Source organism: Pinus tabuliformis, chromosome 1_2 (assembly GCF_031772625.1).
Source record: "Pinus tabuliformis cultivar Carrire ecotype Pingquan chromosome 1_2, CPIR1, whole genome shotgun sequence".
Taxonomy (NCBI): domain Eukaryota; kingdom Viridiplantae; phylum Streptophyta; class Pinopsida; order Pinales; family Pinaceae; genus Pinus; species Pinus tabuliformis.
The window spans coordinates 769375574-769447662 of NC_142298.1; the positions used below are offsets into that span (position 1 = coordinate 769375574).

The 72089-nt window shown below is 33.9% G+C and overlaps 3 protein-coding genes and 2 pseudogenes across 3 annotated transcripts; 3 read left to right on the top strand and 2 right to left on the bottom strand.

The window, feature by feature from the left end:
• Positions 1–12995: 12995 nt before the first annotated feature.
• Positions 12996–18929, bottom strand: LOC149208106 (strigolactones hydrolase CXE15-like; annotated as a pseudogene).
• A 12313-nt stretch (positions 18930–31242) lies between these two features.
• LOC149208107 (strigolactones hydrolase CXE15-like) lies at positions 31243–41531 on the bottom strand (annotated as a pseudogene).
• Positions 41532–51602: 10071 nt separating this feature from the next.
• Positions 51603–54002, top strand: LOC149208108 (putative linoleate 9S-lipoxygenase 5). The gene is made up of 8 exons (XM_089398239.1): positions 51603–51608; positions 51659–52085; positions 52193–52278; positions 52375–52482; positions 52587–52770; positions 52802–52889; positions 53001–53270; positions 53675–54002. The coding sequence occupies exons 1-8, from the start codon at positions 51603–51605 to the stop codon at positions 54000–54002; spliced, it is 1497 nt and encodes a 498-aa protein (XP_089254365.1).
• An 869-nt stretch (positions 54003–54871) lies between these two features.
• LOC149208109 (putative linoleate 9S-lipoxygenase 5) lies at positions 54872–55501 on the top strand. The gene is made up of 2 exons (XM_089398240.1): positions 54872–55122; positions 55234–55501. The coding sequence occupies exons 1-2, from the start codon at positions 54872–54874 to the stop codon at positions 55499–55501; spliced, it is 519 nt and encodes a 172-aa protein (XP_089254366.1).
• Positions 55502–55899: 398 nt separating this feature from the next.
• LOC149208110 (putative linoleate 9S-lipoxygenase 5) lies at positions 55900–58533 on the top strand. The gene is made up of 5 exons (XM_089398241.1): positions 55900–56276; positions 56641–56650; positions 57047–57348; positions 57460–57723; positions 58128–58533. The coding sequence occupies exons 1-5, from the start codon at positions 55900–55902 to the stop codon at positions 58531–58533; spliced, it is 1359 nt and encodes a 452-aa protein (XP_089254367.1).
• Positions 58534–72089: the final 13556 nt, after the last annotated feature.

A 72089-nucleotide genomic window follows, 5' to 3' on the forward strand; every position in this document is an offset into this window, starting at 1 on the left:
AGAGAGAATGAAATATGATTGAACCGATGACTAGACATTGTAGAGGGTGGTAGGATGCTGCGAGGGACAAATTTATTAAGCTGGTTGGCCAATGGAACTCTATCTTAGGAACCCTAAGTTGAAGTTAGTTGGGACCATGTGGTATTGGTGTAAACCCATCAAGGTTTTAAAACTTATATTATTCTAAACATGAAATTGGCTTGGGGGAGTACTAGTGGTGTTACTGGTTCTCATAGGTTAGGAGGAACATTCCTCTCCTCTTAGTTGTGTGGTTGACTAAAAGAGATAAAAGGAAAGTATTGAGGAAAGCTATTTTATTTGACAACTAAAAAATTGTTTTTCGAAAGTAAAGGTGTATTTTTTTGTAGAGGTTACAAAATTTGATGTACATAGAAATGATAATATGTTGTTCTTAGAAGGAAATTTGTAGTAGGGTATCTAGTTGTGTATTGAGCTATGTATTGACTATGTAATTGTAAATATGGAGTTTCTAGAATGCAATAACAATATTGGTAAAATAATCTCAAATAATGAACTAATATGGATGATGAGATCCAAGTAACTAAGGATTTGGTTAGTCCTTGGACTAAGTCAGTCTACCATAATCACAAGGACAGTCGTATATACTCCCTAGAATGCAAAAACTAACAACATAGATCATGATCGGTACATAATAACACAATGTGTCGAAATATGTCATTTGAGTAAGGAAAACTAATTCAAAGAAGTTTTATAATAAAAGAATATTGTAAAGTTAAATCGTCCATGAAAAAATGTAAAAGGAACCCATAAAATGTGTAACCAAAAACTAAAGGTAGTTGGAAGGACATTTACTACCAGTGAGGTAACAATATTCACTAAGCACAGGTAACAATATTCATTAAAGCAAGCATATAAAGACTAGAAAACCATTATTTTATTGAATATCAATTTAGCAAGCATTTTGGGCAAAGCCCAACCATTTTCTCAACCAAATATATATATATATATATTAGCCTCCATCACACACACCTAGAAATGAAAGTATATGTTTATATACATATCACATGAAATGGAATAAATGTAATGTCAATGTCCTTGCAAAAAATGGGATGTAGCCTATGAATCTTAACTCATTGCCAAAAGAAATAAATACTTTAAGAGAGTTTATATAATTTTGGATACATGAATAAGCGTCCTTGCCCAAGGGGAAAAATAATAACACCATGTCAATCAACTCCTTCAAAAGCTAAGATACTCAATACAATGGTAATTATTAGTCCACTGAGCCCATCTAATAGAAAAACATGAACACTGACATGGCCCTAAAGTTCAAACTCAAATGATGGATGTCTTAACAAAATAAAATCCTCAAGAAATTTTTACGCCTACTAGGGAACCCTTGCACATGAATCTTTAGCTTACACAACCAGTGAAACCTTTAAGGGGTTCACAACCACACCTAAAGAATAGATGATAGAACAAACAGTCACTGGCAGACATTGAGCAATCAATATGTGATATGGAAAATCGAATGTTGTGATCTACAACGAGATTTACTAGGAAACAAAACCTCAGAGATGAGAATTTATTCCTTAGCATGCATACATCAAGGAAAAGAAAGGAGAAATTTTCCATAAGAAAATATTGTAGGCTAGCTAACCTGAATAAGTCTTTGTACTAAAGGACCTCCAGTAGAACGCTAAGAGGATTCATTGCTATTAGAAAACTTAGGTAGGGTATTAAAACTCAAATAAAAGGAAATGGAAAAAGAGCTTGTGGAAGAAGAGTAGATACCCCTTCCATAAGACGTCCGTGTTCTCAGCCATAATTGTTGTAGTCGAACAACCCTGACAATACAAGTAAATAAACTAGACCTAAAACATGATTACTAAAATGCAGAAAGGGAAACTAATAGTTTCTACAAGCAAAATATAAGAGGAAAATTTAGCTTAAGTCAAGAGCCAATACTTTGGCATATTTGACACTGAAAACCCATAGAACAAATAAGTAATGATAGAAACTATAAACTATTGACTTTGAGAGGAGGCATATTTCCTTGTAATCGAGCAAATTAATAGGATGAGGGAAGAAGTTGTCCTCAAAACATTGAAAACCTAGTCGAATTACAGAGCAGAGTTATGTAAAGAGAAGCAAAGGCAAATGAGCCTCGCACGATGCTAGGGAGGAGGATAGTTTCCCTGTAACTTTCCTTTTCCATTCTACGTCATTGATTTGGAAGCGAAACGTAGAGATTAGTGTGTCTACTCCACATCCCTAGAGCCAAAAGAAAATGCTAAATGGAAAGCGATAAAATTGGGAACTAGATAATTTAAAATAGGTATTTATCACACCTTATAAAAAGGTTAACAGAGGAATCCTTCAATGAACTTAATCCAAGAAATAATGTAACTCGAAACCATACAAACTAGTGTAATGAAACTTGAATGCCACATGGATACTCATATTATAACCAAAAATCTGTTAGAAATCAAATATAATAATGTTGAGAACATAACATCTGAGACCTCATTATATTTAACTGCAAAGATTGACTGAAGTATTAACCATAGGGTAAACAAAATAAAAATAAAGTAGAATACATGAAATAGTCATGCACTAATGGCATGGTACAAAGTTCAATGGTATATATATTTTCTCTTTTTCTTGAGGTATGTGAGACAGTACATACAAACATTTTTGAGTTGATATATTTGGTTTCTACATGCATCATATTTGTTTCGATTCCTAGAGGCACCAAAGCCAAGAGCTTGCCCAACACATTTGGTGAAAAAGATAAAAGTAGAGAGAATAGAGGGTGAGATCTCAATGATGTTTTCTAAAACATGGATGGATTCAATTAGACCCTTCATCCTTCACCATTATCTACCAATTTAATAAGTATGGAGGTTTTAATTAAAAAAATTAAATCCATTTCATGTTGATTTCCATTATGTGTATAATTATATCTACTAGAGTTTATACAAATTCTTACAATGATATCCATGTGCCATGAGATGATACTATGTCCAAAAATTCAAACTTTTTCTTACTAATTATTCTAGTAATATGTTTAATAGTATTCACAAAGATATTCTTATAGAACTATAAAGGTTATGCTTATGACACATGTAAACATTTTGAAGTATAGATTAGTAGTTTTATCTTTATATCTAAGAAACAGAAATGCGATAATGAATATTGGATTTAATTATGATATTGGATATTGGATTTAATTAGGTTTTGAATTTTGATAAGAGTAGTTTTTGTTTGAATGTGTTGACAGGTCTATGAAGTTGGTGTTCAAAAGAATTTCACCAATGGTTACAACATACTATTCGACAATTTAATTTCTATGTAGATAAATGAATTTATCTTTTCTTTTTATTTCATGACATATCAACCAAAAAAATTCATATCTTTGTTGCATTTCTTTTCATTTTATTTCATTTAATGGTATTCAAAATATTTAGTATATGCACATGATCTAATTGGAGTCATCTAATGAGGTGGAGGAATTGCTCGAATGGCCAAAAGTGCCCGGAATTCAGGTAAAAAAATTTCCAGATTTTTTGTAGAAGCAGTGTTTAAATCGTGTTTTTGATGGTGGAAATGGATTCAATGCCATCAAAAACGTCTAAGACACCTAAAATTTTGAAGTTTAACAACTATAACCTGGATTTACAAAAATCCTTGCCGGATTTTCTCTAAATATGACCAGAATTTCCATAACTTTCCAAGCAACTCCTACACCTGGTTAGACTATGCGTGATCCAATTAACTTATATCAATGACGTTAATATCAATGACGAGAACAATGAAAATGAGATGGAGTTCCTAGGAAATGTTTATGGTAGCACTATTTTATGCTAAAAAAGCATTTATACCAATGATTCAGTGGATGGAAAACAAAAATTCTATTTATGGTCATAAGTTCTATTTATAGTTCGATCCAACAATAGATTACCACAATTAAGGAATTCTCTAGAACTCGTACCAAATTGTGTAAAATACCTCAACCTCTTCCTCACTTGGTTTGGACCTTTAATCCATATTGAGTTTTATTTTACATTCAATATAATTGACATTATTGTGATATATATATTCATGATTTACTTTAAGGTTTTGCTTATAATAGTGTTTGTAGAAGACATAGGTGTGTCATATCTAAATTAGCAGGAAATGATAATGTTCATGAGATTATGGAAAAAATATTAGTGGACAACTCAGGGGTTAAAATAGATTGGTTTTACCGACTGTTTATGTTTTCCTATATGAATTTCAAAACTGTCCTTTCTGAATGGATAGGAAATAAAACTGACGTGTGTGAATGGACTGGAAATAGTAACACCTCCTAATGTTGTGCCAATAACTGTCAAAATAAGATCTTGATTTATGTGCAACAAGGACGATTACAGTGAGTTGGTAAATAATTATATCATATATGATTGCTATAGATATACCTCAAGATTTAATTATTAACTTCCACATGACTAGTTCCAACAACTAGGGTAAAATACAATACTATATAATATTAGTGTATACCATTTGGAAGTTGGATTCTTTTCTATCCCATTAAAATCTTATTAGGTAAAAATAAAACACATAGTGGTCTAAATAAAATACAATTTTATGTTCCATTAGGTCACATCTTAACAATATGAATATATTCTATTATAATAGAGTTAATATATAATTTCCAATTAATAAATATTCCCCCAAAAAAAATCCATAATTTTTATTTATAGAAATAAAAATTACACTTTGTAAACATAGAAAGTGTGTATACTGAAAAGTTGGAGCTAAAATAACTATAAAAAAACAAAGGAAATTAGAAAACAATAAAAGAGAAAATTATGAAGAAACTGAAGAGCTGATTTTTTTTTTTTTTTCCTTCCTTATTTGAATATGCTTCCATCCATTTGGATCTGCATCAACCAAAACCAGCAGTAGATCACAACCCTTCTCCAGATGTGTGGGGGTTGTGTGTCTAAATCTAAACCTTCTGAGGAACGTGTTCGTCTCCTCTAGATGTGGGGGGTTCTTTATCTGAATCTAAACCTTCTAAGGAAGTGCTAGTCTGGTTCCACCTAGACCGAACAAAGACTGAATCTCTTCTAATTATAGAACCAAAACTCTTATAATTATAGACCCAATGTTGGTGCATCCCTTGTGAAGTTCAACCACCCACTCCGATTTTTCTATTGTTGGTTTTGGTTGTGTGCCTTTGGTGTCCTCTTGCTCATCTTATGAAAGAGGAGGTGCGCTAAATTTTCATCCTTTTCATAAATTTGGTTAGTTCTTTTTTATTTTTGGAATCTTCTTTTCCATCGAGCGCATGTATTGCGAAGATGACCTATTTAGAAGCACACATGACATCTACAGGCCATGTTCTCATAATCTAGAGTTTGTGCCCACTAGAAATTCTTTTCCTCTGCTAAACATTTGTTAAGACCTATCTCCACACAAATTGTAACAAAGGTCAAAATGTATTTGTCCGTCTTTTCCATATGAATTTTTTTATATTAACTGAGTTTGTTCCCAATGTTTTTAATGACTTGGTGGTATCAAAAAGGAAGGCGGAGGTTTGGGAGAGTAACCCAAACTAGCTTAATAGTAATCACCATTGTTGTAGCATCAAAACCAAGGAACCACATAGTGATAGATAGTCTAGCGCTAGCCCAAAACCAAAACCCTTCATTAAGTAAAAGGTCGAGTTCTTTTTTAGTGTCAAATTAGACTACAAAAAAACATTTAGAACATAGGTAAATATCACAATTTAGTGTCCATAAAGAGAAAACCCATTAATGTAATGCTTCAGGTTTTGATAAAAAACCATTAAATCTGCAAATACTGGCTTTTGATTCCAATGTTGTGAATAGGCTCCTACAGGATATTAACCTCCCAGGATATTTTGTCCACAATATATGTGCATGGAATATGTTAATTCGAATATCTCTTGTTTTGTTTTAATGAACTAGAAACCCTCCCTTTGATTGGATCTTTGAAGGAGATAATTGATCCATTCGCTGGCTTAATATTCTAAGCAACTCCACATAGTCTGGAATTTTAAATTATTGTAAAGCTCTTAAATATATAAGTCTCTTTGAGCAAAATTTGGTCATGGATGACCTTTCCTTCCTATTGTAGAAATTGAAAAAATTTGGGAATGCCCTATTTTGTTTCTAGTATCTCTTTGAGAGTAGAATCGAGTGAGAAGGTTTTGCCAAAATAATAGTGCATTTTCCCAGTATACTTTATAAATTTTGAAAATGAGGTTTTGTTTCCGGCCTTATTTGGAAAATGTGTGCAATAGAAGTCGTGTTTAATGGATAGTGGTACCTTGACCTAGGTCTTGAAAAGGTCGAGTAACCGAATTTGTAAACATGATAACAACGACCCAAGAATTTAAATAGAAAATTAAGAAGAAACCACAAGAAAGAAATATTATATCCCTGGTACCTAGAACTCGCTTTATCCTTATCGAGTACACCAGGTGAATACCTCCATCATAGCACTAGGTGAATACCTCCGTCGGGCATGTGACAGATGATCAAGAGTCGAGGGAGCCTTGAAAAAACCATGGGTTGGTCGCAAAACTAGAAAACCCTGAATAGTCTAGTTGAACAAATCCTTCATCTGTCGTAACCACAAAAAAGAACTAAGAATGAAACTCCCCGGGGAGGAGCCGACCTTAAGAAAAATCCCTGTTGCAAGCTTGGAAAGACATAGAGAGGCCATATCTGGAGAAGGGAACCATGACTGAGGAGGCCATTGTAGTGGTGTCAACATCAACATTGAAGAACAAAGTAGAAAAACCCTAAGGAAATGCGCCATCCTTTCCCGATGACTCATCATTTCACTTTTCAATTAATAATTATTCATATGAAATTTTGTTTCACTTTATAATAAGTATTTACTATTAATTTTGCTTCTTAGCTTTTACGACCAACTAATATTTTTGTTATTTTATGTTTGATTTGAGATGAAATAATAATAACTTATATTTAATAATAATAAATTTGTTATTTATCAAGTTTAATATTTCTTATTTTTTCTATTTAGAATTAAACTTTCATAAATACTTCTTAATATAGAAAGATGAATTATGATTCTACCATTAAAAAATCTCGAATTATTAGTGTGAATTTAAAATTATTCAATATTATAATTATAAAAATAATTAAATTATTTTTTAAATATATTATGCAATCTAAATCTCTATTTAAAAATTAAAATTAAAATTATATAATTTTTAAAATTATATATATATATATATATATATATATATATAATATCAATCTTTTATAAAAGAATATCATGCTGCTCATAAAATCAAAACTTTTAAATACTTATTTGATAATAATTATCATGCTACTCATAAAATCAAAACTTTTAAATACTTATTTGATAATAATTTGGTTTATTTTATGTCGAGATTGGAACATTTGAAATAATAGTTCCGGAAGGTTTTGAGTTATATTATATCGATTTCTAAAAAATTCACATAAATAAAACCATAATTTTCAATAAATTATTTCAGGTAAGCGTACCGATTTAGGGGTCAACATGCGATGAATTGGGAGAGATACATTCCTATGAAGGGAAAAAACAAGGATGCGATTAACGGAAGTTCGCAATTTGACCAGTCAATATGCGATGAGAGTATGAAGAGTTAATTGTTTTTTAATAATATATATTTAATTTTACAATTTTTGCTTTAAAAATTGAATCCGAGGAATTATTTTAATGGTTTTATTGGGTTTAAATTTGTTTATATAATTAATAATATTTAAAAAAATAATAATAAAGAAAAATAAAATATAAATAAGAGGTTAATTATATATCTTTTGGATATTAGAATTGATGGGTGTATTGTTAAGTCATTTAGTGATGTGAAAGTCATTTAAATTTATGGGCAAAAATCTAGTCATGTTAAGAGTTGGTGTGGCCTAGACTGGATGTGATCTTGAGTGATTGTGACGACTTTGTCAAGCCATAGGTAAAGTCTAATGTCATCTCTAATAAACTAAAACCACTTGACAAACAAAAAACATAAAATAAATTAATTATAAAAAAAGAAAAAAACATTTTTTAGATTATCAATTACAAATAATATTTTTAAATTAGAGCTTATAAATTTGAATTTTTGGTTTTTTTTTTTTATAAATTAGAACTATATATATATATATATATATATTTTAAAATAGTACAAACAACTTTACCTAGTGATCGTCCTTGCCCACCAAAGAAATCATCCCATGAACACGAGTGTAATGTGTAGAGAATACAAATAATTAGAATATCATTCAGTACAAGAAACAAGACTGAAGTTATTCATAAAAACTACAACAATGCCATGAAATTGGCTCTTGTCTCCAAAAATTTTGAGAACATGGAACAACATTGCAATTAATTAACAATGAGGTGTAAAAAGAGTCCAACGAGCTTATCGAAACATGATGAGTGCCCCTAATGAATCTGATGTGGATGTTCTTGCAGCCCGTAATAAGAAGAGTGCGAGGTTGTCACATAAATTGCAGTGGTCATATCATGATGAATCTCACATTAGCACATTAGCACCGTACAAGGAAAAAAAAAAAAAAAATTATCAACCTATTATTATTAATTATTTTTTAAATATAATATTTTATAATTTAATATAAATAAAAAATAATAATTTATTAACAAGCTCATATATAATGAAAAACGAATTATTATCTCAAAATTTTACGCAAGTAAACTTTACTACATATCTATCTCCCTTCCTCCCATTTCTTTCACTCGAATATTTTCAATTTGTAAAATTATTTCACTCGAATATTTTCAATTTGTCAAAAAAAAATTTTATGATAAAAATATTTATATTTATAAGAATATAATTAATTATTTTTAATTGACAAAATATTTTTTATAAACTGAAATATCATTACTTGTACTTATAGAAAGTTGGTCTCAAGGCTATAAGTTTTTTACATATTTCATTGATTCTTGAGATTCCAATATTTTTCCAATTGTAATAAGACTAGTACTTGGATTACACTTTCTACCTACTTTATTTCTACATTGACAACACTTTCAAATATTAGAAAGCCTCCTAAAATCAGTACATACATGCAAAATATATTCAAATAAGAAGAGGTAGTTAACTTGCCTACGGGGGTCTACTTTTCTATAGAGTCTTCTCTCGTGGTTGTCACTTCCTCGCACTATTGTTGAACAAGAAAAAGAGCTAAGGAAATCTCATTTTTTCACAGTGTTCCAATTCCACCTTAACCTCCTTGGATCTTGATTGGGTTGCAACTTTCAGATTTTCCAGATGGATGTCCAACATGTTTGTGAGTACCTGCAACTGATTTAGGTTGACCTAGTAGAGACCAAATTTTTGATTGACAAGAAGCATTTGTGGCTAGTTTCTAGTAAAGCCGAACCCTAATCCGCAAGCGTACTAAACCTTCATTTCTTCGTTAAGGCAATAAATAACCCTTCCCACTTTCGCATCCCCATAAAATATTATTAATATATAATAACATGTTAAATATAAATTCAAACATTATATATTGTTTTCTCTTGCAAAAGATTAAAAAATTTCTATTTAAAAAATCAAAATTTATATATGCTTAAAATTTCCCCTCATATAAAATTTCCCTTCATTTTAATACTCCAAATGAGACCTAAAAAATTGTATCATTTAGTCCCTTCAACCAATTAACACAAAACTCTAAATTTATTGATTAGCTAACAATTTTAATAGTAGAAAATGCAATGAACTTCACAATGGAAATCCATACTAGTATTTGATACTATAAACCTAACCTATATTCACAAATATTAATAAAAAAATATTATCTCTAATTTATAAAAATGTTTAATTATTTTTAATTATAACAAAAAAAATTTAAAATTATTAATATATTAAATCATATGACATGGAAAAAAATAAAAATAACATTTCACGTATAAATTTAAATTATATATATAATTTTTTAGAAATAATATTTATAAATATTTCTCATTTATAAACATTTTCCCTCCTTTAACAAATTAACCAAACCCGAAATTCATTGATTGGCGAATCAATTTAATTGAAAGAGATTTAGTGCAAACCCCAAATTCATTGAATCAATTTAATTGAAAAGGATTCAATGAATCCCACAATAAGGATTCCAAATATTTAATTGACTTCACTATACGACTCCAATTTAGTATTTGAAATTAAATTTAAAATGTTTTCTCAATTTTTTTCCATGCAAATGTATGAGACTATTTTTTTTCCTTCTTTTAATTGTGATTTTTTTTTTCTTTTAATTGTGATAACTTTGAAGTTTAGAATTTTTATTTTATTTATATATATATATTTTAATGAAGAAATTTAAAGTGTAAATCATAAAAAGATACAAGATTTATGAGGTTTAAGTATATTTGTTTTTTTTAAGATTGAATGTAGTTTTTTTTGTTCACTTGCATGAGTGTGGGTGTCTCACTAGCATGAATATATTTAATTTAGATGAATGTTAGATTATTTTGGGATTTAATTGCATTAAGTCATTCACGTATCCATGAGAGCACTCATTGCATATTTCTCATGATTTTTGAATAGTTCACTTAGCACACTTAGCACTCATTGCATCGGGTGATGCTCATAGGGGTGAAGAAGTGGGATTGAAACTACTAAAATGAATCACATAGCATCAATTATCACTTCCGGGGCTTGCAACCGGTAACCAGGACTTCTCAGGAGGTCACCCATCCCAGATCGCCTCTGGCTCAAGCACGCTAAACTATGGAGTTTTCCCCACAATCAAACCCACTTAGCTTGCTACCCCATTTGCAAAACCTTATCAAGTATTGTGCCTCATGAACAATTCAAGTAGAGATCCCTTCACTCTTTTTGAATTTAAGTATTAGGGGGTTTATGCAGTGTATTATATTAGATATTATTTTTGGATTCAACTGCATTAAGTAAGTCATTCACGTATGACCATTTCCATGAGAGGTAGTCGTAACTGAGTAATTTCGCGTGATTTTTGAATAGTTCACTTAGCACTCATTGCATCGGGTGATGCTCACAGGGGTGAAGAAGTGGGATTGAAACTAGTGAAATGAATCACATAGCGTCAATCATCACTTCTAGGGCTTGCACCCAGTAACTAGGACTTCCCGAGAGGTCACCCATCCCAGATCGCCTCTCGCTCAAGTGCTTAGTTAGTTACGACTAACTCTCATGGGAATGGTCATACATGAATGACCTACTTAATGCAGTTGAATCCCAAAATAATATCTAATATAATGCACTGCGTAAACCCCCTAATACTTAGATGAATGTTATTAAGTAAATAATAGACATTTCTTGAATATACTTAATTTAGGGGAATGCTATCAAGTAAATAATAGACATTTCATGTGGCATTTATATGGCCATCAAATTAGGGAGAAGAGTGAGAGAAAATTTGAACTTAAACAGATAAGTTGTTTTCTAAATCATCTAATATCAAACTACTAGATAAGGACCTAAATTTTCACCAAATGGTTATTTTTTGTTATCCTCTTAAATAAATGTTAATCAATTTGATTATAAATTTCTTTCTTTTACATAATTATTATTAAACTAATAATATTTAGTATAAATTACAACTTTTAATAGTTAATTTTATATTTCTTATTGAATATTCCTATACATATTATATATATGCTTTTACGGAACAAAATAATGGTTTAGAATAATATATAGAGTTATAATATTTTGATTCTTTAAAAAAAAAATCTACTCTCTATGTAAAGTTTAGTGCTTATCTAAGAGATATCCCTTATATTAAAGGTGTCCCATCTCATGAATCCATTCTCTATAGTAAGAGAGATAACAATGAGTCACTCTAATGCTCATCTCAATCAATGAAACAAGGGAGATAGATTCATGTGAAATGAGTCACTCTAATGCTCATCTCAATCAATGAAACAAGGGAGATAGGTTCATGTGAATTATGATAACATTGTGATGTCATATTTATTTTACTATGATTTATTGGTTTCAAGTATACTTTCTTTCAAACTCTCATGAATGTATAAATTTATTTCGCTAAATGGTTGTATTCAGAATGAGATGTTAGGAAAGTAGGAGACCCATTCTGGTTACCTTAAAATCTTTGAGTCATCAAAAGAGGTCAACCATACTAGAGGTCAACCATACTAGTGAGATAAGTGACTTTTCCCTTTCTCAAACTATAAACAAAACCAAAACACTCAATATATTTTTCTTTAAATATTTCTTCCTTTATTCATATTCCGGAAATTTTAAACTTCAAATTGGAATTAAAAAATAAATAATAAAATCAAATAATAAAAAAATTAATAACTTCAATTTTTAAATTTAAGAAATATATATATTTTTATTAGTCAAGTTATTCTATTAAAATATTATTATTATTTTTTTAATCTACAACATTCCTACAATTATAACAAACATACAATATGATTTTTTTTTCCACAATATAATTACTTACACAATGAAAAAAAAACTCTGATTTTGAAATGAAAAAGATTTTATCATAATCCATCCCTCACATAGTTTTAATACGAAAGCCAATATTCCACATTGTTTTAATATGAAAGGTTGATAGGGCTTCAGATTCAAATAATTTCCACTACCAATGAAAATAAGTATTGAATTTATTATTATATAATAAAAAAATTATAATTTTATTTTTTATTTTTTTTCATAAATAATATCTAACCACACAATTACAAAGTTGAAGGTTTTATTAAAATTGACTACTAAATGTATTTTTCGAAAAAAAATTAATAAAGTTTCAAGTTATTATCCCAATCAAATTATTGTGTAAAGCATATGGGAAAAATGGTTTTTATCAGTTTTATTTGGAATTATACATAAACGTTGAAAGACATTAGTGGTGAAGTTTCGAATGCTAAAAGCGATAGCATTAACGTTAAATGATATTTTAAATAAGCCAATGAATTGTAGACACTGTAACACAATGGACGTAATTCGTATTGTACTGACAAAATACTACAAGGCAATGGAAGCTTTATAGGAATACTTGCGATGGCACATAAACTTAAGATTCATGAATGAAGTAGGATAGAATGAGCACTCCTTGGGCGGTGGATTATTGATGTCAAGCAGCGGATTCAATGAAATTGCAAAGATACTCCATCACTTTCATTGCGTTCTGTTCGTCCATTTTAAAGGCGTCGAAGCCATGATCTTCCCCCTCAATCTCCACAACTTCAATGACTTGCTCACCGCATTTCTTGAGAAGTTCACAGTATTCCAATTGTTTGCTCCTCAGAATGTCAAGCTCTGCAATCACCATGACCGTCGGGGGTAAGGCACCTGAAAGGGACCACACATCCTGTCCTCCAGTGTCGGGGGCTAGTGGGTTGCAGAAATGGTGGTCTCTGTTGCTTCCCAAGGGGAGTGCCAATCTCCAGCAAGCATCCGAATCTTCCAGCGTGAAAGTCGAAGTCCCTTGCTTCTCCCTAGTCTCGGAGGCAGTACGCTCCTCCCCTCCGAAAAAGGGATACAGCAAAATCAATCCTCTTATTCGCATATCTCCACCCCAATCTTGTCGGCCAGACCACATTCCCAGGCGATGCGCTATGTTCCCTCCTGCGCTTCCTCCCATGAGGAATACTTTGGAGAAGTCAGCATGGGAATGGAGCCAAGGTTCGGCTCTTTCCCCAACGCCCGTGGTTCTGGAGTGGGAATGAAGCGATTGGAAAGCAGTGACAGAATCGTGATAAGCAGCAGGAAGGCGATGCTCCGGAGCCAATCTGTAGCGTACGGAGACGATGAGGGCCCCTATATCGGCTGCCCTCTTTACACAGAAACGGTGGGTAATGGGACTTTGAGGGCTAAACATACAGAAACCACCGCCATGAAAGAACAAGATTACTGGCAGCCTTGTGGGGGTGGTTGTGGAAGAATTGGGAAGATGAAGAGGGAGATATAGGCGCGCCCACAGGCCAAGTGTATGATCAAACACAACGTCTTTGTATAACACGTGGTCTAACTTTTACTCAGTGGAGGAAGGGGGAAAGTTGGTTCGTCTCCACGCACCACAGATCCGTCGCTGTAGAGCTTAATGCGGCCATTAAGATCTTCCACTAATGAAACTGAAGCTGAAAATCCAGTGCCCGCCGTGATAACCTCAGTTTTCTGCTTAGCTTTGGAATGGAAATTAGGGGAGGCTTATGACTGAATGGCAGACTCTTCCAGTTTCTTATTTTGGTTTTGAGTTACAAAATAATTAATTAACACACATATCTATATATATATATATTAAAATTTCGTAGAAAATAACAAAATAATATTATATAAAACATATTCTATATATATATATATTCAAATTTCGTAGAAACTAACAAAATAATATTATATAAAATTTATTATATAAATATGTTTTAGAAGTTGAAACGGAAAGTGTATATTTAATGCTAAATTCACTTGAAAAGTGTGAAAAATCCTGCAAATACATGTACATGAACAGAGGTCGTTTTTCAACGTTATTTACAACATTTATAAAATTTGCCCATTTATATAATTATTTAAAAGGTTAATTAGATGAATATATTTAAAAATTTTAAATATAAATAAAATAAATAAATTTTTTTTTTTTAATTTTTCTATCAAATAATAAATATTTTTAATAATAGTTTTTTCATAATTAACCATTGAGATTTTAATTTTTTATAGTTAATTATTGAGATAAGAGCTTCTAGATTCGAATTTGGAAAAAATGATTTTGATTCCTTAAAATAAAAATAAAATAAAATAAGAAAATATGAGGGAGATTAATTATTTTATTTATTTCTATTCATAATTTGAATTTATTTATTTTTAATGTCAAGTTTATGTTATGAAACCAGCTCACAACAATATAATAAGGGGGTTGTAATAATACAATAAGGGGTTACACTAGTAGTATAGGGACCTAACATGCCCCTCTCCTTAAAAAAGTGTTGCCCTCAACACTTGAGTAGTTCTTGATGCTTCTGTATAAATTCTTGTCTTCCCATGTGGAATCTTCAGCGAGTAAGTTCTTCCACTTGATGAGATACTCTGAAATTGACCTATTTCGTAGCTTTCCATTTCTCGGTTCTGTGACTACTTTAGGTTCCAATATGATTTTTCCTTCCTTGTCAAGTTCTGGCAATATTGTTTGAACGAGGATCTTCTGCAACTTTTGAAGGATTTGGTATCAGCCCCTTTCTAACCGCAAAAGTATGATTAAAATTGGATTCTCCAATGAAGAGTTATGCCAAATCTCCCACGACGACTTGAGTATAGACTAGTTCAGTAGAGCGAACTTGTACAACGTGCCGTGGGTCCCTGTTTCAACCTTAGGTTCTTAAAATGATACCTGAAAAACTACAGTCCGTCCTCTTTTTGTAACTTCTTACGAAAATCCAATCTGATGCTCAGAGTGAAAGTTATCGCGATTTTCCCCAGGTCACCTGTTTGGAATGTAATTCGGAAGTCTGCAAAAACCTTAACTTCCTCATATTATATCTCTGCAAAGATAGCACAACAAGATCTGAAATTCGGAGCCGAGGTTCAAACCGATTTCGCCCCAAATGGGTTTTTTTTAGCGTCTGAAACGTCGCAGAAAAAAAGTTATAACGCAAATGCCACGATGACTTGTTTGGAGCAGCGAAACCCTAGAATCCAAAGCTCTAATACCAAATGTTATGAAACCAACTCACAAAAAGATAGAAAGGATAGATGAACGCTTTAGAAATAAGCCCCTTTGAGGGGGAAACCTCCTTTACATTACACAAATGAACAATTCTTAGATGATACAACTGACAAGACCTCCTTTTTATATATAGGAGTCTAAAGGGTCATAATATAATCAGAGCCGACATAACAATAATAATGTAAGGGCACAATAATAACAATAGTGGGCTTCTATGGGACACAATAATAACGATATGGGGACTACATGGGCACAACAATATAATAAGGGGGTTGTACTAATAGAATGGAGGTTATATTAGTAGTATAGGGACCTAACAATTTGTTCATAAAATTGTAATTGTTGATTAAGTCTAAAAGTATAGTCATAGTAAATAAGTTTTGATTTCAATTTGTTTATTTTTATGTCACATTTATTTATAAAATATTAATGGTTCTTTGAGGTAGAAGTATGTTTTAAAATTATAGTAAGTAATCTAATAGAAGTATGTTTTAAAATCATAGTAAGTAATCTAATAAAGTAAAAATGATTATTCAATAATCAAAGTTGAATTATAATTATAATTATCTTTTATTATCATTTAATTAATTAAAACAATTAGTCTTTTACGTAAAATTCTATTTTTCTGTTCATTAAGGCAAGAGAATTTTTTTGTATTAAGGAAAAAGAAAACCAAAAATAATAAATAATAAAAAATAACATATGTAATATTTTTAAAGTAATATAAACCATATAAATATATTTTATGTTTAACTCATAACTAAAAAATTTACTAACACAAAATTCAAATCTTGTAAAATTAAAAAATAAGTTTTACACGGGCAACAAAAACAAAATAAAAAACATAATTCAAATTTTATAAAACTAAAAAATAGGTTTTAGAGTCCCAACAAAAACATAATAAAAAACATGCCATATGTAATATTTAAATAATAAATAAAAATAAAATTCAAATAATATGCAAAAGACCATTTTAGAAACAAACCCGTCCTAACGAATAAGAGTTTCCATCAAATGTATACCCTGCTTTGATCCCATCTTGTTATTGTGCTTTTTCTAGCTTTATAGGGGTACTTTTCCCAGCGAATCCTTACATCCAAAAAGGGTCAAAAGAATCTTTGCATAAATATTCCCCTAAGTCGATAAAATGGTTTACAAAACATATCAAATTTGTTTTCAACTCTCGCAAGCTTAGAAGGGGGTGGGATTGGGAGTCATGCAGTAGGAAATATAAGATATTGGGTTTTTATTTCGTTTTTCTCAATTTTCTGGATGACCTTCAGCATCAGGCCTAAGTCAGCTGGTTAGTGTTACTGTCTGAGGTGGAAGTGTTCGAACAGTTTAAAATTTCTTAAAAAAATTAATTTTCTAAGTACTAAAAAAAAAAAAAAATTAAAATATATATGTAAAAAAAATTGGTTAGCTTTTCTTATTTAATGTTAGAAATAGTTCTAATTCATATATAAACAATAAAAAGCTTAAGTATTATTTTAATATGTGTATATTTTTTTATATATTTAATAGTTATTTTATTAAAATATTACACTTTTATTATAATTGTTTATAAATAAATAAATTTATATAATTTAGACATAAGTACTATAAACAAATATATATATATATATAAATTTATTATAGTATTACATTTTTATTATATATAAATAATATGAAAATTTAATTTAAAATTTAAACACTATTTTAAAATTTAAATAAATCTCTTCTCTTTATTTTTTATGATGATGATGATGGTGGTGGTTAACGTCTGCTAAGACCAAACATTGGTTTATCGGATCTAAAGAAACAAATTATTTATTTTGATTTATGATTTTATTCTTATGCTCAAAAAGCTTGAAGAGAAGCCTCTCTAGCTCACTATGATTTTGACATTGTAAAAGGCTAAGAAGGTCAGTGTTGTAACAAAGATTGTGAAACTGAGATCTAACGTGGTTGAAATTATTTATTTTGATTTATGATTTTATTCTTATGCTCAAAAAGCTTGGAGAGAAGCCTCTCTAGCTCACTATGATTTTGACATTGTAAAAGGCTAGGAAGGTCAGTGTTGTAACCAAGATTAACAAAGATTGTGAAACTGAGATCTAATGTGGTTGTACACAGGGCACTTTAAGAGGAAGTGTTTTCATCCTCGATGTTCCTATTCTCACATATATGGCAGATCCTTTCCATCCATGGCGTTTTAGGAACTGCCCAATGACCTGTTTCACTATGGAGCTCATGAGAATTCGTTCTAATCTTTGCTATATTAATTTTTTTCTTTGAGCTAGTTAAAATAGAGAGATACTTTTGAACTTCTAGGATTGTGTTTATATATATAATAACAACAACACAATTTAAAAATTAAAATATTTTTTTTAATTTAAATATATTTGGTTTATATATTTCACTTTTGATATTTTATTGAAATACTTTTTATATTATATATTTTTTTACAATTTAAATATGTACCATATAAATCAATAATAACTCTAGTGCCAACATATATTAAAAAATGATAATAAAATTTATTTATTTATTTTTAATTTTATATATAGTTAATTTATATATTTAACTTTTATATTTTATTAAAATAATAGATTTCATTAAAATGGTTTATAAATATATCAATTTCTATATTTAAGTATATGTGGTATAAATAAAAAAATTAAAAAATTAATACGTATATATTTAAGAGAGCAGTCATTAGCGAAAATCACATCGATGAACCACACTCGTTGGTTCGAAACAAGTCGACAAATGAAATATGATGTGATTTTCGCGGAAGACTCCTCTCATAAACTTGTGATGGATCACATGAGCCTCAACAACATATATATTTATAAGGAACTTATTTACAAATAAAAATTTTCTTTTTACCACCAAATATATTACAAGAATGTATAATGGGGTTTACCATAGTAATTATAGTAATTATGGTTCCAATCATTTATGCAATATACTTGTATCATTATGTACATACTACTGAATCATATTAGTGTTATCATTATGCAATAAAAACCTTATTAATTTGACCATCATGATATAGTTGATTACACTCTCATTCATTTAATAGATTGATTGCCTATGGAAACTACGACAACTCTGTCCACTTGGCATCGAAGACTTGAGATTGTTGTTCCACCCACGGTTCACATCTGATTGTCTGATCAGAAGACCAAGAGTTAACTGGACATGGATAAAAAAACTAACTTGAGCCAACCCCTTTCGCTCCGGCGACATTCACGTTCTTTGGTTTTTGGTGTCGATACCTCTGGCGAAATGGTTTAAGGTCTTAGGGTTTGAATACCAGCAAACCCTGGTGTCTGTCAGCAATCCTTAGGTGCAACCAAGCTGAACTCGATCATCTTTCACTACCGAAATTATGTGGTAGGGGTTATTTACTTCCTTTATTTTGTTATCATCTTGCTGTAATCCCACTCTTAAAGCTTAATACCTTGTTGCTGGTGCCGCATGCTAACCAGGTTTCTACATACTCGTGACAAGACTAGGATTGGGCTCGATTGAAGGGTTCTCTTGTTGCCAGCACTCATTTGGAAAAGCTCGTCCCTTCTTCTGGCAAGTTATCTATTGCTCTTGAAATGATTATGCCTGCTTTGGCTTTGGGCTGCCGAGGTTGCTTAGAGGGTTCTTCTTTTTTGCTTTCTAATGTTTTCTTCATACTTAGCGCAAGGAGAAAAATTTCCAAATTAACACTATTCATCTACATGTAAGCTTTCTTTTCTGTACTTGTAAGATTTTTCTTTTGCAGTTATCATTGATCGAGTTTCTTTCTAACCTTGTTTTTGCTACCTGTTACATGTAGATTCGTTCCCCCCTGGGCACATACCTACATGTTTCATACTTCCGCAAATATTAATGAGGGTTTCTTTTTCCCATGAATTACAGGTGTGTAAATTATTTTCGACCCTTCAAGGGGTCTCAAGAGGGTTCCCATATTTTGGGTTTTCTTTTGTTTATTATGGGTCTGTTGGATTTTTAGTAGAACCATCGACACGTTCAAGTAGTGGTTTAATGTAATTACTACTCGGTGTTGTTAGGATCAATTCATTATAGCTTCTCTAGAATTGTTTCTATGGTATATCGACCTATTTTCATTTACATACAAGAATTTGTATGAACTGTGTTATTTTCCTATGGTCCATACCATTTAATTTATGGTTCTGGGCACTCTTTCCTTACTGCAACATCTTCATTGTTACCATGATTTATTAATGAATGTCATTTTCATTTATTCTCATGCTTCATAAGGTATGTTGTTGTTAGTCTTCATTATTATTAATGATGGAAGGATGAGAACTCTCAGAAAGTAATATAAGAATTTTAGAATTGTCATAATCTTATGTTCATTTATTTGAATGTCTTTATAAGATTAACTGTGCATGTAAACAACATCAGTTCATATCAGATGTTGCTATATTTCATTTCAATGTTATTACACCTGGGACTGTCTCAGAGTACTTGAGGGACTGTTGTGGGCTTAACTGGTTGGTTGGCCTAGAACTAACCCTCTCAGGGTTCTTTACCACATTTTCCAAATTTAAATTATAACTCATTCGCCAGTCTCACTTACTTACTCGTAGGTGGATGAATGGTCCATGTTTTCTTCTAGTCTTAGCCATGCCATCTCCTCATATCGTACTCCATTTCAACATTTAAATTGTTTTGTTTTACCTGGTCTTTTATTAAAGAAGAAGGTATTTTCTATATATTTATATCCTATACTCTAACATAGACTTCTATCAGATAAAGTTAAACATATAGAGAGAAAGGCCCTACTTTCACTCTCAGAATAATACAAAGAAGTAGGACATTCTTTTCACACTGTTCATACAATTGTTTTGTTTTACCTGGTCTTTTATTAAAGAAAAAGGTATTTTCTATATATTTATATTCTATACTCTAACATAGACTTCCTTTATCGGATAAAGTTAAACATATAGAGAGAAAGGACCTACTTTCACTCTCAGAATAATACACAGAAGTAGGACATTATTTTCACACTGTTCATACCATAATAAATACACAAAAAATAGAACTTATTCTAGAATAAGAACTCCATGTTTCTAATTACCTTTTCCCTTGAAAAAAATTCAAACCAGAAGGAAGAGAAATACTCCACCAAATTGTGAGTCTAGTCTTCATTGCGCCTTCCCCTCGAGCTAGCTATCCCCAGGCATATCTGAACTAGTCTTTTATGACCTCTCTAAGCTATCTAGTCCTTACCATATTTAGCCATAAATTCTGAGCCTCGACTCCCAAAATGGAATCCACTGGCCATCGAGTGCTCAAGCCATTTCCACTTATGCAACTATCATCTCTCTCTTGCCTCAGGTTTTTCATGCACTCCTCATATTTCTCGAGGCCATTTTATTTTTAGAAGGGAAATGAGTAGATGACTACTCAAATATTTAACTGTTTGGGGTATGTTTACTCTAGAATTTCTCATCAACTATAGTTAAAAAAAAAAACATAATCATGTTATAAAATAAAATCAACATATATTTCATTTAAGAATGTTATCCTTATCTTTTAATCATCCTTGGCTGAGCCAAACTATTTAACTACACGAATTCAGAATTACGAGGGGTCATCACATATTTTTCCTCTCGATTGGAACATCGTCCTGATTGTTCATTCTCCTCAATATAGGTTTGGGTAAACTTCTTGCATGAATTGTTCATCCTCCCAGGTAGCCTCTTTTGGGCCAAAGTGTTGCCATTGCACCTTAACCTTGGGGATAAATTGTCTTTGCAATACTGTTTCTCTCCAATCGAGAATACGCAGAGGTTCGACCATGAACTCCCTGTCGGGTTCGACCTGCATTCAATATATTCATATCAGGTTGATAATGGTAAGGCTATGAAAAATCTAAAAGAGGAACTTAAATTCATTCAATTACTCTTCATGAACATCTTTCCAATGAATTATATGGCTAGGATCGAGTAGGAACTTAAATTCATTCAATTACTCTTCGTGAATGTCTTTCTAATGAATTATATGGCTAGGATCGTGTATATATTTTTTTAATAAGGAGACATGAAATATGTTATGAACAAGAATATGTCTAGGTAAAGCTAGTTGATATGCTATTGGACCAATTTGTGCAATGATTTAGAAAGGTTCGCAAAACCGCACAACCAATTTAGTACATCCACTCCATCTTAGAGTACTTCTTTTGGGTTTTACCATTAAATAAACATGATTCACAACCTAGAACTCTTGATCATATCTTTTTCGGTCGGGATAACCCTTCTGTCATCCTTTCACGACCTTCAAATTAAGTGCAATCTCTTCACTTTAGTTTCCATATCTTTTAGCATGTCTCGTCCCAACATAATTTATCCTCCGAGCTATTCTAGTTAACTGGAACTCAAAACTTTCTTCCATACAGTACCACAAATGGACTCATTTTTAGCGATGCAAGATAGGCATTGTTGTGCACAAAATCCACTAAATGTATGTATTCCTCCCACTTTGTGGGTTGTTGCATTACATACATTCTAAGAATATCCTCTAGCACTTGATTTACATGCTTAATCTATCCATCTGTTTCCGGATAGTAAGTAGTATTGAACTACACCTGAGTGCCTAGGCTAGTGCATAATGCCTTCCAAAATACAGAGGTGAAATTTACATCCTGGTCTGAGATAACCACTTTAGGAATCCCATGTAACCTGAAAAATTCTCTCATAAAAATGTCCCCTATCTGCATCGCTTTATAAGTTGGTTGAACTGGAATAAAATGAGCAGTGTTGCTTAATTTATCCACCACTATCATTATGGAGTCATTATGTCTTTTTGATTTTGGCAGTCCAGTGATAAAATACAGAGTTACCATTTCCCATTTCCACTCAAGAATGGGTAAAGGATGAGGCAATCTAGTTGGGTGTTCGTGCTCAGATTTCACCTGCTGACATTCTAAGAATTATGCTTGATATTGGGTTGTTCAGATTTCATACCTAGCCTAAACTAATCTCTTCTTATTGATGTAATTAGTTTTTGATAACCCGGGTGTGGAGCGTATGGTTTTGTATGGTATTCATCAAAAATAAATCTTTTAACACTTTGTTGATTTGGTATATAAATGTAGTTTTTATACAACAACATGCATTCGATGTTGATACCATATCCCATATTTCTTTTAGAGTTGTTGTCCTGCTTTTCTTACAGCCATAAAAATTGATATTTGGGGTCCTTCAGGGCAGCCTCTTTGATTTGTCTTGTAAAATCAAATTTAATTCTACTAGAAGAAATTTCATAGATGAAATTTAATTTATGACTTAAGGCATCAACAACCAAGTTTTCTTTACCTCTTAAATGCTTAATTTCAAAATTGAATTCGCTTAGGAACACGGTCCACCGTGCTTGTCGAGCTTTCAAGTTTGGTCGATGGAAAAAGTTCGTAAGACTTCTATGATCTGTCATAAGAACAAAATTCTTCCCCAACAGATAGTGTCGCCACATTTTCAACGCATGAATTATTGTAGTGAGTTCTAGATCATAATATGAATAGTGTTGTTCATGATCCTTCAATTTTAGTGACTCATATGCCACCAAATGACCTTCTTGCATGAGAATGTCTCCAATTCCTATTTGGAAAGCATCGGTACACATCAAAAATTCATTGCTAGGATCAGCTATTTGGAGGACTAGTGTGGTAGTTAACAAGTGTCTTAACCGGTCAAAACTTTTTTGGCACTCCTTAGTCCAATTAAAGGCTTTTCCCTTCCTCTTCAACGAGGTCAAGGGGTGGTCCACCTTTGAAAATCCTTTTATAAACTGGTGATAGTATCCAACCAGTCCGAGAAATAAATGTATGTCTGTGACAATTTTAGGGTGGGTCATTCCATGATGGATTTAATTTTCTCTAGGTCCAACGCTATGCCTTCTTGAGCTATAATATGTCCTAGGTACTATATCTCCTCTTTGAAAAAGTCACATTTGTTGAATTTTTCATAAAGTTGATGTTCACTTAAAACTTCTAACACAATCCGCAAATGTTGATGATGCTCTTCTAGATTTTTTAAATAAATCAATATATCATCAATGAATATGAATACAAATTTATCAAGGTATGGATGGAATATTCTATTCATCAGACTCATGAATGTTGCATGGGCATTAGTCAGTCGAAAAGGTAGGACCAAAAATTCGTAGTGCCATAATGGGTGCTAAAAGTAGTCTTTCCTATGCCTTCTTCTTTTATTCGAATTTGATGATACCCTGATCTTAAATCGATCTTCAAAAATATCTTAGCACCTTTGAACTAATCAAATAGGTCGTCTATTCTTGGTAATGGATATTTATTTTTATTTCTTAATTTATTGAATTGACAGTAATCAATGCACACCCTCAATGTCCCATCTTTTTCCCTTACAAATAACACTTATGCTCCCTAGGGTGACACACTAAGGCATATGTAATTATCATCCAATAGTTCTTGGAGCTGTATTTTCAATTCTGTAAGTTTAGGCACATTCATCCTATAAGGAGCCTTCGAAACTGTGACTGCTTCGAGCATTAATTCTATGGTGAAATCAATATCTCTTTTAGGTGGCAGCCCCAATATTTCCTCATGAAACACATCCATGAACTCTTGAAATATCGGTAGATTCTTCAACTCAGGGGCTGAGTTTTAGTTTTAACATAACCCACGTGTACCGCATGGTTACGACAACCTTTTCTCAAAACTTCCCTAATTGGGAAGAAGTGATGGGTCTTACTTGTACTGACCTCCTAATGCGCTGCAATTCTCTTCTAATACCTTCATCATCCAAAAATTTGCCAGCCTTTTCCTTACAATTTACTAAATACCAATGAGCTTCTAGCGAGTCCATTCCTATTAAAATGCTATATGAACCTAAAGGTAAGATATTTAAATTCACCTTAATGATTTGATTTTCTATTTCAATAGAACAATCTTCCACCTTAGCTCCCACCCGTTGCTTGGCTCCTATGCCGAGTTGAACTAACCAGGGACTTTTAAATTTCTTATTTTGTAAATGACATAGATCTACTACTATAGGACTTATGTAACTTACACTGGTGCTAGGATCTATCAAAATCAAAACAACATGTTTAGACATTTTACTTGTCGTTTCAATCATGTTGGGTTGATAATTAGCTTGTCGGCTTTCCAATGTTGCATTAATCTTAGGTATTTCCCTTGCTATATCACCCACCATTGATGCCTCCTCCAAGTTCGCTATTGGCTCTAGTCTCCCACGATGTGAATATAATGAGGTTCTCCACAACCCCAACATAGTAATAGTGGCCATTGTCCTAGCTCACCTTCAGCATTGCTGGATGGATTGGCTCACCTGTTTTCATTTTTAAATCGAGTTTTTTTTTTATCTCTTTTTGTGGGTTTCCCCTGCTGTTGTTTGAAAGTATTTTAGTGATTACCTGTTTGATTAATGATATTATTTGGTGTGGAACTTTGGCCCTTGTTCGTTGTCCAATTCTTATTACAGTTATTTCTCTGCATCTGCTGGTAACAGATTCTGGCCTTCTACCCAACATCATCCATAGTTTTTGGGTACTCAAATTCCCGTTTTTCGTTCATGTGTGCCAGCAAACTACTTACAAATCGCTACAAATTAGCTTTTTCTTGATGTAAATATGGTACATATTGTAACAAGGCGGTAAATTTAGACACATAATCATCCATGGTCAACTGTCCTAGTCATAATTCATGAAATTATTTATCTCTATCGTCATAAAACTATTTTGTCTGGCATTTGTTCTGGAAATATTTCTAAAATGCATTCGAGGTAATTGATTTCTTGTTCACAGCATGTACAACCTTTATTTCCTCCCACCAGAGGGTAATATTTCCCCATAATTGATAAACAGCTAATCGAGCCTTTAAATTCTCGTCGTAATCATAAATATGAAAATAATTCATTTATTTTATTAACCAGCACTCAGTAGCCTCCTCAATGTCACCATCATAGCTTGGGGGATGAATTTTTTAAATTCTCCTTGTAATTCAACCTTTCGTCGTTTCTTTTTCTTTTTATGCTTATCAATGACAAAGGTAGCTTCAACCTCGCTATCTTGTGTCTTCCAGCCACCTCCGAACTCCTAAGTTTGGCTCCCTTCCAGCACAGAGTCCTCTTTTCTCTGATGAGACTCATCCTAATTACTGTTATCAGAACTTGGTTTTCAATTTCGATGATTTTTCTTATCCGTCGGGCTTTTAATAATTCATTCATGTTCTCGTACCAGTTGTTTGTTTTGTGTTCGGAGAGTCGCCATTTCTACTTGAAGTTGTTCGATTGTCTCCATCATTGCAACAACTCTATTATGTGATTCACTTTCCATCTGAATCCACAACTCAAAATTAGTTCCTTCTACCGGTATTGTGTCCTGGTTTGAATTGGGTTTCTCTGAAGGTGTAGGGGGGAGTCCACTTCTCCTCCTCGTGATAATTTATCTTCTTCCTGTCAACACACACAAAAACGTATTTTGGTGACATTAAATTAGGTCCTCAGTGTAGAACCTTTTCTTTGATACCACCTGTAATGAACCTATCCACAAATAGAAATTTTCTTTTTAGCACCAAATATATTTATACAAACAAGTAAAGCACTTCGTGCAAGGTAAATTTATTACAATAGTGTATAATGGGGTTTACCATGGTAATTAAAATAATTATGGTTTCTATCATTTATGCAATATACTTGTATCACTATGTACATACAATTGAATGATATTGGTGTTATCATTATGCAATAAAAACCTTATTAATATGGCCATCATGATATAGTTGATAACACTCTAGCTCATTTAATAGATTAATTAATTATGCTAATGTAGAGGCCTCTGAAAACTATGGTACCTCCATCCACTCGACATCCAAGACTTGGGATTGGTGTTCCATCCGCGGTTCACACCTCGTTGTCTGTTCAGGCAACCAAGAGTTAACTGGACAGGGATAAAAAAACTAACTTGGCCCAACCCCTCTCACTCCAACGAAGTTTTCTTTGTTGGTTTTCGGTGTCGATACCTTCGGTGAAATGGTTAAAGGTATGAGGGTTGAATCCATGCAAACCTTGGTGTCCTTCAGTAATCTTGGGGCACAACGGAGTCGAACCCAGTTGTCTTTCACTACCGAAATTATGTGGTAAGGGTTGTTTACTTCCTTTTTTTTGTTATCATCTTTCTGTAGTACCAGTCTTACAAATTAATACCTTGCTCGTGTTTCTGGATGCTAACTAGGGTTCTATAGACTCATGGAAAGGCTAGGCTTTGGTTCGACTGAAGGTTTGTCTTGTTGCTAGCACTCATCGAACAAAGCTCATCCCTTCTTCTAGCAGGTAATCTGTTGCTCTTGAAATCATCCCACCAGATTTGGCTTGGGGTCGGTGAGGTCGCTAAAAGGGTTTTTATTTTCTTCTTTCTAATATTTTCTCGATACTCAGCGCATGGAGCGAAATTTCCAGATGAACCCTATTCATCTACAGGTAAGATTTCTTTTGCGTAGTGGTAACATTTTTCTTTCGCAGTTATCATTAATCTAGTTTCTTGCTAACCTTGTTATTGCTGCCTATTATAGATAGATTTGTTCCCCCCAGGCACATACCTACATGTTTCAGACTTCTGCAAAGATTATTGAGGGTTTCTTTTTCCCATGAATTAGAGGTGTGTAAATCATGTTTGACCCTTTAAGGGTTCTCCAGACGGTGCCCAACTTTTGGGTTTTCTTTTGTTTATTATGGGTATGTTGGATTTTTAGTAGAAACCTCGACATAGTTGAGTAGTGGTTCAATGTAACTATTACTTGGTTAAGTTTTGAGATTACTCGGTGCTATTAGTTTCAATTCATTACAGCGTCTCTAGAACTACTTCCATGGTATATGGACCTCTTTTTGTTCAGATACGAGAATTTGTATGAACTATGTTATTTTCCTGTGGTCCATACTATTTAATTTATGGTTGTGCTCATTTTTTCATTATTGCATCATCGTCGTTGTTACTGTGACTTATTAATTTATGTCATTTTTATTTATTCTTGTGCTTCATAAGATATGCTATTTTAGTCTTAACTATTATTAATGATGGAAGGATGAAAACTCTTAGCAAGTAATATAATATTTGTAGAGTGGTCATAATCTTATGCTAATTTATTCGAATGTCTTTATAAGATTAACTGTCCATACAAACATCATTAGTTCATATCAGTTGTTACTAGACTTCATTTCAATGTTATTACACTTTAGTCTATGTCAAAGTCCTTGAGGGACTATTCTAGGATTGACTGGTTGGTTGACCTAGAACTAACACTCTCGGGGTTCTTTTACCTCATCTTCCTAATTTAAATTATAACTTGTTCCCAAATCTTACTTACTTATTCTTTGGTGGATGAATGGCCCATGTTTTCAGCTAGTCTCATCCATGCCATTGCCTCAGATCTTACCTAGTTTCAACATATAGATTGTTATTTTTTTACCTAGTCTTTTATTAAAGGAAAAGGCGGTTTCTATATATTTATATCCTGTACTCTAACATAGACTTCCTTTATTAGATAAATTTATACATACAGAGGGAAAGACCCTACTTTCACTCTCACAATAATACACAGAAGTAGGACATTCTTTTCACACTGTTCATACCACAATAAGTACACATAAATATAACTTATTGTAGAACAAGAACTTCTTGTTTCTAATTACCTTTTCCCATGAACAAAATTCAAACCATAGGGAAGAGAAATACCCCCCCACCCCCAAACTGTGAATCCAGTATTCACTGCGCCTTCCCCCCGAGCTAGCTATCCTGAGGAAGATTCGAACTAGTATTTTACAAATTCTCTAAGCTATCTAGTCCTACCAGACTTAGCCATAAATTTTGAGCCTCAGCTCCTAAAATCGACTCCACTGGTCCTCTAGCTCTTGAGTCATTTCCACTTCTATAACTATCATCTCTCTCTTGCCTCAGGTTCATCATATGCTCCTAGCATTTCTTGAGGACTTTTTGTTTTCAGAATGGATCTGATTAGATAGCTATTCATAACTATTTAACTACCTAGGGTATGCTCACTCTAGCATTTCTCTTCAACTATAGTTAAAAAAAGGAAGAATAATCATGTTATAAAATAAAAGCAACACATTTCATTTACAAATGTTATCCTTGTCTTTTAACCATCCTTGGGTGAACCAAACTATTTAACTACAATAATTCAGAATTATGAGGGGTCATCACAATATTCCAAATTTAGAAATGACAACAAAGTTCAAAACTAGAATATGTTTTTTTAATATATTTAATTCTTATAATTTATTTAAGTATTACACATCTACTATGAGTGTTTATAAATATATAAATTTATATAACTGTATAAATAAAAAATCAGCATATTAAATTGCGAAAATAAGAATAAACAAATAGAAATGAAACATATTATTAAAGAAAAAAATGATGTTCTCTATAAATTAACAACAAGATTCTTGGGATCCTCCCTAACCTAACTTAATTAGTATTGGTATTTCCATGTTTGACATCCATAGTCAACATTCCATTAGCACTCGCAACTAGGATTTTAGTTTTTAAGTAGGTTTTTGTTTTTGCTTTTTTGAACATTCTTGAATTTCTAATAGAATTTTATATGAATTTCATGAAATTATTCATGTTTGTGTTAAGAGAATATGAAGCCAAGTATGAAAACAAATAATTTCACAAAATTCATCTAAAAATCTATTGAAATTTCTTACAACTTTGTTATAAATGAGAAGACATTCAAAGAATTTCATTAAAAAAAAAAAAAAAACCCTAAAGGTTAATACCTACACACTTAAAAAAAAATGAACTTTGCTTGCATGCACTAACATACTGTTGTTTCCAAATATCAAAAGTGGTAATAACGAATATGCCAATAAAGGTCAAGTTAACTATGGGAAGATGCTACGAGTGACATTGTTAATTTACATAAGGTCAAGTTAGCTTTGGGAAGATACTACAAGTAACATTGTTAATTTACATAGAACACAACTTTTTGTTAAATTATATTTCCCTTTTTTATTTGTTTATTTTTATTTTCACAATTTTGATATCTTAATTGTTATTTATACCAAACAATATAAATTATATAAATTTATTTATAAAAAATCATAATAGGATATTTTACTTTATTCAATAAGTTGTTTATAAAGTCTCTATTTAAAGGATATAGATTGAATTAATTATTGCACGATTCTAGTCCAATATGGAATAGGTATTGTCTTTTCATGTAATCTTATGTAAACATTTTATTTTGTCAAATAAAATAAAATAATACATTTAATAATTATATTGATTAGTAAAAATAAAAATAAACTCTACCTTAAACATTTTTACTCGATTAAAAATAAAATAAAGAAAATTAAAAATAACTCTACCTTAAAACAAAAATAACTTTAAACTAAAATAATAAGTTAAACTTGACTTGGTTGTGGTTTTCAAGCTTCAGGTTGATGAGAACCCATGGTATTCTTGAGGAATATAGCCTATTTAAAAGAGGAAATTAAACTAGAATAGATCCATCTTAACTCCGGATCTACCAAGTATTGCGAGGAAAGCTCATTCATGGTCTTTTCTTGAATTGGAAGGTTCCTTCGTTTCTGAAGTAGTCTTCAGTAGATCATATCATACATTAAGAACATCTGACTTTGACAATAATCATTAATTATTCTTGAAACTTTAGTTACTAAAAGACTAGTGCACAGATACATCACACTCCAAAATGGAAATAAAATGAAGGAAAACATTAGTTATTGAAGTACCCCCACACAAAGAAATCTCACTCAATATCAAGAGAAATGAAGAAAAACATCAAAACCACTCTAATAATTTTCATGTATCTTTTAGAAGGATCAAAGGAAAATTAAACCCACTTTTGTAGCTATGAGTGTCATTATATTGCCTCAATTGAAACTAAGGCTCCTTCCTTGTTTCTTTCTATAGTTGAGCTTGACCTAGATTTCCATTCCATTGCGTTAATTCTTGATTCTTAATTGCCCTACAGTTTGGGATGGATAACATTAGCATTGGTCCATAAGTATTTGTTGGATAAAAGATGTTTTGCTCTTTAATTAATTTTTTTAGTCCATTCTTAGGAAATTTAACACATTCAAACTCATAAACAACAAGTCAAGACATAAGTAAGTATATAATGGATTTAACTCTAGACCCCTTGACATTATATATAAATGCCAAAACAAAAATTCTCAAACATATAATTTTAAAAACATTACAAAATTACATCATAAAAATCCTAAATCCTATCGAAACCAAAGTACAAATTCTTCAATTTAAAAATCCTATCGGCATATCTTTGCACCTTTTGGGGAAACTGCTAGTTTAAATAAGCCAATGAATCATTGACGGTGTAGTTCATATTGCACTTGACAAACTACTACAAGACAAGGAATATTTCTAAGAAAATATATGATCAGTATTTCCTACATATAAACACAAACATATGCATATAAACTTAAAAGTCATGAATGAAAAAGGATAGAATGAGGATTACTTGGGCGGTGGAGTATTGATGTCAAGCAGCGAATTTAATGAAATTGGAATCATACTCAACACATTTCATTGGGTTATGTTCATCGATTTTAAAGGTGTGAGAGCCATGATCTTCCTCCTCAATCTCACCCAACTTCAATCACTGTCTCACCACATTTCCTAAGCAGTTCACAGTATTCTAATTTTGTCTCCTAAGAATCTCAATCCCCGCAATCACCATGATCATGTGGGGTAGGGGACCTGAAGGGGACCAACCATCCAGTGCTTTGGTGTCAGGGGCTTGTGGGTTGTAGAAATAGTGGTTTATGTTGCTTCCCTTAGGAAGTGCTAGCCTTCACATCATATCCAAGTTTTTCACCATGAAAATTGGGGTCTCCTACGTCTCTTTAGTCTTCGATGTAGTCCGTGCTGTTGAAGAATCTAAGGCAGTTAGCATTAGATAGATTCTTCCATACTTGATAACAATTTATGAAATGATTTTTTTGTTTATCTTATCTTGATCTTATTATTATTATTATGAGTGTGTGTGTTTACTTCATCAAACTGCTACCAAAACAAAGAGACAAGAACACAAGAAGTTGGCATTCTGCGAGTGCCAAAACCTCTCCCTCTTAGAGAGGAAAACCCGCACATAATTCTTCTTATAGATATTCTAATTGATGAACACCAAGGCCATTATACTTCACCCTCTATGACACTCCAAGACCAAGACACCAATCCTCTTCTTTGTCATTGTTGTGATCATCATCATCAATGTTATACCATGACTGCTCCTTCATCTAAATCACTACTACACCATGACTGCTCCTTCATTTATACCTTCATCACTGTTGTGCCAATTCTAAACCTTCATTGAGAACTTGACGTGCTGCTGCTTCACTATTAGGTCCCTATGCTACTATTGTAACACCTTATTATTATTAGTGCAACCCCCTTATTATATTGTTGTGTCCATGTAGTCCCCATATTGTTATTATTGCGCTGCATAGAAGCCCACTATTATTGTTATTATGCCCTTACATTATTATTCTTATTTCAGCTCCGATTATATTATGACCCCCTTAGACTCCTATATGTATAAAGGAGGTATTGTCATTTGTATCATGCAAGAATTGTTCATTTGTGTAATGTAAAGGAGGTTGCCCCCTCGAAGAGGCTTATTTCTAAGGCGTTTATTTATCTTTTCTATCCTTTTGTGAGTTGGTTTCATAACATTTGGTATCAAAGCTTGATCTCTAAATGACTATAACTTGGTAATTTAAAATCTTCAAGTTCTGAAATGTGTCATCTAGTAGCCCTCTGGATCCTCTTTCTAACCCCTTTCTAACCCCGCAAGTCTGATCAGAATTTGCTTCTCCAAGAAATATTTATGCCCAATCTCCTAAGATGACCAGATTATATAATGTTTCAGTATAGCGAACTTGTACGACCTGTAACTTTGGATCTCTAATATAGGACACTAAGATAGAAGAAAAAGGTTCAAGAAGTGAAAGTTCACATCAATAAAGAAGAAATGAATTTGACCATATCTTGTAATGCATTGGTTGGAATTACCACTCCTCAAATTATCAAGATAGAAGGACATATCAAGAAGAAAAAGGTAATAGTGTTGATTGATTCAAGAAGTACCCATAATTTTATTCATTGTAAGATAGCCAAGGAATTGAATTGCTTCCTATATCCAACACCAGAGTGTCAAGTGATGGTTGCAAGTGGAGGAACCATAAATTTCTCTGGAAAGTGCCATAATATCAAGCTATCCATGGGAGAATATGTACTGAATAGCCCAATTCTTTCCACTCAAATGGGTGGTGCTGATGTTGTACTAGGAGTCCAATGGCTATGATCCTTGGGTACAATAGCTTTTAATTTTCAAGAAATTTTCATGAAATTTTGTGCAGAAGCAAAGGAATTTGAATTAAGGGATATTGAAGGGAAACCGGGAAGGATAATCAGATCTAACGATATGACAAAGTTTCTAAAGAAGGAACAACGAGGTGTAATTGCGCAATTATGTTCGCTAGAGGCTCCCACATCGAAATCATCTATTTCTCCAGATCTCCAAAAAGTCTTGGACAATCATTCCAAGGTATTTGAGACTCCCAAAGGTCTCCCACCTATTCATGATCATGATCATGCTATCATTTTATTCGAGGAAGTGTTCCTCCAAACATCAGTCCGTACAGATATCCCTATTCCCAAAAGAGTGAAATTGAACGTATGGTTGCAGAAATGATAGAGGCTGGTATAATTTATCCTAGTCAAAGTTCTTTCTTTGCTCCAGTAGTATTGGTGCACAAGAAGGATGGATGATGGTGCATGTGTTCGGATTATAGGGAGCTGAACAAGCTCACTATTAAAGATAAATTTCCCATTCCTGTCATTGATGAATTATTGGATGAATTGCATGGATCAATTTACTTCACCAAGTTGGATTTGCATTCAGTATATCATCAAATCAGAATGAAGACTGAAGACATTCTGAAAACAGCATTTAGAACTCATGCGGTTCATTATGAATTTCTAGTCATGCCTTTTGGCCTTACCAATGCACCTTCTACATTTCAGGGTTTGATAAATTTCATTTTCAAACCCTTCCTTAGAAAATTTGTGTTAGTATTTTTTGATGATATACTAATCTACAACAAGTCTAGGAAGGATCATGTTCAACATGTTGACAGGGTGCTCAAACTATTAGAGGAGAAACAATTATATGCAAAAAGCTCCAAATGTTTCTTTGGAGTACAAGAGGTGGAATATCTAGGTCATATTTTATCTCATGAAAGTGTTAAGGTAGACCCTAGAAAAATTAAAGCCTTTAAGGAATGGAAAATCCCACATCTATAAAGCATCTGTGAGGATTTCTCGAGTTGAAAGGGTATTATCGCAAGTTTGTTAAGAATTATGGGAGAATAGCAGCACCTCTAACAACATTATTGGAGAAAGATGTATTTTCGTGGACTCCATAAGCAATAAAGGCATTCAAACATCTTAAAGAGGCAATGTACCAAGCATCGGTCTTAGCTACATGGGACTTCACAAAAACCTTTATTGTGGAATGTGATGCTTCAAGAAATGGAATTGATGATGTTTTAATGCAAGATGAAAGACCCATTGCTTTGGAAAGTCATCCAAACAAAGGAAAGTATTTACACAAAGCTATTTATGAGAACGAAATGTTGGCAATACTACATGCACTTAAGAAATGACGACTCTACCTAATGGGAAGACACTTAAAGGTAAAAAACGGATCATGATAGTCTTAAATACGTTTTACAACAAATAATATCCTCTGAAGAGCAACAAAAATGGGCCACAAAGATGTTGGGTTATGACTTTGAAATCATCTACAAATAAGGGAAGCAAAATGTTGTGGCAGATGCACTCTCAAGAAAGGATGAGGATGTGGAAGCATTGTTGTGTGCCATTTCTATTATCCAACTAGATTGGATAAATGAAGCAAGGGATTAATGGAATAAGGAAGAAGAAGTGTGGCCACTCATTCAAAAGATGTAGAAGATCCCAGTTCAAACGATATTTTTAGAACTTGATGAGGAAGGAAAAATCATATTGGAACCGGGAGTAGTCACAGAAACAAGAACTCGACAGCTATGAAATCGATCAATTTCAAAGTATGTCATCAAGTGGAAGAACTTACACATTAAATATTCCACATGGGAGGACAAGAATTTTATATAGAAGCATCAAGAACTACTCAAGCGTTGAGTACGACACTTTTTGAAGGAGAGAGGCATGTTAGGTCCCTATACTACTAGTGTAACACCTTATTGTTATTATTGCAACCCCTTTATTATATTGTTGTGCCCATGTAGTCCCCATATTGTTATTATTGTGCCCCATAGAAGCCCACTATTATTATTATTATGACCTTACATTATTATTGTTATGTCGGCTCTAATTATATTATGATCCCTTAGACTCCTAGATGTATAAAGGAGGTCTTGTCATTTGTATCATCCAAGAATTGTTCATTTGTGTAATGTAAAGGAGGTTTCCCCCTCGAAGAGCCTTATTTCTAAGGCATTTATTTAAATTTTCTATCCTTTTGTGAGTTGGTTTCATAACATTCACCTTCACCAAGAAACTTATAACATTAATGAGATCTCCACTTAGAGGTATATATATAGTTGTACTACAATATTCATCTTCGTTAGGATCATGACTGTTATCATGCTCACAGTAATGTCGAGGACATGTTGTGTCTAGGATATATATGCTACACCGTGATCCTATCTCTATTAGGAATTTTGATATTATGATTGTATCTCTATTTGTACTATCATATTCACTGATATTGTAGCCCTGTTCTTGTTGGACCGAGGTCAACTGCAGATATACTGGGACTGTATCATAGTGACCCTATAACTAGGCTGATATTGCCTTAAGATCACTGCACTTGTCACCAAAATTTTATATGTTCCCGTAACCACCCGAGATTGCATACCTGTCCAATATTCTTGATCATAATCATCACCGAGATTGTACCTTCCTGCACCTCCAAAGTTTCTTAGGAATCTAAAATTTTGTCTTTTCCTTTTTTGTGCAGACCTTGACTGGCTATATATATTGGTTTTCTCATGTATTTGAGCCGACTTGTCCACTAAAGGGATCATCTCCGTATGTGATCCAACTTGATGTTAATATTCAATTTAAGGCCGACTTTACTATTCTCTTCATCATTTTCCTTGCAATATTTTTGGCTGGATGATGGTGCTTATCTTGGAGTGATACTTGACACTAGGTTGACTCATGTTCATTACATGAATTCTCAAGAAGATCTCTTCAATATAGTTTTTACTCTTTAACTTTCCTAGACCTATAGAATGAGTAAGAAACTCATTCATATAATTTATAAAAATAATAATGCTTTTTCTTGACAAGTACAAAGATCAAAATTACATTGACAAATACTGAACCTAGTTACCCTATTCTTCAACATTCCCTCTTAACTAGGGAGGTATTTATAATGGTACTTGGTTAATTTCAATATAAATAATTTCTCATAAGAAGAATTAGATTGGTAATCCCATATGTATAGCATCATATCAATGAGCATTATCATAGTGAAATTCCTTGACTAACAACTCCATCTCTCCACGAGACTGTGAGCTACAATGTTGGCGAGACCAATGATTTATCTACACCTTTATCATTGTCCCTCAAGGTACATACCCACCCTGGTGTTCACTGAGTATGACTTCCTAGAACTATTCTTATCTTGGGTTACCAACCCTCAAAGAATATCGGTCCTCTTGCCTACTCTTACCTTGGAGGCCCTATAGATCCTCAAAGAGTATCAGATGCTAGATGATTACCCAATCCTCCCATTATTTCTTCCCAAGTGAAGAAAAGAGTGTTGTGTCTATCATGTCTCTACATTTCCATCGATGGCCTTCATCTAGACTTATGGTTGTTAGTCCTGGTCTAGTGCATGATAGATGAAATGAAAAAACACAATTGTCACCCGTTTGTAATTAGGGGTGATCTAATTCGAACCCTCTCTTGATGAAGGACCTGTCAGAGCTCCCTCTTAGCTAGGGACTCTTTAATACATTAAGAAATTCTTCTTTGTTGGTTCTTCAGCTGCTTCATCAACTTCTCTCCTTGATGTCATGAAAATCAGTTAAGATTCTTCCTTGTAGGGTAACAACAATCAATCATGTTCATTCTTATTTCATCATGTATTCCTTTATTCATTGAAAGTGTTCTTCTTAATATATGGAACCTTTGTTATATGACTACTTCTTTCTCATCATGATTCTTCCATTAACCACATCAATGCTAGTTATAATTGTATTTAAACTATTGTTTGAGTAGCCATGCATTATCCGAATATTATTAAAGAAATAAAAACATCATATTGAATTAAATCATACCTTACGAGATGGCTCTTCATCATGATATCTTCTTGTATGTATCAATATCGTACACACAATGTATTGAGACATCTCCCAAAGATATCCATTGTCAAGGGTCTTCATCTTTTCCATACTTTCATCAAAATCTTCATACCTTTCGGGGAGATTTCCTAGTCAAATCTTCTTGTTCTTTTGGATGTTGATTTCCTTGATCATGGTTGGATATCTCATGATCTCTTCAGTCCTCACACATTTCATTCCCAATAGCTTCCAATCAGGGTTTCTTCATTGTAGGAAACCACCTCATACTTCATATGAGGACATATTATGTTGATTTCATCTAATGTGACCTATGCTTTCGTGCATCCTTTCAGGGTAGGAGATCCTTTTTATTCTTGATCATGCTTCTTAAGATAGAACCAATGATCCATGCTACCTGCAACCATATGACATGACATTATAATATTAAAAACAATCATACATACCTTATTTTACTTTCTGGTCATCGAAGTTTCTTCCAACAACTTCCTTGATTGAAAAGATCTTCAATCCCTTGATTTTATTCATGTCATCATTTCATAATCTCATGGATTCCATAAGTTGGAGTTCTTGTCAAAACACTTTCTTCCTCTCTAGATTAGTGAACCCTACGATGAGGATCTTGTATATCTCCAACTGGCATATGCTTCATTTTTGACTTGATGTATGATGAACCTTAGATGACTCCTTTCTTTTCTTAAATGTCCATTGAGGTTCCAAAGAACTATATATCCTATATGTTTGTCTGGCATGGATTTTCTCCTTCATGATTCCTTGGTGATGTCACAATCTCTTGTTTCTAATGCTTCCATGATGCCATGATTCATCTTATTATCATTTTCATATCTTATAACACATGATTTACGAGCTTATGATAGGACCCTTTTGTGAGTAATACTATCTTACTCATAGGAGATATTTGACACTCCCTCTTTCCTTGGCCCTTTGCTTGAGTTTCCTCCATATTTCAATGAGATGAGCTTCCAAAATATTTCTATAGGATTGAATCTTAGCTATACTTATTTTTGTCTTTGATTGAGGACCAACCTTGCCTTTCCTTTCTACACATGGTTTAATTATTTTATCCTATAATACTAAGACTACAACTTGTCTTTCTCTATTTAGCATAGAGATCACAAATTGCCGAGTGAGGTAACCTTCTTTTTTCATTGCTATATGTTACCTTTCTCATCAATGATGACAACCTTCTTATCATATTTCCCATATCTTCATGAATTTATTCCTTCATTCTTTGATGCCTTCACTATTGTGTAGGCCTAAGTGACCTTCTTTACTTTAATTTCTTAGAGTAAATCTAGCATTTCATATATCTCTCTTTATGTATCACCTTCTGCTATTTAGGTATGAGAGGACTTTTCAGCGATATCATATGAGTACTATGAATCTCTTGATGGATTCAAATAATGGTTGACCTTCATAGACCTTTTCATAGTTATCAATGATTTCTCTTTTCTATGAGAATTATTACAATCCTCCTTATTTTATGCAAGGACTTTCGATTATCTAACCGAATTATAAATCGCCTTACAATCATGAAATCATTTAACCAAATCTGATTATAAAATTGAAAGATACTTACTTGGTGTGCGAAGAGGAGATCTTCACCTTGATGCTTCTTTTGCTTGAGTCGCCCATCATTAGTATCCTTTCATCATGACTTTCCTGGAGGTCTTCTAGCACCATGACATTAGTGGTCTTGACATCACTGAAACTGCTTCCAGACCTTCCCAATTTATGTTTAAGGTATTTTTGACTTCAAAATATTGTTGACATGTTAGTGATACTATGTTATGATTCGAGTACCATGTTATTGAGATCATAATCATAGACATAATTCGAGATTGTGACAAATATATTGATATGGCATTGCACAGTGATGGCTATGTGCATTGCGTAGAGAGGTAATGTATTGAGATCCCAAAATTGTGAATGAATAACATAGCTAAACTGTGGGTGGCATTGTATAGATAGATTGTCTCATCACCGAAACTGCCTTGATGTAGTAACTATACCGAGACACTGATGTATTCATGGCTTGTGAGAGGTATTCCTTTGATTACTTCTATAATATATATATATAAACCTTAGACTATATTTTATGGCATGGAGAAAATTCAGTGATCAAGATGTGAGGATCACTAATATACTCCATCAAACTGAGCATGAGTTGAGTGCATGACTATAATAACTGAAGCTTATACTCCATGACTATTGTAGACCTAATTGTTGTAGACATGCTCCTTTAATCCTTTCAACTTGCTTTGATGTCCTTCAAGAGAGATCCTTGTATGTCTCTTTTGTTTCCCTTATTTGATTTCAACAACTTAGCTTCGATACCATGTTGAAGAATCTAGGGTTGTTAGCATTAGATGCATTCTTCCATAATTGATAACAATTTGAGAAATTCTTTTACTATTTATTTTATCTTGATCTTCTTCTTATTATGAGTGTGTTTGTTTACTTCATCAAATTGCTACCAAAATAAATAGATAAGAACACAAGAATTTGGCATTCTTCCAAGACAAAAACCTCTCCCTCTTGGAGAGGAAAAAAAGCACATAATTCTTCTTATAGAGATTCTAATTGATGAACACCAAGAACATTATAATTGACCCTCTATGCCACTCCAAGACCAAAACACTAATCCTCTTCTTTTTCACTCTTGAGATCATCATCATCATTGCTATACCATGACTTCTCCTTCATCTAGATCACTGCTGCACCATGACTTCTCCTTCATTTAGAACTTCATCATTGTTGTGTCAATGCTACATCTTCACTAAGAACTTGATGTGCCACTGCTTCACCTTCACCGAGAATATTATAACATTAATGAGATCTCCACTTAGAGGTATATATATAGTTGTACCAAAACATTCATCTTTGTTAGGATCATGACAATTATCATGCTCACAATAATAGCAAGGACATGCTGTGTCTACGATATATATGCTTCATCAAGATCCTATCTGTATTAGTAATTATGAGATTATGATTGTATCTATGTTTGTACTATGATCTTCACTGAGATTGTATCATTTTTATCCTTGCACCAAGGTCAACTGCAACTATATCGAGACTATATTACAGTGACCCTATAACTAGGCCGAGATTGTAGTGAGATCACTGTTCTTGTCTCTGATAGTTTGTACCTTCGTGTAGCCATCCGAGATTGTATACCTATCCGAGATTCTTGATTGTAATCATCACCGAGACTGTACCTTCCTGCACCTCTAAAGTTTCAAAGGAATCCAAAATTTTGTCTTCTCATTTTTAGCGGAGACCCTAACTGGGTATATATAGTGGTTTTCCCATGTATTTGAGCCGACTCTTCCACCAAAGAGATGTGTCTCCATATGTGAGCCGACTTGATGTTAAGATTCATTTTCAGGCTGAATTAATTGTTCTCTTCATCATTTTTCTTGTAGTCTTATTTGCTGGAGGATGGTGTTTGTCTTGGAGGGCTACTTGACACTAGGTTGACTCATGTTCGTTACATAAATGATCAAGAAGGTCGCTTCAATATAATTTTGACTCTTTGATTTTCCTAGACCTATAGAATGAGCAGGAAATTCATTCATATAATTTATAAAAATAAAAATTCTTTTTCTTGACAAGTAAAAAGATCAAAATTACATTGACAAATACAAAACCTAGTTACCCTTTTCTTCAATGCGTGCCTCCCCTACGAAAAAGAGATACAGGAAAATCAGTTCTCTTATTTTAATATCTCCACCCCAAACTTTTCAACCATACCACATTCCCAAGCTATGCGCTATGTTCCCTCCTGTGCTTTCTCCCATACCTTCGCAAAATCAGCATGTGAAAAGAACCAAGCATCGTCTCTTTCCCAACCACTTGTGGTTTTGGACTGTGAATGAAGACATTGGAGTGCAGAGACAAAATCATGATAAGAAATAGCATGGCAATGCGCGGGAGCCAATCTGTAGCCTACATAGATGATGAGCACCCCTATATCGGTTGCCCACTTTACGCAGAAAGGGTACATAATGGGACTATGCGGGTTATGCGAACAAAAACCGAGGCCATGAAAGTAAAATATTATTGGTAGTCGTTTCGGGGTGGTTGGGGAAGAATTGGGAGGAGGAGGGTGATATTGGCGCGCTCACAAGCCAGGTGTATGGTCAAACAAAATATCTTTATGTAAAACATGCACGTAACCTTTGCTAAGTGGAGGAAGGGGGAAATCTAGTTCATCGGCATGCACCATGGATCCATCGTTGTATAACTTAATGAGCCCATTAAAATCCTCCACTAAGAAAACTGAAACTGAAGATCCAGTGTCAACACTAATTATCTTAGCTTTCTGCTTCGCTTTAAAATGGAAATTCGCAAAGCAAAGAGACTTCATTTATGTCACTCTCCGAAAGCGACCATTCTCTCTTCTTCAAGTCAAGTGAGAATAGTAGGTTTAGGAGAGAATGGAAGAGTCTTGAAATTCCTTATTTTCGATCTTAGTATATATATATATATATATATATATATAATCAAATTACAAAAAAAATAATATTATATAAAATTTAATAAATGAATAAATTTTAGACATTGAGACAGAACATGTATATTTAATCTTAAATTCTCTTGAGAAGTGTATATATCACCTTGAATATGATTTCATACCTTAAAACATAACATGTACATGAAACATAACTCAATTTTTAACGGTATTTACAACATTTTTATAATTTGCACATTTAGTTAATTATTTAAAATATGAATTTTATGAATATATTTAAAATTTATATATATAAATAACATAAGTAACAATTCTTTTTTAGTTTTCTATAAAATAACAAATGGTTTTAGTAATAACTTTTCCATAACTAACAATGGAGATTTTGATTTTTTACATAGCTGGTGATTGTGCTAAGAGGCTCTCCAACCCAAAAGATGTTGTAATGCCTTGCTATGACAATGTGACACCTTCAGGTGACTGTAATTATTTAATATTTACTTTAACCAACAAGTGAACCTGATAATTACTTAGTAAAAGTAGTGGCTGAAGTTGAATAAATGGTAAAAGTATTAGATGGATTTCATGTTGGGTTCTAGAATTTATGGAAGGGACCTAAGTAATTCTCTTTTTACCAGATAGTTAACACTTAAGCAATTATTCCTTCTTTTGTTGCTGAGGGTAAAAAAAAACTAAAGGGAAAGGAGGAGGGGAGGAAAAGAAGGAACGATTCTACTGGGAAGTTTTTCCTGGACGAGAGCCAATGGAATACTTTTGGGATTACATATTGAATCTGTGCTGAAATTCTATGTTGGACTAGTTAAAGTATTGGGGCTAGTGAAGTGAATTGCCTAACTGCTATGAGAAGACAAATATTCTAGAGGAGAGGTAGTGAAATACTTTTAGGATTACGGATTGAAACTCTGGCAGAATTCTATGTTGGACTAGTAAAGTATTCAGGCCAGTGAAGTGAACTGCATAACTCCTGTGAAAAGACAATTGTTTTGTAGTAGAGAAACATGGCGAAGGTCTTGGACGTAATTTCCATTTCTTTAAAGGACAGGTGGAGGGACCCTATCTGTAAATTTAGAACCTTAGCATAGTAGATAAGTATTTAAATGCTTAGTCTATCATTACTTAAATTACTGTTGGAATGAATGTTATTAGGAAGTTTCTTTTTATAGCATAGTAGATAAGTATTTAAATGCTTAGTCTATCATTACTTAAATTACTGTTGGAATGAATGTTATTAGGAAGTTTCTTTTTATATATGAAAGAACTTTTCAAGATTATGTGTTATTCTCCAAAATGGCATGAATGCATTTCTTGATATATACTATAAAGGAAAATAGTAAATCTAACATGTTGTTGATGAAATAACCATAAGACGAGTAGTAATTTAAATGGTTGATTCTCTATTGGATGGCTTGTCAGAGAGAATATATTTTATTATTATTTCTGCAAACATAAATAAATTGAGTAGCAATATTGAATCTAACATGTTGTTGATGAAATAACCATAAGACAAATAGTAATTTAAATTGTTGTTTCTCTATTGGATGGCTTGTCAGATAGAATAGGTTTTATTATTATTTCCGCAAACATAAATAAATTGAGTAGTCGAACCATCCTGTATATTTAACATTCCATTCGATTTGTGTTAGAAAATATCTTTCAAGAATGTATAAGCAACCTTGTAAATCATGCACACACTAAAACCCAAGTTAATAGGTTTCAATGAAACAAAAATGTAAATAGTATATACAACAGAAAGTGAAGTATGGTTATGTAGTTTTGTTCAAAGAAAAAATATATATAAACCCTCATTAATGCTACAAATATAAACCTCAATACAATGAAACCCTCAGTCAACAGGGATGAGGACTTCCTTCACATGAGGCTGTCAAATTGGAGGGTTGAAGGTCACACATCTCAACCCAGATTTACTCTGTCGACTAGTCGCGAACTCCCTGCATATGAGGATGTCAAATTGGAGGGTTGAAGGTCATACATCTCAACCCATATTACTTAAAAACAGAAAACCACAAATTTCTATTGATTTCTTTACTCAATTACATCATGCTTATATAGGAATTCCTAACCACTCATAACTAACTCTGTTCAACTACTTATAACTAATTCTGTTCAACTGCTCCATAACTAAATCTATTTCTACATTATTTTCACATCCTCCCTTAATGGAGAAATGGATTTTCTACCATACCTAACTGACTTCTAGAACTTGTACTTTGAACATCTGCTGTATTCTCTAGATTGATCTAACTACTGCATTAACAGAGGGTAGTTGGGATTAATACCTTTCTACCACTCCCCCTTAATTCCAACTATATAACAAACTATATATTCTTAATGATGACGACTTAAACTTTAACTTGCCTGCTGGTCTAAGTCTCAGCTAGGCTTACAACAAAACATTTCATTTTTGTCTTCTTATTAAAAGGTCCATGCTTGTTCCTTTTCCATTGATGGTGCAGTTTCATCTTCACATTTTTGGGTTTCCTTATGAAATTCCTTTGCTCCTTGCTTACATACTTAACATCAACAACCTCTTTTGGATTGAGAGGCAATGCACGATCTCGAACGAGGTAATTTAATTCATGTTCTCCCCACTTTCCATGAGGAACCAACGAAGGAGTCACCAAAATGCAGTCATCTTTGAACATGAGCGGCCTTCGAAGAACATCCATGGTAGTATCCTCCAAAGTAGCAGTCATCTTGAAATTAGATCCAATAAAACTTCTAACAACCGGGCAACTTTTAATCTCAGTGATTTCTTCAACAGGGTGATCCTCAACAACATGAGTGATTTCTTCAACAGGGTGATCCTCAACAACATGAGTGATTTCTTCAACAGGTTGATCCTCAACAACATGAGTGATTTCTTCAGGGACATGATCGTCAACAACATGAAACTCTATGTCAATGGACTCAAAAACACTGCTAATCCCAAATGGGTTCATGAGAAAATGATCATTAAAAGGATCATTGTCAAAAAAATCTAAAATAATAGACATATCAGTTAGCTTTATCACACTTCAATCAGCTTTATCACACTTCAAACAAAATGCCTTTTCTACTGCCTCTCTCTGCTCTCCTTGGCCCTCCGGGCTCCTCCAATCAGATCCGTTGTCACAAACGGTGCTCACTAACAGCACTTAAAACATAAAACCAAGAATCACAGCAGTTTCTGCAAAGACCTTCACGCAGCACTCAACTGCTTTTCGAGGGTTTGGCACAACAGTCAATATTAACACCACTCTACGGCACAACAGTCAATATAACACCAGAACTCCTCGGCACAACAGACAGTTTCTAAATTACAGTCAATATACCACCACGCCCAAAGAAAACCGGGCCGACTGTTAGGCACACGGTTCGTGTGACCAAAGAAAACCGTGAGTCTGTTCAACCTCTCAGTGTCAACACAACAACATGAGTGATTTCTTCAGGGACATGATCGTCAACAACATGAAACTCTGTGTCAATGGACTCAAAAACACTGCTAATCCCAAATGGGTTCATGAGAAAATGATCATTAAAAGGATCATTGTCAAAAAAATCTAAAATAATAGACATATCAGTTAGCTTTATCACACTTCAATCAGCTTTATCACACTTCAAACAAAACGCCTTTTCTACTGCCTCTCTCTGCTCTCCTTGGCCCTCCGGGCTCCTCCAATCAGATCCGCTGTCACAAACGGTGCTCACTAACAGCACTTAAAACATAAAACCAAGAATCACAGCAGTTTCTGCAAAGACCTTCACGCAGCACTCAACTGCTTTTCGAGGGTTTGGCACAACAGTCAATATTAACACCACTCTACGGCACAACAATCAATATAACACCAGAACTCCTCGGCACAACAGACAGTTTCTAAATTACAGTCAATATACCACCACGCCCAAAGAAAACCGGGCCGACTGTTAGGCACACGGTTCGTGTGACCAAAGAAAACCGTGAGTCTGTTCAACCTCTCAGTGTCAACACAGGACCACTCTTTCCCGCGTATGCGTGCAAGTTCATTAAATTGTTTTTTTTTTTAAATTGAGCGTATGAAGCAGGAAATGGGAGATATTTCGCTTTCAGTAGTTTGAAAAGCCATTGTTACAGCACATTAATGTGAGTCTTACCGTGATTTTACGCCAAGTTTTCATCCGCAAATCTGTTGTCATCTCCCCTGTGGAAATAAAGATTGCCATGAGCTCCAAGTCCGGTGAACCCGAGGAGATTTTCTCCGAAACGATCTCCTCCTTGTGAGAATTACGTGGGCTTCAACAAAAACGATGACGAAGACGAAACACAGAATGATGTTTTTAATATCCCACACAAGAAAGCTCCGCTGGAGAGCCTCAAGAAATGGAGAAAATAAACCGAACTGCAATGTCGGACAAAAGGGATCACAGCTAGATGCCAAGATAATCTGACGCAAAAAAAAACGCAGAAGAATCCCTCAATGAGACCGGGGAGATCCCCGAGCAGCTCGATAACAAGCCTCCACTCACAACTTCTGCAACACTTGCAAACAGAAACGCCGCGTCTTCGAGATGAGAGTTTCGAATGGCAGCCTCTGACTTCTTTCCAACTGGGACAAAACGGCAGTCTCTGAAAAGAACAAAAAATGGTGCCTTTCCCTTTTTATTGGACTCACTGATCTCTGCTCGGTGGTCTTCACGCAGAAATTACCTCCACTCACACAGGTTCTCACGCTGCAACACACGCAGCAACACACTGCAACTCTTGCTTCTCAACAGACAGACAGCACCAGCACTTGGAACAGTGAAAACTCACACACAGTCTCTCTACTCGGCCTGACTCAGCGGCCTCACATGCATAGCAGCACAAACAAATACAGCACCACAATCCACTGCTCCCACAGAGGCAGGGGTAGCACAAAACAGTAAAAAAAATGACCCACAGACTTGAATTCTTGCAAGAAAACTACCGCAAATGGACAGGCAGATCTCGGCTCTCAATGGTATACGCACATACTGGTTCGGGCTCACCCCACCAGCAACTGCTCACGGCAGACGGTTAAGCAACTTCTTTTGTCTGCGCTCTGGATTCTAGAATCAACGTCTTCAGTCTTGAATAAATGCTGGTACCAATCTCGACGTCCTCCACCAGGTTCCAACAACACAGCGTCAAACTGCACAACAGCAACTGCTACCCGAGTTCTTGACAAGGGTCTTGGCAGCACATACGCACAACAGCGCAGATCCGGCCTCACGCAAACACCACTTTGCGCTCTCACCCCAGCTCAAACCCTGAGCTCTGATACCAACTTAAAAACAGAAAACCACAAATTTCTATTGATTTCTTTACTCAATTACATCATGCTTATATAGGAATTCCTAACCACTCATAACTAACTCTGTTCAACTACTTATAACTAATTCTGTTCAACTGCTCCATAACTAAATCTATTTCTACATTATTTTCACAATATTTACTCTCTCTGCTAGTCCCTTTTGCGACAGCTAGAGATAGTTCCCAGTAGAGAGACTCAACTCCATAAAGCAATTGGGAATTTAAAAAATTCATATTACATTAATAGTTAAAACTATGAAAAACATCGAACATCACAGAGGGACCTTTCTGAGGGCTACTAAAAGTATCTAAGGAACCATTTACATATGCATTAAATTAAAACATAAAATGTCATAAATCTTAAAACCCATAAGAGAAACATAGCAGATAAACATCAGTGGGTGTAAATTGTATAAATCTTAAAACTCAGAAGAGAAACATAGTAAATAAACATCAGTGTGTAAATTGCAAAACCCTCAAATTTGAGGCAAGATTTATAACTTCAGGCCACCAACATGATAACCAGATTAAAAGTTTGGGGTTTTCAGAATGAAACCCTATTCCAGTTATACTAATTTTAATAGAGGGGTTCTTTGACGCAATGTATCTATCAACATAACGTTGAAACCAAACATGCGGAAGCTCTAAAGCCTTAAAAGACTAACCATCGCATTTTAAGCATAATCCCTAGAAATTAATTTAACCATTAGATAAAAACAACCCTTTAAAATCATCATTCTCATACCATAAACTAATTTAATTTATGGTTTTCTCCTGGGAAATGGATGTTCTTGTCACCATGAATGCCTGTAGCTAGAAACGATTCTGGTGATGCCGGTTGAGTGCAGGGACAACTTTTCAATTCACCAGCAAAAGAAAATAACTTAAAAAATGGCATATGGGAGGTCCATCCTTAAACAACTTAAGGGCTTAAGAAACCCCATTCAGAACTTTGAAACACTTGCGTAGTAGTTCGAACCCTGGACCTGGAGCAAAGAATAGAAAACAAGGAAGGTTCAGTTAAACACGAAAAAGCACAGGTATCCATTATTTTTAAAGACTGATAAATCTCCACGAAGCTAGGTCTTGCCTGCACTCTGAGACATCAAACCCAGTGATGCCCAGAAGTCGTTTAATTTGCATCCAGTACGAGCGGTGAATAGGTAGAAAGCAACGACCATCTCACTATGAAAATGAAGCTAAGAGATAAGAAATACCCACCAGAGATGCGATCCTAACGTATCTGGTGCTTTTCAGAGCAAGGCTACCAATTTCGCATCTAACAATTGGCCAACAAAGGTGGGAGAAGAACTAGGAAGTTACCCATAACGAGTCCAAGTAACTGGGACTGTCAGATGACGGGGGTTTGGATCAACAATGTCAGTGAAACCAAATGGTGCAAGAAGGTGGCCAACAGAGGTGGGAGAAGAACTAGGAAGTTACCCATAACGAGTCCAAGTAACTGGGACTGTCAGATGATGGGGGTTTGGATCAACAATGTCAGTGAAACCAAATGGTGCAAGAAGGTCGCAAGAACCAAGGCAGCCGGAAATCTTAATTGATGGCTAGCCCTTGAAATTAAACATTATATAATTCCATAGTGCCAAGTTTAAAATCTATACGGTGGAACATTAATTCCAGAACCTAATAATTCTCTGTGCAACTGAATTACATACAGATGTAAACCTTAGTTAATAAACCACGTGTAAATTAACAAACCATGTCGTAATGTGGTGATGCTTAATACATATACTATGAACCTTTGTGGGAAATAGGGGTCTGTCTTGTAACTAAGGTAAGTTTATATAAAGGTTAATCAACTGAATAATCTATAATTTTTTATTTTTATTTTTATTTTGGTCCTGTGTTATCGATAAGTTATGTAAATATTTTGACTTCTTAAAATAAAAGTAAAATAAAATAATAAAATCTTGGAAGTAATGATTCTATGTCATGTGTAATTGTTATTATGAATCAGTAGGAGTCAATCTAGATGTTGTTGTTTCCTATGTATGAATTATAGTCGTGCTTAAGATGTGTCGAATTTAGTGATTTATGTCATATATTTGTAATTATTGTGATAAATAAGCATATGTTAGATATATTTGTAATTCTTGTGATCAATAAAAATATCGAAGAGTGATTAGTTGTGATGTTGTTGTTCCCTTTGTATGAGTTATAGTCGTGCTCAAGATGTGCCAAATTCAGTGATTTATGTCATATATATTTGTAATTATTGTGATCAATAAGCATATGTCATATATATTTATAATTGTTGTGATCAATAAAAATATCAAAGAGTGATTAGTTGTGTGTTTAATTGCTCTCTTCTCTCTCACTAATTTCTCTAACACAAAATACAATTAATAATTTAACAATGATGGTTTTCTGGCTTTAGGTTTTGACATTCACGATTTTTCCATGGTATTTGTTATGATGAAACCTATATAAATGCTTGAGGAAATCCATTATTGAATGTATGAATATTGTAATCCATTTCTATATATCAATCCAGCTAAGCACAACACACCTATTTGATGCAAAATGTGTAATCTTTAATATTTTTAACTAGTTTAAATTTTATGTAATATAACTCTTTTTCTCAAGGATTCATTTATTTTAATTTGATTTGTTAGTGGCTACCAAACTACCAATTTGTTTAGTGGGAGAGTTGTAATTTAGTTTTAATTTGAATTTATTTATTTCTAAAGTCACATTTACTCGCAAAAGTTTAAAGGTTGTGTAAGACTGAAAATATGCTTTAAAACCACAGTAAATAATCTGATAAGATAAAAATGGTTCTTTAATAATCAAATCTAAATCATAATTCTTTTATTTAATTAATCAAAATAATTAACCTCTCTAATCTTATGTGAGACTTATACTGTACCCCAAAAAAAATATACTCTAATTTGAATTTATTTATTTCTAAAATCATATTTATTCAAAAAAAAAAATTCTCAATTAAACTAAAAGTAAAGATATAATAAATAAAAATAAAAAAATCACTACATACAGATGCTCATGAGTTGATAAAATTGTTTCCAAAACATATCAAATTTTCTCGCGACTCTAGTAATATCTAAAATTACTGAGGATGTGAGTCATGAAACAAAATACCATACCCCAAAAAATCTATTTATAATTTAAATTTATTTATTTCTAAAATCATGTTTATTCATAAAATTTTAATTCTCAATCAATCAATCAATCAATCAATCAATCAATCAATCAATCAATCAATCAATCAAGATGCTCATGACTGGATAAAATTGTTTCCAAAACATATCTAATTTGCTCTCTACTCTAGCGATGTCGAAAACGGGTGGCATTCGGAGTCATGAAGCAGGAAATATAAGACATTGGTTTTGATTGCGTTTTTCTCAATTTTCTCGATGACCCTGAGCATGAGGCTTAAGTCAGCTGGTTCGTGTTCTTGAAAGTAAAATTCTAAAGTAAATTTGAAATACTATAAAAAAATATGAAATTTTATAACATATATTTGTAAGCAAATTGATCAAACTTTCATTTACAAATGTTAAAATTATTTTTGATTCTTATATATAAGATAATAAAAATTTAAACTTTAGTATTATTTTAATAAACATATATTTTTTTATATATTTAAATGTTGTTTTATTAAAATAAAAATTTAAACTTTAGTATTATTTTAAAAAATATATATTTTTTTATATATTTAAATGTTGTTTTATTAAAATATTGCATTTCTATTATATATAATTTAATTTTTATATGTTATTAAAGTGTTACATTTCTATTATAAATACATAAAATTTGAAAATTTAATTTCATCTTTTTTAAATTTAAATATATTTCATATATATACATATAACAACACAATTTTAATTTATATATATATACTTTTATTATAAATATATTAATTTATACATTTAAGTTTATGTCATATAAATAAAAAATTAATACATATATATTTAACAATATATTTAAATTTTATAATTTACTTGAGTATTGCTTTTTTATTATGCGTGTTTATAAATATATAAATTTATATAATTTTGTTATAAATAAAAAATCAAACTGAAAGCAAAAATAAACAAATAAAAACAAAAAATCTTATTAAAAAGAAAATGATGTTGTATGTAAATTAACAAGAAGATTTGAACATCATCCCAAAGCTAACATAATTAGTATTGGTATTTCAATGTTGGAGATTTGAACATCATCCCAAAGCTAATATAATTAGTATTGGTATTTCAATGTTGGAGATTCATAAGGCAAATAGGATTTTATTTTTAATTAAGTAGGTTTTAATCTTTCTCTTTTCTTATTTTTTTTATTATGAATATTTTTGAATTTTTAATAAAATTTTAGATGAATTTCATGAAATTATTCATGTTTGTGTTAGGGAAATCTCAAGCCAAACATAAGCACAAATAATTTCACAGAATTCACCTAAAATGCTATTGAATTCTTTTACATATTTATGCCGTTAGGTGTTTCCCTTTGAAATGAATTGCCCCAGCCGTCGCCGTGTCCTATTGTTCACCGTAGATTTGTGGTGTTAGACGATTGAACAAAGTTTGATCGTTGATCCAAAAAACGGTTCATGAAACTGAAACGGTTCATGAATTTTCGTCTCGCGGTTCTCGCTCATGGCAATGGCGGTCATTAGATGCTTATTAGTCGCCCATATTTTAATTTCCCTGAGTTGCAGTTTGAAAAGACTTTGAGAATAAGAGAAGTCGGATGTTCAGAAAACGATGGACGCGGCAGCCATTGCTGCTGCAGTTTCTCCAGCGACATCGGAACCTGGATTTTGGGTGTCGATGTTGTAAACAGTACGAGATGTGTCCCACGAGATGAGCGTTTTGGGCATCTGAAAATGTCTGATTTCTTAGCGCATTCCCTCAAGGCAATTGTTCAATTCCTGGTACCAGAGCTCAAATCGCTGTTTGATTCAACTATGAATGAGTTCGACTCCTTTAAAGACATTAAGAAGCTCTTTTCCGATGGGAAAAAGTTGCCCAACAACTCAATTCTGGAAGCTGCCAAAAATTTCATTCCCTTTGAGCTTGTCAAAGAGTTTCTTACAACAGACGGCGAAAAATTGTTCAAGTATCCCCTTCCTCAAGTTATAGCCCGTGAGTATTTCTCTTCCAAACACGTCCATGCATCTTCTTATTCTGTGCTTGATTTCTACCAGATTCTGAATAATTGAACTTACTGGAAATGGGATTAATGGGTGCAGATGACGAATTTGCATGGAGGAAAGATGAAGAATTTGCGCGCCAGATGCTGGCCGGAGTCAATCCTCTTGTTATACAGAGACTCCAAGTAATCAGCAGACCTCTAGTCCCCATCTGTCTCCTCTCTATTTTTAATTAAGCTTAGGCTACATAATTTTAATGTTGTGAATGGTTGAATTCACAGAGTTTTCCTCCGAGAAGTAAACTGGACCCTTTGATGTCTGGTCCTCAGATCAGTTCTATTACTGCTTCACACATCGAAAATAATCTCGACGGTCTAACAGTGGAGCAGGTATATTGATCCAACTCAATGCTTGTTCCTTGTAATTTGGCTTGTCTTTTGATCTGCAGCAGCAGTGAGATTCATGTATTCATAGATGGATATGATATTTTCAGGCTCTCTGGGATAACAGACTCTTCATTCTGGACCACCATGACACCTTGATACCGCATCTGGATCGAATAAATGCTCTGTCTATCACCAAGACATATGCTTCTCATTCAATTCTCTTCCTGAAGAAGGATGGCACATTAAGGCCAGTTGCAATCGAGTTGAGCCTACCCCCCTTCAGAAGATCAGGCAAGTGTTGGGAAGGTGTCTACTCCAACAGAGGAAGGCGCAGAAAGAACTCTATGGCAGCTGGCTAAAGCGTACGTGACCGTTAATGATTCTGGTTACCATCAGCTTATCAGTCACTGGTAAAACCCAAATAGCCACAACTAATAGAATACCTACAGAATTTGTTTGATATTTGCAATATCATTCTATATATAGTCCAGACTGAGACTGTAATGGTCGAATTCTTTCAGGCTCAAGACTCATGCAGTTACGGAACCATTTATTATTGCTACTAACAGACAGCTGAGTGTGATGCATCCCATTCACAAGCTATTGAGCCCTCATTTCTGGGACACAATCAACATCAATGCTCTGGCTCGCCAGATTCTTATAAATGGCGGAGGCATTCTTGAAAGAACAGTGTTTACTAGAAAGTATGCCTTGGAGATTTGTTTACTGGAAGTAGTGTACATGCAATGGAGGCTTGACGAACAAGGGTTACCTGTGGATCTCATGAAAAGGTAATCAAAATTGTTGTTGTACATATACCATGGAGTTACAAACTAAAATTTATTTAGGTCAGTGATCTAATTACTGTGCACATTTGACCTATCATTACTTGGTTGGTGAACTGTCCAATGACCAGTTTTCAATGTTGGGCTTCTCCTAATTTATTATAAATATGGACGATCTCCTTACAATTATACTGTCTCTCTCCGTATACAAATTTTTTCTTTCAGTCAGTTCTGTTTTTTACTGTAATGTTTTATGTATGGAATTCAAACTCTGGTATGATGTTGTGCTGATTAGTGCTCTTTGTTTTCTAAACAGTAATCAATACTGATTAAAATATGAGCCTCATCTTTGTGTCAACCATTTGAATTTTGATTAACATTTTTACCTGAATGTGGCTACAACTTGACAGGGGTATGGCAGTGGTGGACTCATCAATGCCCTACGGGCTGAAGCTGATGATCAAAGACTACCCTTACACTGTGGATGGATTGGAGATATGGTTCGCAATAGTTTCATGGGTTAAGGAGTACCTGTCCTTGTACTACCAAAATGATGATGTAGTGAAATATGATACAGAGCTGCAAGCATGGTGGAACGAAATTAGAAATGTTGGTCACGGAGACAAGAAGGACGAGACATGGTGGTACAACATGGAGAGCATGGAAGAAGTTGAAAAGGCAATAACAACAATCATATGGGTGGCCTCGGCTCTTCATGCTACAGTTAATTTTGGGTAATACCCTTACGCCGAATACATGCCTAATCGGCCCACCATAAGCAGAAGGTTCATTCCAGAAAAAGGGCCCCAAGAATAAGAAATGGCTTAGTTAAGATAGCTTATAAATGGAGGCACAAGTTCTGAGACTCTCATGGTGTTATTTTAATACATTGGCCCTGTTCAAGTTTTGAATGATTCAGAAATTAGCAGATATGTTAGATAGTGGAGGCAGGAAATTTGTACTTCTTTTCTGTCAAACCTGGTAGCTGATAAAAGATAAGAAACAACTTAATCACACACCTGTTGGTAAAAGCCTAATACTAAGAAGGCAGGTAAAAGTGGATGAGTAAGACTGTTTATAGGTTTAGCCAACAATTCTATTGATAACATGCTTACTTTGAACTTTTGGTGATATTGTTTCATCACATAGGCTGAGTACGGTTTGGTGAATTGTTACTGGAAATATACTTAAATCAGGATAAAATATAGGTGGTAATACCTAGTTGAATGGACAGTCCCAGTATATTGGCCCTTTTGAGGATTATTACTTGACCAGTTTGTTGCCTTAGTCTGCTGAGTACATTTCTTTTTTTTTTGTTGGTTGGTTGTTGTTGTAATTTGTAAATTGTATAGGTGATTTTCATTCACATGCTTATTGGAATAGCTGGCTTCTTGAATAGGGTAGTGATGCAGTTGAGTATGTGAGAGGAGTTTGTAGAACACATTATCTAATGAACTCTTATGTAGAGGTAAAAATTCTCACTCATAGCCTACTCAGGGCTTCAGATGGGAATTTATTTTATAGATTCATGTATTCATAGATGGATATGATAATTTCAGGCTCTCTGGGATAACAGACTCTTCATTCTGGACCACCATGACGCCTTGATGCCGCATCTGGATCGAATAAATTCTTTTTCTATCACCAAGACATATGCTTCTCATTCAATTCTCTTCCTGAAGGATGGCACATTAAGGCCAGTTGCACTCGAGTTGAGCCTACCCCCTTCAGAAGATCGGGCAAGTGTTGGGAAGGTGTTTACTCCAGCAGAGGAAGGTATAGAAGGAGATCTATGGCAGCTGGCTAAAGCGTACATGACCGTTAATGATTTTGGTTACCATCAACTTATCAGCCACTGGTAAAATGCAAATAGCCACAACTAATAGAATACCTGCAGAATTTGTTTGATATTTACAATATCATTCTATATATAGTCCAAACTGAGACTGTAATGTTCGGATTCTTTTAGGCTCAAGACTCATGCAGTTATGGAACCATTTATTATTGCTACTAACAGACAGTTGAGTGTGATGCATCCCGTTCACAAGCTATTGAGCCCTCATTTCCGGGACACAATCAACATCAATGCTCTGGCTCGCCAGATTCTTATAAATGGCGGAGGCATTCTTGAAAGAACAGTGTTTACTGGAAAGTATGCCTTGGAGATTTCTTCGGTAGTGTACAGGCAATGGAGGCTTGACGAACAAGGGTTACCTGCAGATCTCATGAAAAGGTAATCATAATTGTTGTTGTACATACACCATGGAGTTAAAGACTAAAATTTATTTAGGTCAGTGATCTAATTACTGTGCACATTTGACCTATCATTACTTGGTTGGTGAACTATCCAACGACCAGTTTTCAATGTTGGGCTTCTCCCAATTTATTATAAATATGGACGATCTCCTTACAATTATACTGTATCTCTCTGTATACAGATTTTTTCTTTCAGTCAGTTCTGTTTTTTACTGTAATGTTTTATGTATGGAATTCAAACTCTGGTATGATGTTGTGCTGATTAGTGCTCTTTGTTTTCTAAACAGTAATCAATACTGATTAAAATCTGAGCCTCATCTTTGTGTCAACCATTTGAATTTTGATTAACATTTTTACCTGAATGTGGCTACAACTTGACATGGGTATGGCAGTGGTGGACTCATCAATGCCCTACGGGCTGAAGCTGATGATCGAAGACTACCCTTACGCTGTGGATGGATTGGAGATATGGTTCGCAATAGTTTCATGGGTTAAGGAGTACCTGTCCTTGTACTACCAGAATGATGATGCAGTGAAATCTGATACAGAGCTGCAAGCATGGTGGAATGAAATCAGAAATGTTGGTCACGGAGACAAGAAGGACGAGACATGGTGGTACAGCATGGAGAGAGTGGAAGAAGTTGAAAAGGCAATAACAACAATCATATGGGTGGCCTCGGCTCTTCATGCTGCAGTTAATTTTGGGCAATACCCTTACGCCGGATACATGCCTAATCGGCCCACCATAAGCAGAAGGTTCATTCCAGAAAAAGGGTCCCAAGAATAAGAAATGGCTTAGTTAAGATAGCTTATAAATGGAGGCACAAGTTCTGAGACTCTCATGGTGTTATTTCAATACATTGGCCCTGTTCAAGTTTTGAATGATTCAGAAATTAGCAGATCTGTTAGATAGTGGAGGCAGGAAATTTGCACTTCTTTTCTGTCAAACCTGGTAGCTGATAAAAGATGAGAAACAACTTAATCACACACCTGTTGGTAAAAGCCTAATACTAAGAAGGCAAGTAGAAGTGGATGATTAAGATTGTTTATAGGTTTAGCCAACAGTTCTATTGGTAACATGCTTACTTTGAACTTTTGGTGATATTGTTTCATCACATAGGCTGAGTACGGTTTGGTGAATTGTTACTGGAAATATACTTAAATCAGGATAAAATATATGTGGTAATACCTAGTTGAATGGACAGTCCCAGTATATTGGCACTTTTAAGGATTATTACTTGACCAGTTTGTTGCCTTAGTCTGCTGAGTACATTTTTTTTTTGTTGGTTGGTTGTTGTGGTAATTTGTAAATTGTATAGGTGATTTTCATTCACATGCTTATTGGAATAGCTGGCTTCTTGAATAGGGCAGTCATGCAATTGGGTATGTGAGAGGGGTTTGTAGAACACATTATCTAATGAACTCTTATGTAGAGGCAAAAAGTCTCACTCATAGCCTACTCAGGGCTTCAGATGGGAATTTCTTTTATAGATTCATGTATTCATAGATGGATATGATATTTTCAGGCTCTCTGGGATAACAGACTCTTCATTCTGGACCACCATGACGCCTTGATGCCCCATCTGGATCGAATAAATGCTCTGTCTATCACCAAGACATATGCTTCTCGTTCAATTCTCTTCCTGAAGAAGGATGGCACATTAAGGCCAGTTGCAATCGAGTTGAGCCTACCCCCTTCAGAAGATCGGGCAAGTGTTGGGAAGGTGTTTACTCCAGCAGAGGAAGGCGCAGAAGGAGCTCTATGGCAGCTGGCTAAAGCGTACGTGACCGTTAATGATTCTGGTTACCATCAGCTTATCAGTCACTGGTAAAACCCAAATAGCCACAACTAATAGAATACCTGCAGAATTTGTTTGATATTTACAATATCATTCTATATATAGTCCAGACTGAGACTGTAATGGTCGGATTCTTTTAGGCTCAAGACTCATGCAGTTACGGAACCATTTATTATTGCTACTAATAGACAGCTGAGTGTGATGCATCCTATTCACAAGCTATTGAGCCCTCATTTCCAGGACACAATCAACATCAATGCTCTGGCTCGCCAGATTCTTATAAATGGCAGAAGCATTCTTGAAAGGACAGTGTTTACTAGAAAGTATGCCTTGGAGATTTCTTTAGTAGTGTACAGGCAATGGAGGCTTGACGAACAAGGGTTACCTGCAGATCTCATGAAAAGGTAATCATAATTGTTGTTGTACATACACCATGGAGTTAAAGACTAAAATTTATTTAGGTCAGTGATCTAATTACTGTGCACATTTGACCTATCATTACTTGGTTGGTGAACTGTCCAACGACCAGTTTTCAATGTTGGGCTTCTCCCAATTTATTATAAATATGGACGATCTCCTTACAATTATACTGTATCTCTCCGTATACATATTTTTTCTTTCAGTCAGTTCTGTTTTTTACTGTAATGTTTTATGTATGGAATCCAAACTCTGGTATGATGCTGTGCTGATTAGTGCTCTTTGTTTTCTAAACAGTAATCAATACTGATTAAAATCTGAGCCTCATCTTTGTGTCAACCATTTGAATTTTGATTAACATTTTTACCTGAATGTGGCTACAACTTGACAGGGGTATGGCAGTGGTAGACTCATCAATGCCCTACGAGCTGAAGCTGATGATCAAAGACTACCCTTACGCTGTGGATGGATTGGAGATATGGTTCACAATAGTTTCATGGGTTAAGGAGTACCTGTCCTTGTACTACCAGAATGATGATGCAGTGAAATCTGATACAGAGCTGCAAGCATGGTGGAACGAAATCAGAAATGTTTGTCACGGAGACAAGAACGATGACACATGGTGGTACAACATGGAGAGCGTGGAAGAAGTTGAAAAGGTAATAACAACAATCGTATGGGTGGCCTCGGCTCTTCATGCTGCAGTTAATTTTGGGCAATACCCTTACACCGGATACATGCCTAATCGGCCCACCATAAGCAGAAGGTTCATTCAAAAAAAAGGGTCCCAACAATAAGAAATGGCTTAGTTAAGATAGCTTATAAATGGAGGCACAAGTTCTGAGACTATCATGGTGTTATTTCAATACATTGGCCCTGTTCAAGTTTTGAATGATTCAAAAATTAGCAGATCTGTTAGATAGTGGAGGCAGGAAATTTGCACTTCTTTTCTGTCAAACCTGGTAGCTGATAAAAGATGAGAAACAACTTAATCACACACCTGTTGGTAAAAGCCTAATACTAAGAAGGCAGGTAGAAGTGGATGATTACGATTGTTTATAAGTTTAGCCAACAGTTTTATTGGTAACATGCTTAGTTTTAACTTTTGGTGATATTGTTTCATCACATAGGCTGAGTACGGTTTGGTGAATCGTTACTGGAAATATACTTAAATCAAGATAAAATATAGGTGGTAATACCTAGTTGAATGGAATACCTAGTTGAATGGACAGTCCCAGTATATTGGCCCTCTTGAGGATTATTACTTGAACAGTTTGTTGCCTTAGTCTGTTGAGTATATGTTTTTTTTTTTGTTGGTTGGTTGTTGTTGTAATTTGTAAATTGTATAGGTGATTTTCATTCACATGCTTATTGGAATAGCTGGCTTCTTGAATAGGGCAGTCATGCAGTTGAGTATGTGAGGGGGGTTTATAGAACACATTATCTAATGAACTCTTATGTAGAGGCAAAATGTCTCACTCATAGCCTACTCAGGGCTTCATATGGGAATTTCTTTTATAGACTGATCAACTTACTAGAACTACTGCTGCACTTTCTTCATCCACAGAAGCCACTTGAAAATGCTTGAAAATAAACTCTCTGTAAGGGCCATTGTCAATAAAACTATTTGCAGTGGAGGCCCTCAGCCCAACAACCATTTTAGCCAGCCTTGGAAGGCAAATAGTTGAGTTCAAACATGATGAAAATTTAATTCCTTGTATATGAAAGCATGTATTAGGAGTTGATAATGGCTAGAAATATGAATTGAAGATGTATGTACCTCCTTGTGTACAAAAATGAACAGAAGAGGCAGAGGTATAAGGTTCACCTCAAATTTTCTTGCAAGTTCAATCCACTGTAGGATGTGAAAGGAAGTGTCATAATGCTAAGAGCGAAAAAGTGGGGAAGGAAGAAACTAATAATTTCAAAAATTTTAGCTTTCTATCCGTACCTTGATTTGTTCTAATAAAATAAATATTAATTGTTTGACGACATCCAGGGAGCTATCTAGTAATATTATTATTATTATTATTAGTATTATAATAATAATAATAACAATGGAAAGGTGGGGAAGGAAGAAACTAATAATTTCATAAATTTGGACCTTTTATCCTAGCTTTATTTGTTCTTCAAATCCAACTAATATTTTGTACATCCAACTTATGGTGAACCAACAGCTTGAAAGCCAATTGCAAGTCATTCAGCCAACAACGATCTATAAGCATGCCATAGTAGTATGTCTCTGCATATTCACAATAGTGATTCCACTGTCATATTATTATTCCCCACTTGGACAGAGCGATGACACAAGGGGTTTCTACATGTTGACCAACCGTGTAAATTGGATCTTATAAATTATAATTCTTGTTTTCGATTTATTTAGTACCCATTGAAGAAAAACTAAAATAGTTGAAGGGTTGAGATGAAAGGCTAAAACAGTTATTCGTATGTTTTTAAAAAATATCCATACATTCTGGTCGAATCCGTCTGTGAGCGCTGAATCTTTCCTCCATGTCAATCTCTGATTTGGTGGAAGAACACCCGACCGCTGCCCCTCGAAGAACATAATGCTCTTTGAGAGGGCATCTTTGTAGTCAAAATTGTCATTGCCAGGGAAAGCAGAGTCTAGCACCTCTCTGTAAGGTTCACCTCAAATTTTCTTGCAAGTTCAATCCACTGTAGGATGTGAAAGGAAGTGTCATAATGCTAAGAGCGAAAAAGAGGGGAAGGAAGAAACTAATAATTTCAAAAATTTTAGCTTTCTATCCGTACCTTGATTTGTTCTAATAAAATAAATATTAATTGTTTGACGGCATCCAGGGAGCTATCTGGTAATAATAATATTATTATTATTAGTATTATAATAATAATAATAACAATGGAAAGGTGGGGAAGGAAGAAACTAATAATTTCATAAATTTGGACCTTTTATCCTAGCTTTATTTGTTCTTCAGATCCAACTAATATTTTGTACATCCAACTTATGGTGAACCAACAGCTTGAAAGCCAATTGCAAGTCATTCAGCCAACAACGATCTATAAGCATGCCATAGTATTATGTCTCTGCATATTGACAATAGTGATTTCACAATAGTGATTCCACTGTCATATTACTATTCCCCACTTGGACAGAGTGATGACACAAGGGGTTTCTACATGTTGACCAACCATGTAAATTGGATCTTATAAATTAAAATTCTTGTTTTCTAGCCTTCTATTTCTGTAGATATCAATTGTGTAGTTGATGGCATACTTTTTATAAATAAATTTCCATGGCTATTACAGTTCAATTAAGAGCCAATCTCTTACAGAGTTCAGAGTTTAATTCATCTGTAACTACCTTTGATTTAGGGAGTGATCTAGAAAAGACTTCAATGCCTAACAAGACTGTGATAATCACAACCATAAACGCAGCTTGGGCAGAAGAAAACAGTGTACTAGATTTGTACATGCAGAGCCTTCGAATAGTTATTGAATCATGTTCTCCTCGTTGTAGTGGACCAGGGGTCATTTAATCGTTGCCAACATATTCATCGCACTGCTATATTTTGCTAAAAGAAATATATGATTTCAATGAATCTGCCTCTGCATACCAAGACTGGCGTGAATGGTAAAAGTCAATGAATCTGCCTCTGCGTGCAACTAGAAGTTGTTGGATGAAAATCTATGTTTTAAAGGAAAGAAATGGAATGGTTTTTTTGTTATTTGGATTACCAAAAGAAATGGCCTATTTAAGATAGATTATAAATGGAGGCACAACTTCTGAGGCTCTCATGGTGTTATTTCAATATATTGGCCCTGTTCAAGTTTTGAATGATTCAGAAATTAGCAGATCTGTTAGATAGTGGAGGCAGGAAATTTGCACTTCTTTTCTGTCAAACCTGGTAGCTGATAAAAGATGAGAAACAACTTAATCACACACCTGTTGGTAAAGGCCTAATACTAAGAAGGCATGTAGAAGTGGATGATTAAGATTGTTTATAGGTTTAGCCAATAGTTTTATTGGTAACATGCTTAGTTTGAACTTTTGGTGATATTGTTTCATCACATAGGCTGACTACGGTTAGCATAGTAGTTTTCTTTGTTTACATGTATTCCCATGATTTGGCAGACATTTATGTTGCACTGGTTGTGAGTTGTTAATGGTTTCGGATGTGGATTAGGATTAAATAGCTCTTCGAGGAAATGTAATGATATGCTGGATTTCCAGTTGATCAATTTGCTAGCTTTTCTAGATGTACTTATCATACAGCGGACAAAGTGAAGAGAGGCTCTGTAACAAGGAGAAGTTGCATCAGCTTCAGAGCTTTTCTGTTGTGGCCTGCCCTGTTTATACTTACCCTGTTGCACTGTATGCTTGTAGATATGCAAATTAATAACTGAGAATACTTTGAAATTGGTTTCAAAGTACGAGTTTAGTGAATGTCATGTTCTAAAGCTTATTGTGTCCATTCTATTTAGAGATATCTCAGGCTAAGGATGTGTCGACACTTTAGCCTTTAGGTGAAGGCTTATCATCCAAAGATCATATTGTATCTACACTTTCTTTGTATCATAAATATGCGGTTTCACTAAGATCAATAATTTTCATAGTGGAGCAATGCCAATGGATTTGGGACTTTAACCTGAATTTTAGTAATTTCCTTTGCTGATTTGATATGTCGGGTCTTAGGCCATCCAAACCAACTTACAATTTTAGTTATAACTTTACAATTTTCCTTGGAATGTAAATGAATGGAATGTCAACTAAAGCAGGAGGCTTACGACACTGTACTAAAGTTTTCTTTGTTTCTTCCTTAAAGAATATATGTTATATAAGAATCACAAATTGACAGAATGAGTTCAACTAGACCAGGAGGCTTGCAGTACTGCATTGAACTTTTATGTTTGCGTCATTTTAAACAATATATGTCATATAAGCATCACAAATTGATAGAATGAACTACTGGTAATGGAGTTGAATTAGACATGCAGGTTACTTTTACTCTGATATAATAAACTTTTTGTGTATTGGGGTTTAGATATGATTTGATGTGCTACTAGTGTAATAGTGGTTATTGTCATTGTAAGTAAGGTGATTATACCAGCAAATTTTTTATTAACTCGGCAGAAACTGTGGCCTCCCCTTGTATGGGAATAATACAATGAAATGTTGCTGACTATCACCATTTAGAACAACCCACAGCTATATCATCAATTATTCTTAATACATACATATTTTTCTTGTAATTTTTCCCAGCCCACCATAGAATTTATGTGCATGTTGAAGGTGGCTGCTTATTTCAAATTGGGGAACTTGGCTTAAAATTATGAGTTCCAAACTTAAATCCTATTTCAATGAGTTGGCTACACATCTAATTTGTTGAACTTCAACCTTGGGAACTAAGACGGATGTTGACTCTTTTTGCTGTGTCATTTGTTTCTTCTTTCTAAATGATGATGTGCCCAACCACACACTAGAACTTACAGTAATATATTCATCTAAATTTGTATACTCAACTATTCAACAAGTTGCAAGTAACAAAACTCAGCTACTATTTTCTATAACTAAAGCCTGGAAAGTAAACTTCACATGTTAGTATACCCAACTATTCAACAGTTAACAAGTAACAAAACTCAGCCACTGTTTTGTATATCTAAAGCCTGGAAAGTAAACTTCACACGTCATGTCATAAGCTATAATATTTTGGCTTTAGCAGACCATATAGGGAATTAGTAAAACCACAGCAGAATTTAAGAAACCATGCAGTGTAACTTACAACACTACAGTGAATCACATAACAAACTTTAGTGGACAATCATACCTGGGAAATGCTAGTTTCAGAAAGTAACAAATATGTTGAGATGACCAAATGGTGGCAAAATGCCTCACACAGTTTCTTATGATGTACTACCAAAATTCTCTTCAATGCATCTCTCTTATCTATGACTCTTCAATGTGCCTCATCCCTCAATCAATTGTGACTACTAAATACACCTTGGTCCTCCTCACACTAGATTCACAATGTTGCTTTACTTACACAATGACTCATAATACAACATGATGTGAAATGCCAAATAATACCTAACAAATGTGTATTCTCCATGATGAAGTAGCTAATTTATAGATAAAAACTAACACTTTAAAACGGTTTTATAGTTTTTTCGAAGCATCATGAAATTGACATTGAAACAGTGAGAAAACATCATCAAGAATGCAAAAATTTAGGGCCCACGAACTTGAAAGCTTGTAGGTGATTCTGTCAGATTAAGAAAGCTTGTATTGGAAACTTGATTTAAAATGTTACCAAATTCCATTCCTTGGTCTCGAAGCTCACAAGTTCTCTATTCTTCATGATGGAGTAGCAATAATCTCTGTTCTTCACGATGGAGTAGCTATTTTATAGATAGAAATTAAAACTTATAAAATTGTTTTGTAATTTTTTTTTGGAAGCATCATGAAATTGACACTGAAACAGTGAGAAAACATTATCAAGAATGCAAAAATTTAGGGGCCATGAACTTGAAAGCTTCTGGGTGATTCGCGCCAGTTTGTATTGGAAACTCCATTTAAAAATGTTACCAAATTCCATTCCTGGGTCTTGAAGCTCCCAAGTTTTGTGTTGTAGTTTTTAAGGACATTTAATATCCTCATGGCTTATATTACTATTCCCTAAAGAAGGAATCTTCCATAACAATCCTCTATGCGTGTACGCATTCGTTTGAAACTTTGATGTTCAATCATGTTTCCCTTGTAAAATGTTACCAAATACCAAATTCCATTCCTGGGACTTGAAGCTCCCAAGTTCTGTGCTTTAGTTTTTAAGGACATTTAATATCCTCATGGCTTATATTACGATTCCCTGAAGAAGGAATCTTCCATAATAATCCTCTATGCGTGTACGCATTCATTTGAAACTTTGATGTTCAATCATGTTTCCCACACAAAGGTAGACCATTTTTTTCCAGTCTTATCTAAAGAGGTCACAATTTTGTCTGGACGGAAAATTCCGAAATTTGATTGTGGGAGTGTTTACATTTTTTTTGGATGGCGGAAATGGATTTAGCATCCATCATGAATGCCTGGGCACCCAAAATACTGAAGCTTGACCGCTGTAATTGACATTTAAAAAAAAAATAGCTGGATTTTTTCAAAATCATGCTGTAATTTCTATCATTTTCTGTGCAAAATTAAGGCACTCAAAATTCTAAAAAGTGACAACTATAATCCACATTTTCAAAAAATTTAGCTAAATTTTTTCAAAATCATGCTGGAATTTTTATTATTATCATCATGGCTCCAACAATTTTTTATGCATTTTCAAATATGGAACGACGACCATGATGTTGTTCACAATGTCGTATCGTTTCTTTCACCTCTTCCATTACAATATAATAGTATTTTCTAATAACACCATAAATAGGTAGCATATGGAAAAATTACATCTCGGAAAAAAAAAAAAAAAAAAAAAAAAAAAAAAAAAAAAAAAAAAAAAAAATTGTACAAAAACATGTTCACATAAACAAAAACAACAACATGGATAATGGATAACCTCTACAAGACATTACTATTATTTACCAAATAGCCATATTAAATTGTACAAAAACATGTTCACATAAACAAAAACAACAACATGGATAATGGATAACCTCTACAAGACATTACTATTATTTACCAAATAGCCATATTCGAATACACATAACTAATCATTTCAAATATAACTCATTATCATCCACCCTAGCTTTCAACAATGTCCATTCATATGTTGCTTTTTTCCCACACACTACTATTATTTACAAAATATCCATATTCAAAATACACATAAGTAATACTTTCAACTCTAACTCATTATCATCCACCCTTTCTTTCAACAATCTCCATTCACATGTCGCTATTCTTCCACAAACTACTATTATTTACAAAATATCCATTTTCAGAATACACATAACTAACTATTGCAATTGTAACTCATTATCATCCACCGTTGTTTTCAACAATGTCCATTCACATGTCCCTATTCTTCCCCACTCTATGCTATTCTTCCCCACTCTATGCCTTACGCCGTTTCTTTTGCAACATAAGGTGCAAATGCTAGTTATTATAAATCACAAATCCTAAAAAAAAATCATTTAAAAAAAAAAAAACAAACCTTAAAACCTTAAAGGTTAATACCTACATACCTAAGAAAACGAACCTAGTTTGCATGCACTAACTGAGTGTTGTTTGTAAATATCAAAAGTGACAATAATGGAGATGCCAATAAAGTTCAAGGAGTGTTGTTTGTAAATATTAAAAGTGACGCTAATGGAGATACCAATAAAGGTTACGGTAGCTTGGGAAGATGGTAAGAGTCATATTTTTAATTTACATAGAACACAACTTTTTGTTAAATAAGGCTTTTTATTTTTATTTAATTTTTTCTTTCATAATTTTGATAAGATTTAAATTTTATTTATACAAAACACACTTAATTTATATTAATTTCAATAAATTATATAAAATTATATATTTAAAAAAAATCATAATAGAAGTGTAATATTTGAATAAAACGTAAAATTTAAAAATATAAGGAATATATATATATATATATATATATATATATATATATATATAATTTTTAAATTTTGTTTGTATTTTATTAGTTTTGAATAAATTTGTATCTGTTAGGTTTCTTTTATTGATATCATATATATTTAAATTATAGAAACTTGTTTTTTTAATAAAAAATTATAACGAAGTTTAGTATTTCAATAAAATATAAAAATTAAATATATAAAATAATATTTCTATATTAAAAATTTATTATAATTTTTAATGTTTTTTATTGTTTACTAAATATATATTTTTAAACCAACTGCAACAGCATCACGTAGCAGCCCTAAACGCAGCAAGCTCACGCAGCAACACGTATTTGCCCTCAATGGCCTCCTTCTACTGAGGATCAATCAACATGGAATCATCGGAGGACGAAGAGACTCCCTCAGATAAATAGCGAGAAAATGAAGGGACAACAAAAGCTTTCACCTCTCTCATTTCTGCAATGGGTCCGGCAAAGAACCGACCATCAGTCACCAAGTTTGTTAGAAGATTGGAAGACATCCCAAAAATATCACTCCCTCCAGCTTTTCCTCGTAAAGCAGCACTCTCCCTAGTGGAACGTGGATTAGTTGAGCAATTTACAGGTTATGGCCATCGCCCAAAACGGTACAAAAATGGGTAGAAAGAAACTGGTCTGCAACAATAAACGGAAAAATCTCAATCAAGTTCTGTGGAAGAGGATACTACACCTTCCACTTTGAAACCAAGGAGGATCGAGATCTAATATTTAGGAATGGCCCGTACTTTATGGATACAAGGGGTTATACCCAATGTCGTTCTTGTTTGGGTCAGATTGCCGCATCTTCCCCTCCGCTGTTGGGGAAATAATTCAGTTAAAGCCATAGGAAATGCAGTTGGGAAATACATAGATAGGTGTGAGCCAAAGGAAAACATGCATGCATGTGCCAGAATCTATGTAGAGGTGGATATAGGAAAAGGGCTTCCAGAAGTCATCAAAATCAAAGTGGATCAGTGGATGCATATACAACAGCTAGACTATGAACAAATCCCCTTCAAATGCAAGGTATGTCATGAATATAGTCATTTGCTAATAGATGTACAAAAAAAGATAATGAAAACGAAAATATTGAAGACCCAGAAAACAAATGCGAATAGGTCGAAAGAAAGAAGGCAGCCCATAAACAACCAAATCGTTCTTCTATGCAACCCTCCATATCCTCTGATCTCCATCCTCTATCACCAAAAGCTAACAACAATTCTCTTGCTAGCCTCAATCCTTTTGAGCCACTAGATCCCTCTGTCCCCCCATCCCCTGGACCTAGATCCAGATCCCCTCACCACACTCCCTCTCTCTCCCATCCCCTCTGGCCCTAATCACCCAAATCTCACCCCCTCCCTTAGTAGACAGGATCCTAACTAGAAAGTAGTCAAAGGAAGCTCTCCCAAATGTAGAAAAAAAAAAAAAAAAGCAGAAAGAAAGACAAACAAAGAGCTAAGGGATGAAGAAGCAGCAAAGGATATGGCATTAGGAATGCAACAACCTATGGAAACCTTCTTAGGAAGGAACAATGGAAACAACGAAAAAAGCCAGCAAAGAGGGAAAGGAGCCATGCACCACCCAACAAGCAAATAATGATAGTGGTCTCCTGGAATTGCTTAGGATTGGGATCATCTGTCAAAGAAAATGCCACAAGATACATTTTGGCAAAAGAAAACCTAGGCATCCTTATGATTCAGCAGACAAAAACAAATAGGCAAGAAACTGAAAAAAAAAAAAAAAAAAAAAAAAAAAAAAAATTATGAAGGTGAAGCAATACAGGAAATAGGAGCATGAGGAGGTATCTTCACAATATGGAAAAAAGAAATATGGGAATTAATACACTACAAAAAAGAATAGCATTGGATACAAACAGATCTAATGCAAATCAGTACAAGAGAGAAGTATATTGTCATCAATATATATTCCCCAAACCACAACAAGGAAAAAGAGCAATGTTGGGCCTCCATAAAAGAAGTACTAAAAGAAACGCAAATAAGAAAAATAATTCTAGGAGGAGACTTAAAATTGGTAAGAAGTATCGAAAAAACGTTTGGAGGCATATATCACATAGACCCATCCAGGGATGCACTAGAAGAAATAATGGAACAACACAATTTTTTAAACATCCCCCCAAGCGATGGGAAATACACTTGGAACAATAAAAGAGTGGGAAAAAGCAACATAAAAGAAAGGCTGGACAGAATCCTGATACAAGAAAACATAATAGCAGTGTATAGTGCCATTAAAACAAAAATCATTCACACATCGGCATCCGACCATAAATCGGTGGCAATAGTCATGGGAAAAATGGAAAATCAAGGACTGCTCCCATTTAGATACAACTCAATTTGGGATAGCAATACAGAAATCAATGATTAATTAAGGAAGCATGGGAGCCAAGAGTATCAGAATCACCACAATATATTTGGGAGACAAAATTAAAAAATGCAAGAATCAAGTTAAAGGAATGGGCAAGAGTAAATGAAATTAAAAAAAAAAAAAAGGAAAAAGAATTACAACAGAGAATGGACAGCGTGCAAATTGAAAAAGAAGGTAGAGGAGAAGGCAAGCAAGATTATCTAAGAGAAAAGGAAATCTTTTAGGAATACAGGGAAAATAGGAAAGAAGAGGAGGTTAGACTGAAATCCAAAATCCTATGGCTCAAGGCACGGGATAAAAATACATCTTTTTTCCATAACTCGATGAAGATTAGAAGAGCAAGAAATCAAATATAAAAAATCCAAGTGGAAAGTCAAGATGTCAAAGGTGCAGAAGAATTAAAAAAAACAACCCACAAGCACTTTAAAAATTTACTATCAGAAGAAGAAGAAATGGCTGAATATGAAGATTTCCTTCAACACACAAAAAATAAATAAAAAGAGATCAAAACGTAGAAATGTGTAAAGAAATCATAGAAGAAGAGGTATTGGTGGCTATATGGAGCCTGCATCCGGATAAAGCCCCAAGGTCTGACGGATTTACAATAGAATTCTTCAGATCTCATTGGTATACAATCAGAAAAGATTTCTTAAGAATGGTGAAGAATGTTTTCAGAAAAAAAAAAAAAAAAAAAAAAAAAAAAAAAAAAAAAAAAAAAAATTGGAAGCAACACAAAATCCTCCTACCTCACTCTAGTCCCAAAGGAGTCAAATCCCTCCACCTTCAACAGGTATCTCCCTATATCTCTGTGCAATTCCTCTTATAAGATAATAACAAAAATAATTGCAAATAGAATCAAGGAAGTGCTACCAATAATCATATCTGAAAATCAAGGAGGATTTATGCCCAACAGGCAAATCATAGATAATGTGATTATTGTAGAGGAAGTTGTACACTCTAGTATGCTAAGGCAAGAAAAAGGCATAATGATTAAATTAGATATGGCAAATGCATTTGATAGGGTCATCCATCCATATCTCATGGTTTTTCTTCATAAACTGGGTTTCTCAAGAGAAATAATAGAAGTCATCCAGGCATGCATCTCCACCCCTTAGATTTCCCCCCCATAAATGGAAGACCAAGTGAATTTTTTCAAAGCACAAGAGGACTCAGGAAAGGATGCCCTCTCTCACCCTTCCTATATATTATAATGGCTGAAACTCTAAGCAGAGCTTTGGAAAAACAAAGAAAATAAAGAAACATTACAGGGCTCAAAATAGCAAAAAGAGTAAAAACAATCAAGTACTCACTTTTCTAGGATGGCACCCTGCTGCTGGGAGGGGCATCAAAAATAATAGCAAGAAGGTTAAAAAAAAAATTAGATGATTTTTTACAGGTTTTAGGTGGGCTTCTGAATAACACAAAATGTAGAATAAATGGATGGAACACCCCCCCATAATCATGCAAAGGATTTTACAAATATTAGAAATCCCAGTACAAGAAAAATGGACCCATTTCTTTTACCTAGGACTTCCAATCTCAAAAGAGAACATGAAGGCAAAAATATGGACTAAGCAAATTGAAAAAATGAAAAACAAAATTCAGAGCTGGTGTATGATGTGGTTAAATTTGGCAGGAATGGTTATTTTAATCAAAGAACTCCTTGCAGCACTACCAATCTACCAATATGCAATAATCATGGCCCCAACAAGTGCACACAAACAAATGGAGTTAATCTTAAGAAGCTTTCTATGGCGGGGGGGAACAAGAAAATAAAAAACTCAGCCTGGTGAGATGGATGCAAGTAGTGCTACCATACGAACAAGGAGGCCTTTCTATACGGATACCTGGACTCATGAACGTAGCCCTGGGAATGAAGATAGTATGGAGATTGATCACAGGAAAAGAGAGTTGGTGGAAAAAAACTCTCATCTCAAAATACATGGATGGTTCAAGGGAAATATTGCTCAATGGAAATATCCCAACAAGCCAATGTACTCAAGCTTGGACGCTAGTAAAAAAAAAAAAATCCTCTAATGAGTAGCTACATCTCTAAAACCCCAGGAAATGGGAAAACAATATCGATATGGGAGGACATAATCATGGGAAAAGAACCACTGAAGACTCATACAAAAATAGAAGGCATCCAAGAGTGGATGAAAGGAAAAGGTATTAACACTCTATTCTCAATTTCTCTATGGAACCAAAAGGATTGGCAAGACTAGAAACTCTCAACAATACCTACAAATCTGGAAGGGAAATGGAGCAGAATTAGGCAGCTCCTAAAAGGGGCAGTGCCAATCAACTATGATGAATAATATGGATACCTCTAGGATCCTAGTGGTGGGCATTGTATAGTGAAGATGGGATGCAAAATCCTACAAGAACAACCAAACCAACAAGATTGGGACCCCTGGAAAATAGCCTAGAAATCTGAAAGGTTGCCTAAGATCAAAATGTTCATCTGGACTCTTTTAAAAGGGAAGGTATAAACTAGTGAAAACTTAAAAAAAAAAGGTTTCCAAGGTCCATCAAGATGTCCATTATGCCAACAGGCTGAAGAAAACATTCAACATTTATTTCAAGAATGCATTTTTGCCAAAGAATGTTGGCAACAGCTTATAAGCCCCTTGAAAATAAGAATAAATTTTGAAGAGCCATTGCTAGATTTTCTACAAACACTAGAGAAGGCCTATCCATGTACAACAAAGAAGAAAGTCACAATTCAAAGAATATGGAAATGCATCCCAGCAGTACTATGCTGGCAAATTTGGTTGACAAGAAATACGTGCATCTTCAAAAACCAAACTTCAAGAATAGGGAAAAATCTATAAAAAAACGTGGGGATTAACTTTTGAAATCCTCAATGTTAAAGGAACAACACCTACAGATCACAACATTATACAACAAGAAGAACAAGATTGGCTCAACAAAGCCATAATAAATAACAATGGACAAAAAGGACAAAGGAAAGCAAACTCACGAAATATTTGGAAAATAAGAATGAGTGAAGAGGAACTAGAAATTTGGAAAAAAAATCACAACAGATGCTACCTCTAATTTGATGGGGACTCAAAGCATAAACTGGGAAAGGCAATGGCAGGGGGATTAATCCTTGATCCTAATGGGAGAGAAATTGTCACATATGAATGGGGACTTAGAATAATCTCAAATAATAAGGCTGAAGCATACAGCTTGTTGATGGCATAAAGAATGACCAAAAAAAGAGAAATACAAAATCCTATAATAATAGGAGACTCAGCCATAATAGTAGAGGCATTGGCATGAAATAAAAGCCCAAGTAATGAGTTCATGAACAGAATTCTTAGAAGAATTAGGAAGAACCTTGAAGACTCTGGCACTGTAATCTTCAGACATGTCTTGAGAACACATAA

What these genes read in the sequence shown, in the direction of transcription:
- LOC149208108 (XM_089398239.1), top strand. An exon ending in TTGTTATACAGAGACTCCAA is followed by an intron (nt 52,279 to 52,374) that starts GTAATCAGCAGA and finishes TTGAATTCACAG; the next exon opens with AGTTTTCCTCCGAGAAGTAA. An exon ending in ACCCCCCTTCAGAAGATCAG is followed by an intron (nt 52,771 to 52,801) that starts GCAAGTGTTGGG and finishes CTACTCCAACAG; the next exon opens with AGGAAGGCGCAGAAAGAACT.
- LOC149208109 (XM_089398240.1), top strand. Translation starts at nt 54,872, where the DNA reads ATGCCGCATCTGGATCGAATAAATTCTTTTTCTATCACCAAGACATAT. An exon ending in CATCAACTTATCAGCCACTG is followed by an intron (nt 55,123 to 55,233) that starts GTAAAATGCAAA and finishes GGATTCTTTTAG; the next exon opens with GCTCAAGACTCATGCAGTTA.
- LOC149208110 (XM_089398241.1), top strand. Translation starts at nt 55,900, where the DNA reads ATGGGTATGGCAGTGGTGGACTCATCAATGCCCTACGGGCTGAAGCTG. An exon ending in CATCAGCTTATCAGTCACTG is followed by an intron (nt 57,349 to 57,459) that starts GTAAAACCCAAA and finishes GGATTCTTTTAG; the next exon opens with GCTCAAGACTCATGCAGTTA. An exon ending in CCTGCAGATCTCATGAAAAG is followed by an intron (nt 57,724 to 58,127) that starts GTAATCATAATT and finishes ACAACTTGACAG; the next exon opens with GGGTATGGCAGTGGTAGACT.